The sequence below is a fragment of the Bombina bombina genome, chromosome 1, assembly GCF_027579735.1.
Source record: "Bombina bombina isolate aBomBom1 chromosome 1, aBomBom1.pri, whole genome shotgun sequence".
NCBI lineage: Eukaryota > Metazoa > Chordata > Amphibia > Anura > Bombinatoridae > Bombina > Bombina bombina.
The window spans coordinates 1,354,788,695-1,354,860,783 of record NC_069499.1 but is presented as its reverse complement, the minus strand read 5'-3'; the positions used below and the strand labels follow the sequence as shown (position 1 = coordinate 1,354,860,783).

Genomic DNA, 72,089 nt, shown 5'->3' with positions numbered 1-72,089 from the left:
GGGGTTAATTAGGGAGCATGTAGGGAGCTTGTAGAGTTAATTTTAGCTTAAGTGTAGTGTAGTAGACAACCCAAAGTTTTGATCTAGGCCAATTTTGGTATATTTAATGCCACCATTTCACCGCAAAATGCGATCAAATAAAAAAAAAAATTGTTCACTTTTTCACAAACTTTAGGTTTCTCACATAAATTATTTACAAACAACTTATGCAATTATGGCATAAATGGTTGTAAATGCTTCTCTGGGATCCCCTTTGTTCAGAAATAGCAGACTTATATGGCTTTGGCATTGCTTTTTGGTAATTAGAAGGCTGCTAAATGCCACTGCGCACCACACGTGTTTTATGCCCAGCAGTGAAGGGGTTAATTAGGGAGCATGTAGGGAGCTTGTAGAGTTAATTTTAGCTTAAGTGTAGTAGACAACCCAAAGTATTGATCTAGGCCCATTTTGGTATATTTCATGCCACCATTTCACCGCCAAATGCGATCAAATTTAAAAAAAACTAATTTTTTCGCAATTTTAGGTTTCTCACTGAAATTATTTACAAACAGCTTGTGCAATTATGGCACAAATGGTTGTAAATGCTTCTCTGGGATCCCCTTTGTTCAGAAATAGCAGACATATATGACTTTGGTGTTGCTTTCTGGTAATTAGAAGGCCACCAAATGCTGCTGCGCATCACACGTGTATTATGGCTAGCAGTGAAGGGGTTAATTAGGTAGTTTGTAGGGAGCTTGCAGACCCCTTGATCCCTCCAAACAGCTCCCTTCCCTCCCCCACCCCACAATTGTCCCCGCCATCTTAAGTACTAGCAGAAAGTCTGCCAGTACTAAAATAAAAGGTTTTGATTTTTTTTTTAGCATATTTACATATGCTGTGGTGTAGCATCCCCCCTTAGCCCCCAACCTCCCTGATCCCCCCCAAAACAGCTCTCTAACCTTCCCCATCTGCCTTATTGGCGGCCATCTTGGGTACTGGCAGCTGTCTGCTATTATTTCACAGTCAAAAAAGTGTTGTTTTTTTTTAAAATGTACACTACTGTTACACCAGATATGAGTGGTGGCACTGGGCAAGTGGGCACAGTATACGCTGTGAGCCTGACACACACGCTGGCAGGCAGGCAACTGCAATTAGATTACACAGGAAAAAAAAAAGCAGACTGAAGTTCTAGCCCTAAAAAGGGCTTTTTGGGGTGCTGTCCTTACAGCAGAGATCAGATGAGTCCTTCAGGACTGTAGTGGACACTGAATACACTAGCCTAGCTATCGATTTCCCTATTAAATCAGCAGCAGCTACACTGTCCCTCCTCTCACTAAGAATGCAGCTTCTGAATGAATCTAAAATGGATGCTGTCCAGGAGGTGGGAGGGTCTGGGAGGGAGGGTCTGCTGCTGATTGGCTGTAATGTGTCTTCTGACTGTGAGGTGCAGGGTCAAAGTTTACTCAATGATGACGAATAGGGGGCGGATCGAACATCGCATATGTTCACCGTCCGCGGCGAATGCGAACATGCTATGTTTGCCAGGAACTATTCGCCGGCTAACTATTCGCGACATCACTATATGTAATGTGTGTGTGTATCTGTATGTATAAGTGTGTGTGTGTCTGCATGTATAAGTGTATGCTGTGTAGTGTGTGTATCTGCATGTATAAGTGTAAGCTATGTAGTGTGTGTATCTGCATGTATAAGTGTAAGCTATGTAGTGTGTGTGTATGTATGTGTATCTGCATGTATAACTTTAAGCTATGTAGTGTGTGTGTGTATCTGCATGTATAAGTGTATGATGTGTAGTGTGTCTGCATATATAAGTGTAAGCTATGTAGTGTGTGCATCTGCATGTATAAGTGTAAGCTATGTAGTGTATGTGTGTATCTGCATGTATAAGTGTAAGCTATGTAATGTGTGTGTGTATCTGCATGTATAAGTGTATGCTATGTAGTGTGTGTATCTGCATGTATAAGTGTAAGCTATGTAGCGTGTGTGCGTGTATCTGCATGTATATGTGTAAGCTATGTAGTGTGTGTATGTGTATCTGCATGTATAAATGTAAGCAATATAATGTGTGTGTGTATCTGCATGTATAAGTGTATGCTATGTAGTGTGTGTGTATTTGCCTGTATAAGTGTATGCTATGTAGTGTATGTGTGTTTGTGGGGGTGTTGGTGTATCTGCCTATATAAGTGTATGCTATGTAGTGTGTGTTTGTATCTGCATGTATAAGTGTATGCTGTGTAGTGTGTGTGCATCTGCATGTATAAGTGTAAGCTATGTACTGTGTGTGTGTGTGTGTGTATCTGCCTGCATAAGTGTATGCTATGTAGTGTTTGTGTGTGTGTATCTGCATGTATAAGTGTAAGCTATGTAGTGTGTGTGTATCTGCATGTATAAGTGTATGCTATGTAGTGTGTGTTTCTGTGTATTTGAGTGTGTATACATGTATATGTGTAGCTTGTGTTACTGTGCATTTTTTCTGACTTTAAAGGCCAGAACCTAGAATATTAATGGGGAATACAAAGAGCATTTTTAAAGAATCTATTATTAAATGTCCAATTAAGATAAAAAAAAATATTTAGCACTGTCTCTGCAAAGGCTAATTAAATACAAAGCTCACATAGCTATACCAGTAGTTTGAACTTGTGTTTGATTTGCTGCATAAGAGTATTAAAATATATGACTTTATTTAGAATTGTATTTATATTTCTTTGGTCTTATGATTTTTTTAAGCCCCATCCCTGCTCCTGCCCACCACATATCAAACTTTTGCCGTGGGGGCTGTCCCTCTTTTGAATTTTGAAATGTTGGGAGGTATGCACTCCTCCAGCATATATTTTTTTTTTTGGTTTGATTCTCACAAATGTTCTTGTTTTTAATTTTAACACCTCAAACTTGTCTGTCCATAACAATTTTTGCCAATCTTCCTCTGTCCAGTCTCTGTGTTCTTTTGCCCATCTTTTCCCATATAATACTTCTTGTAACTATGTATTACAGCGTTTGTCATGTTTCTCTTTTTATGCTGTAATTTTGTTTTAAGTGTATTTTATTATTTTACACGTGGTTTTATAAATAAATAATTGTTTTTTCAGTTTATGCAGCCTGATACTACATATACAGTGGGGAAAAAAAGTATTTAGTCAGCCATCAATTGTGCAAGTTCTCCCACTTAAGAAGATGAGAGAGGCCTGTAATTTTCATCATAGGTATACCTCAACTATGAGAGACAAAATTTGGAAACAAATCCAGACAATCACATTGTCTGATTTGGAAAGAATTTATTTGCAAATTATGGTGGAAAATAAGTATTTGGTCACCTACAAACAAGCAAGATTTCTGGCTCTCACATACCTGTATCTTCTTCTTTAAGAGGCTCCTCTGTCCTCCACTCATTACCTGTATTAATGGCACCTGTTTAAACTTGTTATCAGAATAAAAGATACCTGTCCACAACCTCAAACAGTCACACTCCAAACTCCACTATGGTGAAGACCAAAGAGCTGTCGAAGGACACCAGAAACAAAATTGTAGACCTGCACCAGGCTGGGAAGACTGAATCTGCAATAGGCAAGCAGCTTGGTGTGAAGAAATCAACTGTGGGAGCAATAATTAGAAAATGGAAGACATACAAGACCACTGATAATCTCCCTCGATCTGGGGCTCCACGCAAGATCTCACCCCGTGGGGTCAAAATGATCACAAGAACAGTGAGCAAACATCCCAGAACCACACGGGGGACCTAGTGAATGACCTGCAGAGAGCTGGACCAACGTAACAAAGGCTACCATCAGTCACACACTATGCTGCCAGGGACTCAGATCCTGCAGTGCTAGACGTGTCCCCCTGCTTAAGCCAGTACATGTCCGGGCCCGTCTGAAGTATGCTAGAGAGCATTTGGATGATCCAGAAGTGGATTGGGAGAATGTCATATGGTCAGATGAAACCAAAGTAGAACTGTTTGGTAGAAACACAACTTGTCGTGTTTGTAGGAAAGAGAACACCATACATACTGTGAAGAATGGGGGTGGCAACATCATGCTTTGGGGCTGTTTCTCTTCAAAGGAAACAGAACGACTGATCCATGTACATGAAAGAATGAATGGGGCCATGTATCGTGAGATTTTGAGTGCAAACCTCCTTCCATCAGCAAGGGCATTGAAGATGAAATGTGGCTGGGTCTTTCAGCATGACAATGATCCCAAACACACCGCCCGGGCAACGAAGGAGTGGCTTCGTAAGAAGCATTTCAAGGTCCTGGAGTGGCAACATCATGCTTTGGGGCTGTTTCTCTTCAAAGGAAACAGAACGACTGATCCATGTACATGAAAGAATGAATGGGGCCATGTATCGTGAGATTTTGAGTGCAAACCTCCTTCCATCAGCAAGGGCATTGAAGATGAAATGTGGCTGGGTCTTTCAGCATGACAATGATCCCAAACACACCGCCCGGGCAACGAAGGAGTGGCTTCGTAAGAAGCATTTCAAGGTCCTGGAGTGGCCAAGCCAGTCTCCAGATCTCAACCCCATAGAAAACCTTTGGAGGGAGTTGAAAGTCTGTGTTGCCCAGCGACAGCCCCAAAACATCACTGCTCTAGAGGAGATCTGCATGCAGGAATGGGCCAACATACCAGCAACAGTGTGTGACAACCTTGTGAAGATTTACAGAAAACGTTTGACCTCTGTCATTGCCAACAAAGGATATATAACAAAGTATTGAGATGAACTTTTGATATTGACCAAATACTTATTTTCCACCATAATTTGCAAATAAATTCTTTCCAAATCAGACAATGTGATTGTCTGGATTTGTTTCCACATTTTGTCTCTCATAGTTGAGGTATACCTATGATGAAAATTACAGGCCTCTCTCATCTTCTTAAGTGGGAGAACTTGCACAATTGGTGGCTGACTAAATACTTTTTTTCCCCACTGTACAGGGAGTGCAGAATTATTAGGCAAATGAGTATTTTGACCACATCATCCTCTTTATGCATGTTGTCTTACTCCAAGCTGTATAGGCTCGAAAGCCTACTACCAATTAAGCATATTAGGTGATGTGCATCTCTGTAATGAGAAGGGGTGTGGTCTAATGACATCAACACCCTATATCAGGTGTGCATAATTATTAGGCAACTTCCTTTCCTTTGGCAAAATGGGTCAAAAGAAGGACTTGACAGGCTCAGAAAAGTCAAAAATAGTGAGATATCTTGCAGAGGGATGCAGCACTCTTAAAATTGCAAAGCTTCTGAAGCGTGATCATCGAACAATCAAGTGTTTCATTCAAAATAGTCAACAGGGTCGCAATAAGCGTGTGGAAAAACCAAGGCGTAAAATAACTGCCCATGAACTGAGAAAAGTCAAGCGTGCAGCTGCCAAGATGCCACTTGCCACCAGTTTGGCCATATTTCAGAGCTGCAACATCACTGGAGTGCCCAAAAGCACAAGGTGTGCAATACTCAGAGACATGGCCAAGGTAAGAAAGGCTGAAAGACGACCACCACTGAACAAGACACACAAGCTGAAACGTCAAGACTGGGCCAAGAAATATCTCAAGACTGATTTTTCTAAGGTTTTATGGACTGATGAAATGAGAGTGAGTCTTGATGGGCCAGATGGATGGGCCCTTGGCTGAATTGGTAAAGGGCAGAGAGCTCCAGTCCGACTCAGACGCCAGCAAGGTGGAGGTGGAGTACTGGTTTGGGCTGGTATCATCAAAGATGAGCTTATGGGGCCTTTTCGGGTTGAGGATGGAGTCAAGCTCAACTCCCAGTCCTACTGCCAGTTTCTGGAAGACACCTTCTTCAAGCAGTGCTACAGGAAGAAGTCTGCATCCTTCAAGAAAAACATGATTTTCATGCAGGACAATGCTCCATCACACGCGTCCAAGTACTCCACAGCGTGGCTGGCAAGAAAGGGTATAAAAGAAGAAAATCTAATGACATGGCCTCCTTGTTCACCTGATCTGAACCCCATTGAGAACCTGTGGTCCATCATCAAATGTGAGATTTACAAGGAGGGAAAACAGTACACCTCTCTGAACAGTGTCTGGGAGGCTGTGGTTGCTGCTGCACGCAATGTTGATGATGAACAGATCAAAACACTGACAGAATCCATGGATGGCAGGCTTTTGAGTGTCCTTGCAAAGAAAGGTGGCTATATTGGTCACTGATTTGTTTTTGTTTTGTTTTTGAATGTCAGAAATGTATATTTGTGAATGTTGAGATGTTATATTGGTTTCACTGGTAAAAATAAATAATTGAAATGGGTATATATTTGTTTTTTGTTAAGTTGCCTAATAATTATGCACAGTAATAGTCACCTGCACACACAGATATCCCCCTAAAATAGCTATAACTAAAAACAAACTAAAAACTACTTCCAAAACTATTCAGCTTTGATATTAATGAGTTTTTTGGGTTCATTGAGAACATGGTTGTTGTTCAATAATAAAATTAATCCTCAAAAATACAACTTGCCTAATAATTCTGCACTCCCTGTATTTAGCTTGGTAGCACCATAGTCCATAGACCTTTATCTGTTCTTTAACACTAAAGCTCTATGTTTTGTCTTGTATCTGTATTTGGGATTCACCTGGGAGAATCCTTTTAACTGCGGCTTTAATGTGTAGCATTATTTTAAGTGCAGTGATCTACCATCTGTTTCAACTCTGCCTAGAAGGCCAGCATCCTGGAGTTGCCTCTTCACTGTTGACATTGAGACTGGTATTTTGTGGGTGCTTTTTAATATCGCTGCCAGTTGATGACCTGTGAGGTGTCTATTTCTCAAACTAGACACTGTAATGTATTTGTCCTCTTGCTCAGTTGTGTACCGGGCCTCATACTACTCTTTCTAATCTGGTAAGAGTCAGTGTGTGTTGTTCTGTGAAGGGAGTAGTACACAGTATTGTACAAGATCTTCAGTTTCTTGTCAATTTCTCACATGGAAAAGCCTTAATTTCTCAGAACTAGAATAGACTGATGCGTTTCAGAAGAAAGTTCTTTGTTTCTGGTCATCTTGAGCCTGTAATTGAACCCAAATTGATGATTCTTCAGATACTCAACTATTCTAATGAAGGCCAACTTTATTGCTTCCTAAATCAGCACAACAGTTTTTAGCTGCGCTAACATAATTGCAAAAGGGTATCTGTACGCCTATGTAGATATTCCAATCAACAATTGCCAGCTACAATATTTATTTACAACATTAACGTCTACACTGTGTTTCTGATCAATTTGATGTTACTTTAATGGATAAAAAAAATAGCTTTTATTTCGAAAACAAAGAAATTTCTAAGTGACCCCTAACTTTTGAACACTAGTGTGTGTTTATATATATATTTTTATATATATATATATATTTATGTATAATTTTATATATATATATATATATATATATATATGTTACGGGTAAAGTAAGCTATTCGGGTAATCCTAGGATTACCAGGGTAAAACGGACATTACCCAAGCAGCTGTGGGTAAAGCCCGATGTACTGTAATTCCCCCATCTACACAATTAATTTTTTTTGCCTCCACCTGGGGGGTTCAATGAAGGCACCCCGCTGCATCCACCCCAAGTGAACCTTGGGGAATAAGGTTTACAAGGAACCCCCCAGGCAGAGGCAAAAAATGATAGTGAAGATGAGGGAATTGCAGTGCTTCGTATATATGTTTAATGCAGTGACTCAGTGAAGCATATGCACTTCTTACATCGGGCTTTACCCACAGCCGCTTTACCCACAGCTGACTTTACCCATAATATATATATATATATATATATATATATATAGATAGATAGATAGATAGATAGATAGATAGATAGATAGAAAGATAGATAGATATATATTTTATCAAAAAACATTTTATATATAGAACACTGGAATGTGAAATATTTAAATAATTTCATGTCGGACAAGTGCACTCAAGAAAAGATCTGGTTTACGCGTGAGTAAGGGTGTAATTTTAGCCCCACTTTTCGTTCTCCATTGAGGTCTATAGGAGAATACATTAACGTGGCTTCGATATTAGAAGTTTGGCTTTTTGCACCAGTCGGGTTTTCGCACGTTCAGAAACTATTTACTTTCAACTTGTAATATGCTCAGTACCCAATGCACGCAAAAGCTTACCTCTAGCCAATTTATTGCTCGAACGGGAGCGTTTAATAGCGTGCCACTTGTAATCTAGCCCTATATGTGGAGGCCGAACACAAGCAGTGAAGTTAGATAAAAACTTAGCAAACATGTATTGATAAAACAGTTTCTATATATATACGCCAGGAGTATTATCTGTTCAGTGGTATAGATTTTTTTATAGAGAAGCTAAAAGTAAACAACAGTAAATTACCTTCAGAGAGGCATTTAGCGTGTATGATTTGATATGAATGTTTACAGACAGGTTAAAAGTATGTACCTGTACCAAGGCCAGGAACATGTCTGTTCTGCAGTGAATGTGTACATAGAGAAACCAGGATTATGTCTGCTCTCCAATATCTGAGACCAGGATATCTGTATAAATCTACCTTGACATATATTTATTTTATTTTCTACAGAATATGAGCCAGATTACAAGTGGCACGCTAACCTTAGCGCACAAGTGTTATTGAAATATCGTGGGCGTGTTAATTAGCATGAGTATTAAAAGTTGCAATCGCATTAAAATTTAAAGCGCACTGGGTTAGCGTGACTGAAGAACTTGCGTAATGGGTTAGAAATAAAATAAAAGTTGCACCAAACACAACATAACTACATTATAATAAACTGTTACACTATCTGATAAAAAATTATTCATATAAATATTATTCATTTTCTTTATAAGGGTTCAAATGTGTACGGCCATGTAGTTGACTGTTTGTGTGTGAGTTTAAATAATAATTATAATATTTAATAACGTGTTTTATGGTATATATTTTGTAAATATTTAACATTCCAATGTTCTTAACATAGGGGACAATGTCCTTTGTATTTTTAAATTGATATTCCTGTATATATCTGTATGTATCTATACCTGTATATATTCATATAGATATATAGGTATATATATATATATATATATAAAATTGTATGCAAAAGTTTAGGCACCCCTGACAATTTCCATGATTTTCATTTATAAATAATTGGGGTGTTTGGATCAGCAATTTCATTTTGATCTATCAAATAACTGAAGGACACAGTAATATTTCAGTAGTGAAATAAGGTTTATTGGATTAACAGAAAATGTGCAATATGCATCAAAACGAAATTAGACAGGTGCATAAATTTGGGCACCCCAACAGAAATATTGCATCAATATTTAGTAGAGCCTCCTTTAGCAGAAATAACAGCCTCTAGACGCTTCCTATAGCCTGTAATGAGTGTCTGGATTCTGGATGAAGGTATTTTGGACCATTTCTCCTTGCAAAACATCTCCAGTTCAGTTAGGTTTGATGGTTGCCGATAGAGCTGCGCATCTTCACCTGCCTCACGATTCGATTCGATTACGATTATCATCGTAACGATTCGATACGATTTGATTCTACGATGCATCGCGATGCATCACGATTACTGCACTATTTTTGCCCATTTTTTAAATTTTTCAGAAAAAAAAATTCAAGCAGTCAAAATATTGAAATAAACTCTTTTTGTATTTTATTAGCTCAAAAAAGGACACTCTTCCTGTGGCAAAGTCTGAACACAGCAGACAACAACAGTTATAGAACAGTAAATACTAAATGGCAATTGTTGTATTGGTTTGGAAACAATATTATGGCATCAAACTGTAGTTACAGAGTACGTAGTGTAAAAAGTGCAGTGCTCGCACTCGCAGTGTACTTCTTCAATAAAAGAAAATATTTAAATGTATATTTTATATATAGTAAGAACACTATACACTTGTAAACAAACATGAACAACAAATAAATGTCTAACCTATCTATGTTGGTTTTAATTTAATGTCTTTCTTTACTTACTTAGTAATAATAATATAATAATAGACATTAAATTAAAACCAAAATAGATAGGTTAAGCTTAAGTTACCACCATAATACCTTATTTGTGTGAATATTGTCCTCCTCAGAAAACAAAACATAAATACCTTATATACGGTACAAAATTACAGGTGCACTCCACTGTGCCTTCATGACTGTCAATTTGTGGCTAACAAACATCACGTGAAGAATCTGGAACACAACACACAGCACAGAGTGTGCACACAACACACACATGTGATTGTGACATATACAATTAGTTTACACAGTTACAGACTTACAGTAGTACTAGAGAGACATTTAAAACAAGTAGCATTGAACTGAACTACTATAACTACAGTTTCTTCTTGATGATTATATTATCTTTATGGGATCACAAATATAATTAGTTAGTTATTAGTTACTGTTAAAGCAGTACTACACACAACTGAACAGTGACTGTCACTGAACAGTACACAGCAAGTCACAGTCACACACAAACAAACAATACATAAAAAAGCACACAGACATCAAGGAGTAAATCATGGTGAAGAAAGGGTGGCACGCCACTCACCTGAGATGTGTGTGCTTTATTTTTGTATTGTGCTGTTGTGTGTGTGTGTGTGCTGTACTGTCTGTAGTGTACAGTATATTTGTGATCCAATAAAGATTTACTCAAGGCTTTTCCTTCCCCTAATATAATATAGTGGTTTGGCTTCAGTCTCACTCTCTGCAGTGCACACTCATAGACAGTTAGACAGTCACTAGACAGACACTAGAGACAGTGACACAGTGGGACACACACAAACAAAAACATTCAAAGGCACCACAGCCAGTCAGCCACAGTCACACTCACACTCATAGACACTTAGACAGACACACATACAAACAAAAACATTCAAAGGCAGTTAAGACACTCAGTCTCACACACACTCATAGATAGATACATACAAACAACATTTCAAACTGGCACTCACTCACTCACAGTCACACTCACACACTCATAAAGACAGTTAGACAGTACACGCATTGTTATTGTTAACTGGTTGGTTATATTAGGTTAACCCCTACAAATCTGCCTGGGAGTGGGATGGCATTTGGGATCATAAACAAAAACATATGATATCTTTCTTAAAGGGTCTATTTAAAATAGACAATTTTTAGTGTGAATAATCCCTTATGCAATATGCACTCACTGCATTGCAAACAATACAGGGGTGTGCTGTAAACAATAGCACAACATCTACAAAACAGAGAACTTCCTAATTGGCAAACATCACAGTAACACTAGAAGTAGTAATAGACATTATACAACAAGTAGCATTGAACTACTAGTAGATTTACTAACTTTGATTATCTTTATGGGATCACAAATATATTGTTACACAACACACACACACACACACACACACACACAGTCAAACAATACCAAAAAAACCACACATCATAAAAAGAGTGAATCATGGTGAAGAAGGGTGACACTGACTGACACGCACACATGAGGTGTGTGCAGTTGTGTGTAGTTTCTTTTGTATTGTTTGTGTGTGTGTGACTGTGACAGAGTGACGTGGTCGGTCGTGTTGTGTACTAGTATATTTTGTGATCCAACAAAGATTTACTCAAGGTTTTAAGCTTCATTTTTCAAAAAGCTAAAAGCTATATAATAATAACAGTAACAAATATAAAATAACTTAACAGTAGTCTGCACTGGGCAGTGGGGCACACAGCACTTTCTTCTGGATGTGCCAAAAAACATTAAATATTAATATAAACCTGAATCACTACTCAGAATTATGGAATATGTAGGTTTTTCTGTAAGAACACTAGTTGATCCACATGCTCTGGTTTGAGGGTGCTTCTTTTTGCCGTTACCATATCTCCTGCAGTGGAGAAAACACGCTTGTACCTGGGATACACAAGTATCGCTTTGACAAATGAGAGAGGAGGGGAAATATGACCTCATGTACATGCCACCAGTTCAAAGGGTCTTCAGTGAGAGGCAGAGATGGGGCTTTACAATATTTCTCTATTTCCTCTTCAGCCTTGGCATAGGGGGTCTTGGGTTCTATTGTACCTTCAGTGTCAGTGAAAGACTGGCCCAGCAAAGTCATGAGCAGCGATGTGGACTTTCTTTTGGGAGGAGAAGGGTTATCCTCCTTGATGGGTGATTCTTCTTCCAGAGTTTCTTTTCCCTCAGGCAGTGGCACTTCATCCATGTTTGTCCTCCTAGATGTAACTGTACTAGTACACTCAATCTGTGTTTGAACAAAAGAATATAAAAAATAGCATTCATTATTACCTCGAGCAGCCAGCCAGCTAATGCTATGTGTGTGCTCAGAGAGACAGTAATGCATAAATAAATGCATGCAACAGCTCACATCTATTAGGACTCGGGAGTGGACGGAGGAGGAGGAAAGTTGACTGACTGTGGCATTTTCGAACTGACTTATATAATAAACCTTGTACTCATTAAACTAGCTACTAAGCAAGCTACTGCTAGCTAGCTAAGCCTATTTTGTTATGGATGGTATGTTTTATGTTTGTTTTCAATTTATACATTTTTCAAGAAACATGATGCAATTAAAATTACCTCCAAGGATGCAGCCTCCTCAGTCACTCCTCTGTATATCTCCAATCTCTCCTCCTCTGTGATAATAAAAGGCAGTCCCTTAAAACGAGGATCCAGGGCAGAGGCTGTATAAAGTATCTTCTTCTCTGCCTCACTGCTGTACCTCTTCAGGAGATCTGTTTTGATGGCATTCTTGATCTCATGGATCATGGGTGTGTTTCCCATGGTGTCTGTCATGTTCTGGAGCAGTTGTGCATTTAGAGGGGCAATGAGAGAAACAGTTGGATTGCGCTCTTCTGACATCAGTGTGGTTGCATCTTTCATTGGCTTTAATGCACTCACAGCATCCTCTGCATTTGACACATCTGTTTCGTTGAGAGTGCAGAGATCTGACTCACTTTTTCTGACTTCTGGAGACAACAATGTGGCACAGATTGCAGGTTGCTGTTCTAGGAACCTCTCGACCATGTCATATGAGCTGTTCCACCTTGTTGTCACATCAGTTATCAGCTTATGATTCTTCAGGCCAAGACATTTCTGTTTTTCTTTCAGACAGTGGTTTGCTGTAGTGCTGCGGTGAAAAAATGTTGATATTCGTCGCACTCTGCCTAAAAACCTGGAGAGTGTGGCCACTTTCAGCGCCCGCTGGGATGCGAGATTCAGTGTATGGGCGAAGCATTTTACATGAGGGAATTTTCCAACTTGAGCAGCAACAATCATGTTCGACGCATTGTCGGTCACAAGCACTACAGATTTATCGGACAGCTGCCATTCTTCCACGACACGGGACAGTAGCTCCGCCAGATGAGAACCCGTGTGAGACTCATAAACTGCTCTCGTTTGCAGCACATGCGACAAGATCTTCCAGTCCTTGCTAAAGTAATGTGCAGTTATTGTTACATAAGACTCCGTCGTGACTGAAGTCCATGAATCACACGTTATTGCGACTCGACTGGCTTGGCTCATTGATGCAATTACCTGAGCTTTTGTTTCGTGGTAGAGTGCAGGTATAACGTTTTCAGTTAAGTGATTGCGTGACGGGATCTTATAACGTGGCTCTAGCGTCTTCAACAGGTTGCGAAACCCAAGGTTTTCCACAACAGAGTAAGGCCGTAGGTCCTGCGCTATGAAAGTTGCCACAGCTTTGGTTATTCTCTTCCCTTTTTCAGAGTTGGGCGGCAAAGTTGACAGCATTGCATCAATTCTTGGCTGATGAGCTTCAGCTAGTCTTGTTATTTCCTTGGCAGTGGCACTGGCGGCAGCGGCAGGGGTTAGCATCTCAGCGTGATTTCTCAAGTTAGTAGTATTCCCTAGGTATTTAATTTTTGTGTGACAGGCTTTACAAACCGCGTGTGTCTTGTCCAATTCGTGCTTTCCAGTATGTTCAGAAAATCCAAAATGTGCACAGATGCTTGCTTTTAAAATGCTAGGTGCATTTTTTATCTCTCTATCTTTTTTGTCTCCCTCTGTCATTTTAGCATGTACATATGTGACGGATGATGTTGTTGTCAACGTCGAACTCTGTCAGTGTTAAAAAACCCCCACTAAGTTCAAGTTGTCAAAATGTCAAGCCGCAAATGTAAAATCAACAAGTACTAGTAAGTAACTTCAACTAGTTGCCATACATTTTGCCAACATAATTTTTAAAACGAATTGCATTGCAGGGGACATTACTCAGACTCACTCACTCACTGACACTGTAAGTTACTGTAATATATTACACACTTAAAGGTGCAATGAAACCCAAACATTTACTTTCATGATTCAGATAGAGAATACAATTTTAAATAAACATCATAACTAACTTCTATTATTTAATTTGCTTCATACTTCTCAGATATCGTTTGTTGATGACATATTAGCAATGCATGATTGCACACACATTAGTGCACGACACAAGGAGGAGGCTATGCATTTCAACAAAGGATAAGCAAATTATATAATAGGGAAAGTTGTTTAAAATTGCATGCACTTTCTTGAATCACAAAATGGGTTTTATGGCCTTTAGTTTAGTATGTTTAAAAAATGCAGCTTTTAGCCTTGTTAAGTTTTGTTAACTTTTAAAATAAAAACAGGGATTGGGTTCTTCGGATTGGCATCTTTTAAGAGAGCACTCAGAGTCAGCACATGCATTTGCAATTGCATATTAAATTGCATATATAAAATTTATTATATTAAATAAATAAATACTATTATATATAAAAAGTGTATATTATTAAAATATTTGAACTTCAGACCAGGCATCCATCCATGTGAAAAACATGTAGATAATGATATATAGATAGATACAGATTAGACTAATAGAGACATGATTAGACAATAATAGTATACTATATTTATAATACATTTTATATATGCAATATTCAATAATGCAGCAATTATGCAGCAGCCTGAGCCTCAGTCAGCAGCAGTAGTATAGTAGTAGTATGCATACTACGTTAAGTAAATAATTTAATTGTACCCCTTATTGATTGTGCTCATTCTTTCAGTAACTCTTTCAGTAAGCTAATAATTATTACTAGGCTATATATAGGCATTAGGCAAGTATTTAATTGTACCCCTTATTGTGTAATAAATGTGTACCCCTTATTGATTTGCTCTTTCAGTAAGCTAATAATTAGTTTACTAGGCTATGGCAAGTAGGCACTAGGCAGGCAATAGGCATGGCATTGGCAATGACATTGGCAAAATGTACGACGTTTTGGTAACTAAGCAGTTAGTTAGATAGTTAGTCTTATTCTCACCATAGGTCTCCTCCTCTGTCTCCCACAAAATAAAAATGAGCCCGCGGTGTAGCTGTATACCGCCGTGTATACTCGGAGTCAGATTCGTCATCACATTCACCATCATCAATCTCAGGCAACACACTCCTGCTTTGCTCCTACTGCGTAACTTCGGCATTGTCAGAGACCGCCCATGGAGCGCCCATGTTGCTTTATTGGGTGACGTGACGTCAGTGGCGTCAAAACGATGTACCGCGCACTTTCGCGCACTTTCTGTTACTTGTCCTGGAGGCTGGTCACGTGGGTAACGTTAATCGATTATCGCGTCTCACCGCATCGATGCAGAATCGTTTCATGCTGCATCGCGATGCATCGTCAAAACGATTATTTTTGACAGGCCTAGTTGCTGAGCATGGTCTGGGGCCTGGGATGGCCATTCCAGAACATTGTACTTGTTCCTCTGCATAAATGCCAGAGTAGATTTTGAGCAGTGTCCAAATGTGCGTTTGCATACCTCAAGCGACTCTGTTTGTGGCATGAGTGCAGAAAAGGCTTCTTCCGCATCACTCTCCCATACAGCTTCTCCTTGTGCAAAGTGCGCTGAATTGTTGAACGATGCACAGTGACACCATCTGCAGCAAGATGATGTTGTAGGTCTTTGGAGGTGGTCTGTGGGCTGTTTTTTACCATTTTCACCATCCTTTGCCCTTGCCTCTCCGATATTTTACTTGGCCTGCCACTTCTGGCCTTAACAAGAACTGTGCCTGTGGTCTTCCATTTCCTCACTATGTTCCTCACAGTGGACACTGACAGCTTAAATCTCTGCGATAGCTTTTTGTAGCCTTTCCCTAAATCATAATGTTGAACAATCTTTGTTTTCAGATCATTTGAGAGCTGTTTTGAGGCCCCCATGTTGCCACTCTTCAGAGGAGAGTCAAAGAGAACAACAACTTGCAATTGGCCACCTTAAATATCTTTTCTCATGATTGGATGCACCTGTCTATGAAGTTCAAGGTTTAATGGGCTCACCAAACCAATTGTGTGTTCCAATTAATCAGTGCTAGGTATAAATCTACCTTGACATATATTTATTTTATTTTCTACAGAATATGAGCCAGATTACAAGTGGCACGCTAACCTTAGCGCAAAGTGTTATTGAAATATCGTGGGCGTGTTAATTAGCGTGAGTTTTAAAAGTTGCAATTGCATTAAAATTTAAAGCGCGCTGGGTTAGCGTGACTGAAGAACTTGCGTAATGGGTTAGAAATAAAATAAAAGTTGCACCAAACACAACATAACTACATTATAATAAACTGTTACACTATCTGATAAAAAATTATTCATATAAATATTATTCATTTTCTTTATAAGGGTTCAAAGGTATATGGTGTATGGCCATGTAGTTGACTGTTTGTGTGTGAGTTTAAATAATAATTATAATATTTAATAATGTGTTTTATGGTATATATTTTGTAAATATTTAACATTCCAATGTTCTTCACATAGGGGAGAATGTCCTTTGTATTTTTAAATTGATATTCCTGTATATATCTGTATGTATCTATACCTGTATATATTCATATAGATATATAGGGTATATATATATATATATATATATATATATATATATATATATATATATATATATATATATATATATATATATATACAGGTGGCCCTCATTTTACAACGGTTCAATTTACACCATTTCAGAATAACAACCTTTTTTTTCCAGTCATGTGACTGCTATTGAAAAGCATTGAGAAGCAGTGCATTTATTAAAATAGCCAGTAGGTGGAACTGTCCGCTGGTGTTGCAGCAAAGCCAAGCAAGCTGAAATTAATCAGTTTAACCAGACCTGAGCTATCGAGCAGATTTCAAAGGAACACAATCTTTCTGTCTATAAATCAGTCCAGATTGGAATGCATAGAAAGAACTGTTTGCAGAAAAATGCAAGTAAAGTCTGTGTTGTGTGATTATTTTATTAGGTTTATAATGCTGTTTAGCAAATGTTTTTGTTCATTTAACTTAGTTTAATTATATATTCTGTGTTGTGTGATTATTTTATTAGGTTTATAATGCTGTTTAGCATTTAAAGTCTTCATTTCAAAGCTTTAAAAATATTGTTTTAGGTGTTACTTATGACAATTTTGAGAGGGGCCTGGAACCTATCTCCCTCACTTCCCATTGACTTACATTATAAACTGGGTTTCAATTTACAACGGTTTCGATTTACAACCATTCCTTTTGGAACCTAACCCCGGCGTAAACTGAGGGCTACCTGTATATATACAGTATATATATATAATTGTATGCAAAAGTTTAGGCACCCCTGACAATTTCCATGATTTTCATTTATAAATAATTGGGGTGTTTGGATCATCAATTTCATTTTGATCTATCAAATAACTGAAGGACACCGTAATATTTCAGTAGTGAAATAAGGTTTATTGGATTAACAGAAAATGTGCAATATGCATCAAAACGAAATTAGACAGGTGCATACATTTTGGGCACCCCTCCTTTAGCAGAAATAACAGCCTCTAGATGCTTCCTATAGCCTGTAATGAGTGTCTGGATTCTGGATGAAGGTATTTTGGACCATTTCTCCTTGCAAAACATCTCCAGTTCAGTTAGGTTTGATGGTTGCCGAGCATGGTCTGGGGCCTGGGATGGCCATTCCAGAACATTGTACTTGTTCCTCTGCATAAATGCCAGAGTAGATTTTGAGCAGTGTCCAAATGTGCATTTGCATACCTCAAGCAACTCTGTTTGTGGCATGAGTGCAGAAAAGGCTTCTCCCGCATCACTCTCCCATACAGCTTCTCCTTGTGCAAAGTGCGCTGAATTGTTGAACGATGCACAGTGACACCATCTGCAGCAAGATGATGTTTTTTTACCATTTTCACCATCCTTTGCCCTTGCCTTTTCGATATTTTACTTGGCCTGCCACTTCTGGCCTTAACAAGAACTGTGCCTGTGGTCTTCCATTTCCTCACTATGTTCCTCACAGTGGACACTGACAGCTTAAATTTCTGCAATAGCTTTTTGTAGCCTTCCCCTAAACCATAATGTTGAACAATCTTTGTTTTCAGGTCATTTGAGAGTTGTTTTGAGGCCCCTATGTTGCCACTCTTCAGATGAGAGTCAAAGAGAACAACAACTTGCAATTGGCCACCTTAAATACCTTTTCTCATGATTGGATGCACCTGTCTATGAAGTTCAAGGCTTAATGGGCTCACCAAGCCAATTGTGTGTTCCAATTAATCAGTGCTAGGTAATTACAGGTAATCAAATCAACAAAATAACAAGGGTGCCCAAATTTATTCACCTGTCTAATTTCGTTTTGATGCATATTGCACATTTTTTGTTAATCCAATAAACCTAATTTTACTACTGAAATATTACTGTGTCCTTCAGTTATTTGATAGATCAAAATGAAGTGGCTGATCCAAACACCCAATCCTATAATATAAAAGGCCAAGTGTGTTTGTCCGAAGTTGTCATGCGCAGTAGAGACTGCGCAAGGACACACACAGCTGGCCTTCAAGATAACTTTAAGATAACTCATGTCGGGTTAGTGCACATGAATAATTAGTGTACTCCTGACACTAACCAGACATGAATTATCTTAAGGTGCGTTATGTACCTAAGTGTGTGTCAGGTTTTGATTGCACGCAAACATTTTAATTCCAACTTGTAATACGTGCGTTAACCCGCACACGTAAAATCTTTACTTCTGGATGTGTTAAGTCTCGAGCAAAACTGCTAAATAGCGGGTCGTGCCACTTGTAATCTAGCCCTATGTGTTTAGATCAGATGTGTGAAAATGAAAAACCATAAATGAAATATATGAATTTTTAAATTAAATATACATATTTCTAAATCTCTGCTTACATAAGGTGTTGTACTTTTAATGGAAGTATATTCCTGAGAATAAGTGTCCCCATCGCTGCCTGATCATTTAAAGGATCATAAAAATCAAAATTAAACTTTCAGAATTTAGACATGGCGTGCAAAATGAAATTTAGTTTATTTTCTTGGTAATGATCTTTTTCTGAATCATAATACTTTCATTTCGATTTCCATACTGATGCTGATGAATATGGGTGTGTGCAATGCTTGCAGCTACTGAGCAGTACTTTACTTATGTGTTTAACCTCTGCTGGTGATAATGGAAGGCCAGTTTTATTTCTTAAATAAAAAGAGAGAAGCGCTCAACCTGGGAACAAACAATAGCATAGTAGCTTGTTCTATGGCTAGTTACCACCCAAGAAGCAGCCTCTTTTTGCTCAACATGTGCCTTTCACAGAGAAGAACTTTTCTGAAGCATATCAGTCTGATCCTGACTTAACAGTACAGTCCAGCCCCAAAATACCAGGCAATCCCTCTCTGAACGAGAGAAACAGCAAAACCCCAGACGTACGTTTCGGCCTAGTGTGAGCCTCGTCAGTGAGGTGAAAAAAAAGAAAAAGAGGCTGCTTCTTAGGTTGTAACTAGCCATAGAAAAAGCTATTATGCTATTGTTCATTCCCAGGCTGAGCGCTTCTCTTTTTTTATTTATGCAAATTATGGCTCTTAGGGAAGTCTCCCTAAGCATAATGCGGGAATCTAGATGTGGACCCGTTGCTCAGTGTGCCTAGAGGGATATGGCTGCACCTCACAGACAAGGTCCACACTAGGCCGAAAGAAACGTACGTCTTGGTGTTTTGCTGTTTCTCTTCTTCAGAGAGGGATTGCCTGGTATTTCGGGGCTGGACTGTACTGTGAAGTCAGGATCAGACTGATATGCTACAGCAAAGTTCTTCTCTGTGTAAGGCACATGTTGAGCAAAAAGAGACTGCTTCTTGGGTAGTAACTAACCATAGAACAAGCTATTATGCTATTGTTTGTTCCTAGGTTGAGCACTTCTCTATTTTTATTTATAAAAAAAACACATAAATTGCACACAATTTTTAATTATTGTATTAACTGTTATTGGCCACCAATATGAAATTTTTAATAGTTATTTAGGGTCAATAAAGCAAAGATTAAATACTCAATGAATAAGAACATGCCATTTTTGTATTATATTTTTGCATGAGTGTCCCTTTAATAAAATTGAAAGGGGTAGATTTATCATGGTGCGAGCAAACATGATACAATGTAGCGTATCATGTCCGCTGCACATCAATAAATGCCGACAGCATACACTGTCTGCATTTATCATTGCACCAGCAGTTCTTGTGAACTGCTGGTGCAATGCCGCCCCCTGCACATTCACGGCCAATCGGACACTAGCAGGGGGTGTCAATCAGCCTCAGAGCAGGCGGACAAGTTATGGAGCAGCGGTCTTTAGACCGCTGCTTCTTAAATGCTGTTTCCAGCGAACCTGAAGGGTCGCGCAGAAACAGGGGCATTAAGCTCCATACGGAGCTTGATTAATCGACCCCAAAAACGTTTTCTTTTTTGAAAGGTTAAATAATACAGACTTTCTAAGTTTAACAGGGCCGGGAACACTTAGGTTTCCAAGTCGGGGACTCTATGTAGCATTCTCTTCTTTACTTATTTTTTTTTATTGTTTTGAGGTAATTATTGGATATGATTTTGTTTATTATTTTTTGTTTAAATTGTATTTTGTGAAAGAATATGACATTGAGTCTTATTCTAGTAATCTTACTATGTACAATTCAGGATATTTTGACATTTTTGACACATGCTTGTTTAATTTAAAAAACATAATAATAATAATTTAAAAAGTATTTAAACAAAAAACCTTGGATCTCGCATTTCTTGCATTTTAGAATACGTGCGTGCTTGAGTGTGTGTGTACGTCTTGTGTAGGAGTGGATTTTGTGTATGTCATTTTCTAAACAGAAAGAATGGCTTTTGTGTTTTTTTTTTATCTAACATAATGATACCAAATACACAATATATATTCAGAAACAATAAAACCTATCTGAGTACAGAAGAGATCTAAATCTATGATTTCCTGTCTTAAGGCACTGGAGGATGGACACATTCTTTACCCACACAAAAATCTCTGAGGGAACAAAACAAAGGGGATGTAGGGATTGAACAACAGCATATTCTCTGGCAGACCCTCGATTATTATTTACTTTTCACATATAGGTAGAATTTTAAAGCCCTTCAGTGTTTTCTTTTTCATGAACAATACAATGAGTTCAGTATTTCATTAATTTTTTTTAGACAAATGATTGTACTATTGGGACAAACATTTAATTCACTTTATTATAAACAAATCATTTCTGTTGATACAGACTTATATAATACATTATATAAATATTAAGGTACAGCCCGTAGGCAGCAGAAAGTCTTCATGCACTCCAGAGATCACTTTCCCCGCTTAGGGCTGCGTTCTGTTTGCACTCCAGCACAGACCAGTCCTTCCAGTTTAGATCCTCTGTGGTTATGGAAATAAAGCAAACAATATCTCTAAACTTTCCTGAGCTCATTCTGTTTGCTCCTCTAAACACAGTCTTGCCACTTAGAATATGGGTTCAGTGGTCCAACAAGAGACCTTGAGGTTGGCATGCTGTACTTAAGGGGCATTATACATCTCTTGCTTTTGTGTAAAATTTCTGCTTGCCCGACGCTCCATTGAGAGGCCAAAAAGCTATGAATTTGTTATTTGGTTATTTTTACAACACTGTAAGGACCCCTCCTGTGAACAGCTATCTATAGAAGAGACTTTTAAAGGTCTTGAAAACTTATGCAAGAAAATAAATTCCATAATTTATTAATACATTGGTCTTTTAAAAGATATCACAATCTGCTAAAAAGACCATTATCAGTGGAAATAATATGGTAAGAACCCCTTTATCTGCACAGATATTGAGCAATTAGTATTTCTCATGTAACAATATTAAGGTGACTAGTTTGTCAATGAAAATATTAGATCCTTTACAGGTAACTTCCACTTAGTAGAGAATGGGTCACATTGATTTCCTACTGGGGGTTCTCTAGTTTGAAACATTTAAGATTGTTATAAATAGTGTTCACCTGGAGTGTGTATACTATTAACTGCAGTGCACTAGCAGGAAAATTGTTTATGGGGGTCAGGTTTTGGCACATTAGCACACAGAGAAGCTATACATAGTGCACTAGAATCAGGTCTTTCATACTCCCATTACAGATATATGGGATCTTCCAGAGCCCTCTCCAGTTTCTGTGAACTTATTGGGGCATTTACAAACACAGCACCACAAGGGGTTTCTTCAGTTCATATCCTCTGTTTTACTTCTTAATTAAAAGTAAAATATCTCAAACACATACTGTCATACATACACAAAGCATTATCTGACACCTACACAGCGCCACACAATATTATACACACACAGTCCACACCCACTGGACACAAGGAACTATTCCTTTACTATAACAGAGAGGGTAACAGTAATGCATTGTTATGGGTTATAGAAGGTTAAAGTGCCCCACGTCCATACAAAGCTGCCCCCCCAAGGAAGGAATTTCCCAGATACTCTATTTATTGGAAGAGTAGGATGAATATTATCTCTTTCTCTTAGGTTTCAGGTCATTAAGCATTAAAAAAAAATTGCTAAGGAAATGAAATATAAAAGTTCTGAAGCTGATCTCTCTAGACAAGCTGGTGCATGTTTATAATGGGCGAGTCACCATACACAAACATGCCAGATTTTTCACAAAGTCCACTCAAGCTTGCAGCTTGTCGAACATAAGGAAACTATCTGCTTTTTTTTTAGGTAACATCACCTGGTGCAACTGATCCCTTTCACATCACTATCCCTTCTATGATTACTTTACTAGCTGCAAATATTACATAAGCAAAATCTTTATACATAACTAACTGGGAACATGCCATGCATGTTCCTGTTGTATGGTGGGGGGGAATAACACCTTTAAGACAATAACACTTTACAGCACAGCCCTAGTAACCTCATTTCCTCAACAAACAAAAAAACACAATTATTAGTCAGTGTACTGTGTCCTGAAGAAGGTATGGGCATGGCGTGTCAGCAGATGGCATAGTGTCCTCCTTGGTATTTATATCAAGCTGTGACATATCCATGGTTTCTACCAGAACATAGAATACACACAATATTCTTCTGTGTGTTTGTCTTCTTGTACGCAAAGCGTTTGGTTCAGATTAGATAGAGTCTCTCCATAAATTGAGGCACAAGCATTCATTCAGGGCGTGTTAGACCACAGCGGAATCAATAGAGCATTCTGGGAATGTTGTCCATTAGAAGAAGTTGGTTTGGAGTTGCCAATTCTTAGCATTAACTTGATAACACTTTAGGTACAGAGACATAGGAAACAATTCATACAGACTCACCACAAGTCTATGTGGTGGTAATATTCAAGCGCTGATTGTAGATGCAGAGTGATTGTGGCATTGTTAAGAAATTACATTATGTTTCCATGGGGCTGGTGAGAAGATACATTTTATCTTTGGTATTGATGGCACAATACACTGTGACTGGTGGATTTTTAAAAATAAATATGATGTACCCTGAGAAGTATCATGCACTGTTTTTTGTTGTTGTTTTTTTTATAAATCGTTGGTGTCTAGGGTGGGATTGGTGTAGGAATATGCACTTTTTTGGCCATTGCCTGAATTCTGCAAAAGAACAAAAAAAAAAAATCAGTCAGTATAGCGCCACTGTCAATAACAATTCAGACATATCCCAAATGTAAACACTTTATTGTTGAAATTACAGAGTAGCAGAAGAAACAAGACAAAAGATTATGGGTTAGATTACAAGTCGAGAGCTAATTTATTGCACGCGATAAATAACCAGCTATTACAAGTGGCTGGTTATTGCTACTGTGAGCTCGTGGTAGCAATTAGTGCTTATAAAAGATCAGATCTCTGGTTAATTTTATAAATGTGCCCCAAATGCCACAAAATACAGTGAAATATATTTTATTAAAAAATAAAAATAGTAGCATCTTTATTTTTTAATAAAATAACTGAAAAAACAGTTATATGGGATTAAAAGTGGTGGGTGTGGGGTGTTAGAAAATAACGGCACTGAAAAATGCCTACATTGCGGTCTATGGGAACTGTGTGTTCCCACTAAATATATATGTATAGAAATAGGGGATAATACATAAATAATGAAAACATTTTGCAAAGTTGTTTCATTATGCATAACTAAACATTTATATACAAATCTTAAGGTGTTTACTGTCCCTTTAAACTATTTATATTTTTAAATTAAACAACAATCTATGAAAGTGATATGGTATTCGGCAAGGTGCTGGACTGGGAAGGGACAGACTGTCTGTCATATTATGTCTAATAAATGTTAGGGTTTGATTTCTCTAGTTTAGTTACGTATTTTCATTGTGTGTAAGTTGCACAATATATGTATAATTGCACAACACACATACCAGCCTCCTGCTGCACATATGGATTGTCACTGCCTGTCGCAAAGTGGGAAAAGATAAGAAAGAACACCAGGTACTGACCAGTCCCTCCCTACATACATTTCTACCTGGAATCTGGCACAATCCCAGAAGAAAGGGGGGCATGGGGGCAGGGTGGTACGTGAACTATTGCCAAACCGCTCACACTGTACTGACTCACGTCACGGTGCTTCTTAAAAGGTTAATATTTAAGCCCAGAGCTGGTAAAAGTATGCTGTGTCTTGGAGCCAATCCGTGCAGAAACACTTACAGCTCTGTGTCAATTGCAAACAATAATTAACCCTAAACTATCCCGTGGGATATTTGAGTTTAGAATGTGGGGGAGTTCTAGAGGATGGATTAGCACACTCTCTGGGGAGCGGGATTTTGGGGGGATTGGGTAATAGGATAGCTCCATCATTGGTCCTAGATCAAGGATTGTAAACATTTTAAAGAGTTTGTGACAAAATGTTCAATACTTTTCCATTTTTGTTTATATTTTTATATATATATATATATATATATATATATATATATATATATATATATATATATATATACTGTATATATACTGTTTATATATATACTGTATATATACTGTTTATATATATATATACTGTATATATTTATATATATATATATATATATATATATTCACACAGTATATATAGCAATAAGGGTACTTTTTCTTTTTTAATTTAACAGGGAATTTAAATAAACATTAATGCTAATCTTTATATTAAAGGGACATGAAACCCAAATGTTTTCTTTCGTGATTTAGAAAGAGCATGTCATTTTAATTTACTTCTATTATCTAATTTGCTTCATTCTCTTGATATCACTTGCTGAAAAGCATATCTAGATATGCTCAGTAGCTGCTGATTGGTTGCTGCACATAGAGGCCTTGTGTGATTGGCTCACACATGTGCATTGCTATTTCTTCAACAAAGGATATTTAAATAATTGAGCAAATTAGATAATAGAAGTAAATTGGAAAGTTGTTTAAAATTACATGCCCTATCTGAACCATGAAAGTTTAATTTTGACTAGACTGTCCCTTTAAAATTGTAATAACATATCAACAATGAAAACTTGCTTGCTGATATATAGCATAAATGCATAAGATAAATAATTACAGCTAATGAAAGCAAACATCATGGGGATAGTCCAGCAGTGAATTGCCAGCAAATCTAATGAGTCCACTTGTGACATAGGTTCACCTGTGCTAGTAGTAGGCCATTACATTTGGGATGTGCAGAATAGTGAACAAATCTTAATGGGAAGGGTGATGGTGGGAACCTCATCTTCTACTACTAGGGTTGTTCTGTATGTAACTGGGCACTTAAGTGGTTGTTTAGTAAAATATATGTAAAGAAAATAATCATTAAGGACTGGAGGTGCTACAGTAATGACAGAGGAACATAGTAAACCCCAACACCTCCTAGAGCCACCACTGGAAGTTGTATTTAACACTAAACTATTTGCTGGATCTGCGGCTCTGTGAGCCAGGAGATGATTGTAATTAATAGTACCCAACATAACCAGGCTCTAAAGTGACAACAATCACCGTTTTCTGCAGTCTTCCACTAGATTAACATACCAGCAGAGTCTAAACAATATTAGAACATATTAATACTTTGCTATAATTGTTTTTTCAATGGTCAAACTCCACCCACCACTTTTCCTTATTTGAAGGAGTCAATCCGTACTTGAGTCTAGAGAAGACAGGGCTTGTCTGGCTTTAGCAGAAATGATAAGGTAACAAACTTCAATTTAGGGACATATATGTAGCAATGTTAGGCTTGTGAAGCCCACCATTGCATTCTTTCAGTTTTTAGGACTTGAAAATCCGCAGTTTTCCAACTTAAGTTACAGGAAAATGGGGCAAAATAATTAATGGGGCAAAAAATACAATGTGAATTTTTTTTATTGTGCAGAGACACTAAAATTAAACTTTCATGATTCCGAAAGAGTATGCAGTTTTATGAGACTTTCCAGTTTACTTCCATTATCAAATATTTCAGTCTTGTATGCCCACTTTCTGAGGTACCAGCTACTACAGTGTATACATCTACTAGTCTGCGATTGGCTGATGGCTGTCACATGATATAGGGGGCTGGCAAATAGGGAAATAATGAATTTGTCAGAAAAAAAAATCTACTGCTTATTTGAAATTCCGATTATGTGCCATTGCATTATTTTTTTGTTATGCATTTGTTAATTAATGGTCCTTAAAGAATTTTATATTACAATCTCATAGTGTGTCTACTGATCATTTAAATGACAAGGGGCTCATGGCTGTGGTGGGAACTAACATTCAGCAGGTAATTTCCAAAGGTGGCCATTACACATCCTACAAATGAAAATTCTTAAAAATGAACATCTTGACGCTTCCACATAAGAAAGACTGGAGCAACCAGATCAGATTTCACTCCAGAAGTGGTTGTTTGAATAATTATTGTTGTGTTTTTGGATTGTTAAGGTCTGAGTGCTGGGTCACCCTGAGCCTGTCATTTCCAAGCAGGCTGTCCAAGTTTATTATGCAAACATCTCGATGCAAATCTCACCTCTAACACGTGGAGAGTTCAGCTAGCCTGTTAAAACAAGACCCAGGAGAGCAGCACAAGGGCAGAAAGAAATAAAGGAAAGTGAAGCAGAGGGGAAAGGAAAGAAGGAATAAAGGACAAAAGGGGAAATGGGGAGAGGAGGAGTAAAGGGTTAAAAAGACGAGATTCAGAAAAAGATGGGGGAGTGAAGAAAGAGATAGAAGGTGGGCATATGGGGCTATCACTTAGGGGTTTTTGTTTGACATCTGAGTGTGAAGGTAATTAGACGAATTAGTATCAATATCTAGACACAATTTCACGTGTTAGTGCTGTAAAACCGTATAAATTTATGATTTCTGTCCTGGACATTTAAATATTTGAGAGATGTTAAAAAACAAATATGACAGTAGTATTGCTGTCTATCTTCCACAAAAATACCACCAGCAAGTGATTATGGGAAAGCAGAAGATTAAGTCATTGACATCAAACCAGTTGTTATGCCCTTGCAGCTTCTACCAGCCTTTCACCCACATCCCACCTCAGATCAGACATGATGACCATTTTGAACTTCAGGCCATATCCACAACCATGAAGCCACTGTCAATTATAGGCTCACATCAGAACTATCCTTTAGTCCCTGTCAGAAACATAACAGACCTCACATCATATAGTTTATTTTACTTCTAGTTTACTGGACAGCAAAAGCTGGACTGTCCTGCACTAAACACCCACCAACCCTACAAAGGAGAGATGTAGATAGAGTTGCCACCTCGGCCATGTTTTCCTGGACACTTATGAGTTACACATGCTGTAGGGTGTTCAGATGGAAACATGCATTGTGCTGCTGGACAGCAAAAAGATAGTGATCCTGGACAGCACTATTCATGTTCCTCCCTGCACACCCTGCAGCATCTGTAACTCATAAGTTTCCAAGAAAACATGGCCGAGGTGGCAACCCTAGATGTAGAGCATTTGAGGCAATGAAAATTAAATTAGAGTGGAGGAGGGAGGAATAAATAAGACCTCAATCTGTTGCAGTCTTTCCAAAATGTCACTGTACTTGCAATTGAAATACTTGTCCCTGCAGCATAGATAAAATCTTTATTGACCATCAGTATTTGGATGACAAACATGATACAGACTGTACAGGTGGGAAATAGGTGTGTGCTGAAGGTAGGTGGTTTCTGTGGGTGAGTGTCCCTGGACCTGTGATTGGATGATGCTGAGCTGAGCGCTATTAGTAATACTGATTAGGTTATTTTTTATATATGAGTATGTGCCTATATTAACAGTTATTTATCTCCTCTACACATATGCAGTGATCAGTATGTAGCAGGATGTAGCACATGAATTCTGCAGAATGCATCCCAGCCTTTCTTTCTCAAATGAACAGAAAAAGTGAGCACAATAAAGAGTTCTTTTGCTACTCATCACTCAGCTTGTTATGGGGAGTTACATTTTAAGATTATTATACCTTGAATTGCATGATTCAGGTAGGAAGAAACTGTTAAGTATGTGTAATTAGCTGCTTGATTCACACAGCACTTGCAAATGTCTGAGTGTATAAAGTGAATCATTAACACAGATGAAGGACAGGTATGTGGGGCCTCCGGTCTTCTGCACTCTTTGCGCAGCTACAAGTCTAAAAGGATTAGCACCGATCAAATAACAATCAGGCAAAGAACTAAATAGAAAATGGATCAGCTCGTCTCTCTTATCCACTCAGCCTTTTCTATCCATATCAATAAGAGGATCCAATCTGCAACCTTGTAAGATCTTCCTTCGTCCCCAAATTTGATCCATGTATGTCCTTGCTCAGGCCCAAGCCAGACTGCTTCTCAGTCTAGATTTACCTTGGTCCCTAAATCATAGCTATATTTGATGTGCTCCAGTAAGTGCAATATGCACACTTGGCTTATGCATTACATACAGTATAAATGTGGGGGAAAGATCTAGAGAAGCCCATGCCAGCTAGAATAGTGACTGAAATGGGATGGTCTTGGTGTCCTGTCAACAAGGCACTGACAATGAAGCAGAGGTACTAGCCAAGCATTTATATTATGGGAGTCTCAGGAACCTGCAGCCCTCACTTGATTGCAGTGGCTAACAGTTCTATAGCATCACGGTTGTTGCTGAGAGTGGGAGAGACACCAGTGAGAGAAACTGCAGAGTTTTAAAATAGGACATGCTTTTTTGTCACATCTAACCTGCTTATTCCAGAGATCTGACCCGCCTGTCGCTTTTAGAGCAGCCTTGTCTTTGGAGATAAGACACTGGCCTTCTGGAGTAAACTCATGCCCCCCGCCCAGATTAGACCTCCCTACTAAATAAGACTGGCCTGTGTCTTCATTTCCGTTCTGCCTGTTCCGATTAGAACAGATATTAGTGTGTGTTACCATCAGTCAAGCACATTCAATAACCCTTCAACTTTTTGCATTCATATACTGGGGCCGATTTAGCTTGATGCCCCTGTTTCCCCGCAAGCCTTCAGGCTCGCCGGAAACAGCAGTTATGAAGCAGCGGTCTAAAGACCGCTGCTCCATAACTTATCCGCCTGCTCTGAGGCTGTGGACAGAAATCAACCAGATCGAATACGACCGGGTTGATTGACACCCCCTGCTAGCAGCCGATTGGCCGCGAATCTGCAAGGGGTGCGGGCGGCATTGCACCAGCAGTTCACAAGAACTGCTGGTGCAATGATAAACGCAGACAGCGTATGCTGTCGGCATTTATCGATGTGCAGCGGACATGACACGCTACATTGTATCATGTCTGCTTTCACTGATAAATATACCCCTAAGTAAATTGTCTCGGATGCACTAGCATCTGCATGTCGGATAGTGTGGGTGCACTAAATCCCTCACTTCTATAGAGGTACACAGTAAGATTCATATTGGATATTGCTTGAGCGCTAAGCCAAGGATGACAAGCTGATGGTGCGCAAGTAGAGGAGTTCTTTGTTTACTTCTGTGCTATACTATTAATAATAATGGTTTACTTCAGGTCTGTGCAACACTTAAAGGGACATAATACTCATATGCTAAATCACTTGAAACCGATGCAGTATAACTGTAAAAAGCTGACAGGAAAATATCACCTGAGCATCTCTATGTAAAAAAGGAAGATATTTTACCTCACAAATTCCTCAGCTCAGCAGATTAAGTTCTGTAAAAAGTTATGCTCAGCTGCAGCCCAGCTGCAGGTAAAAGGGAAAAAAAAATGAAGAAATGAACAGCAGCCAATCAGCATCAGCAGTGCTGAGGTCATGAACTCTTTTACTGTGATCTCATGAGATTTCACTTAACTCTCATGAGATTTCATTGTAAACTTCCTTACACTGAATAGGGAAATAAGATCAGTGTGCACGAAAGCTCGCTCCTTCTACTGTCCGGGGACAGACATACTGATTTGCTGCTTAGAAGTCCTTTACAATGGGATGTGGTTACTGAGAAACTTTTGATGTAAATTATTTTTCTTTTTTACATAGAGATGCTCAGGTGATATTTTCTAGTCAGCTTTTTACAGCTATACTGCATCACTTTCAAGTGTTTAAACATTTGGGTATTATGGCCCTTTAACTCACCACTTGTAATACAATGACAGAGATAATAGCGGTCCCTTCACTATTAGTTTAAAGTATATGGGTGGCGCGTTTAATATGCTTTGGATAAAATATTTCTTTGTGCATGGTTGAATAAATGATAGCCAAACCTGTACTATTGTTTGAGCTCAACTTGTAATCTAGCTCTATATTTTATATATCATTAGAGCATGCTATTTTTGCCTTACTAGTAGTTCATGAGGAAAGCATGGTTTATGACCCAATCAGGAGTGGAAGACGCATGCAGCCACCCATCAGAAGCCAATTCTTGTTCAGGAGTGCAATGCTTGTGGGTTTTGAGCAGCACGTTATCTATGTGTTTAACCCCGTTTAAGCACAGAATAAACTAATACCTAGAATGCAAATATCACATCCTCTAATGAATTAGAACTTGCATTGCTTTTATTTAGAATATCTCTTTTATTAGCCCCTGACACTGACATATTGTCAAAGAAGATGTTACATGAAATTACCACTTTGTAAGCTTTCATATATTTTGAGAATGACCTACCCATTTTCAGAGCATGACCTTTTATCCTTGTACCACTTTGTATTACACCACACACAAACACACTTTTAACTCAATTAACAACTTACCTCTTGAAGGTTTTGCTTACTGGGTGCCGCATATCGCCCATGGGTCTGATAAGAGGAGTAGTCATTCATTGAGTGGTAAGAGCCACGGGAAGCAAAGACATCCATATGGCCATAACTTCTACGACGGCAAAAAACTATTGCCTGGATATGAGAAAAAGAGAAGTTATTGTCAGGAAGCAATGGGATACAAAATGAGTAGGGTTTAAAAAAAGTTTGCCGGTACTCACCATTACTATAATGAAGACAATAGCAAAGAGTAGAATGACAGACATTAGGACTAGCAGTGCAATGCCCCAGCCAGGCACTGGATTCTCTGTTCCAGACGCAATAGATGTGCTGCTGGCTGCAATAGATGGAGCAAGTCAGAAACTACCTTAAAGGGACATGAAACCCCAAATTTTTCTTTCATGATTCAGATAAAGAATACTATTTTAAACAGCATTCCAGTTTACTTCTATTATCTAATTTGCTTAATTCTTTAGACATCCTTTGTTAAAGAAATAGCAATGCACATGGGTGAGCCAATCACACAATGCTTCTATGTGCAGCCACCAATCAGCAGCTACTGAGTCTGTTTAGATATGCATTTCAACAAAGGATATAAAGAGAATGAAGGAAATTAGATACTAGACAAAAAATGGAAAGTTTTTTAAAACTGCGTGTTCTTTCTAAATCATGAAAGAAAAAAATGTGGGTGTTATGTCCCTTTAAGCTATAACCTAATATCTGACAACTTATTTATCTAGATGATTTTTAGTTGTGATTGCTCATTAAAAAGGCGGCATTAACTACCCCACCACATACATATTATAAAGTGAACTCTGCAGCCAATATCTTACCTTTTACATCAGTTAGCGCCAAGCCATTTATTAAACCACCTTGTGTGGCACGTTCTTGAAGGATGTTTTGGACAGTGACGGGATTCTGCTCGTTAGAAAACTCAAGCTTGGTGTCAGCAATCACAGACCCAGCACTGCATGGACAAAAGGCATCTTGTTAAACTGATCTACGGAAGTTAGACACTGGGAACTGTAATCTCATGTGGGCATAGCTAATAATTGTTAAAGAAACTAAAGAGGGACTCTTGTACTTTTTTATTTGCATTAGCCCTAATATATTCTTGGCCAGATTACAAGTGGTGCACTATCAGATTTTTTCACTTGTGCGCTGACTATGCTCAAAGTAAACTTTTAATGTGGGTGGTTTAGTGTGCATATTAGTTGAAAATAAAAAAACACATGAGTAAAACCCCATATGCGCTAACTTCAGGACTTCAGATATCGCAACCGTCTTAACTTCTTCCCATAGTTTTCAATTGAGCACATTTAAAAAACAAACAAAAACTAACACATCACTTGCACAACACCACGTTAGACCAACTGCGCTAAAGCCGAAGGTAGTCATATATATTCTGCATTCCAATGTTCTTCACATAGAAGAATTTTTTTTTTTAATTTTACATACATATTTCTACATATCTTTTTTTTTTTAAAGGGATAGGAAAGTCCAAATTAAACTTACAAGAATCAGATAGATCATGTTATTTTAATGTGCTTCTTGGTATCCATAGTTGAAAATGAATACGCACATATCCTACACTAGTGGGAACTAGCTGGTGATTAGTGCCTGCACACATTTGTCTCTTGTGATTGGCTAAATAGATATGTTCAGCAAGCTGCCAGTAGTGCAATGCTATTCATTCAGGATAAAAAGAAAATGAAGCAAATTTGATAATAAAAGTACATTTGAAAGTTGTTAAATGTTGTATGTTCTGAATGTAGGTTTCCTGTCCTTTAAAATATATATCTATATCTATATATCTAATGATATGTATACAGGTATATATATATATATATATATATATATATATATATATATATATATATATATATATATATATATATATATATATATATATATATATATATATAAAGAACATTTTCTTCTAAGTGAAGAACATTGGAATATAGCATATTTACAGTAAAAACACAGTAAAACATAAAGAAATATTAAAATTGAATACAAATTATTTTTCAATGTGTATATATGTATGTATATATATATATATATATATATATATATATATACATATACACATTATATATATATATATATATATATATATTTATATATATGTGTGTGTATGTATATACATGCATTTATATGTGTATATATGTATGTATTACATAAACACATAAATACACATGCCCTCCGCCTTGAAAAAATCACTGGTTCAGGTGGAGAAAAATGGTGCCATACTACCTATTTTTACCTCCACCTGATCCAGCAAGAGGTTTGTGCGACGGAGGCCAATACTTTCGGAGTCTAGTAAAGTGTTGCAAGGCAGCAGCACAACTATTCTCAAAAACTGTAAATTATGTGCCCTTGACTATATGGCCTATCAAAGTCTGGCGGACCTGTTCCGACAGTGCGGATCAGGTCCGCCAGACCTCGCTGAATACGGAGAGCAATACGCTCTCCTTATTCAGCATTGCACCAGCAGCTCACAAGAGCTGCTGGTGCAACGTCGCCCCCTGCAGAATCACGGCCAATCGGCCGCCAGCAGGGGGGGGTGTCAATCAACCCGATCGTACTCAATCGGGTTGAATTGCGGTGATGTCTCTCCGCCTGCTCAGAGCAGGCGGACAGGTTATGGAGACCGCTGCTTCATAACTGGTGTTTCTGGCGAGCCTCCGGAGCTTGATAGATATGCCCCTATATGTTGTTTGTCATTGATTTAAGAAAACTTACCTGAAGGTAAGGATTGTCACCCCAAGATATTTTCCTTCGATGCTGCAGGGTGTGCAATTGTACACTTCATTACTCTACAAGAAAAAGAAAAAGGTGTATTCTTCTGCCAAAATCAGCTTTCCTGTTAGAAGTTTCAAATAGACATGGAGCCTGAACACAAAATATTGCGCTATATTCATGGAATTTATTGTTAAGAGGAGCAATAAGGCTTACTAGCTTTTCTAGCTGATTGCCAGTGAGCGTTCCTGCAGTGGGCCGAATACATGATATCTTGCACAGCAAAGAACCGCAAGCAATGCAAAGCAAAAGTTACAACTGCAATTCTTTAGAAACGTGTTTTTAAAATGGGTTCTGAAAATGTGTGTATTTGTTAAATATCGATATGTCTGTTTTGTTATCTTTATGTAATGTCGATCTTTAAAACGGACTATGGGGTCTATTTATATATGTGCGGACAGACATTATACGTTATAGCGAACCATGTCCGCCGCACATCGATAAATGCCAACAGCATACGCTGTCGGCATTTATCATTGCACCAGTAGTTCTTGTGAACTGCTGGTGCATTACCGCCCCCTGCAGATTTGCGGCCAATCGGCCACTAGCAAGGGGTGTCAATCAGCCCGATCATACATGATCGGGCTGATTGCTATACGCCGCCTCAGAGGTGGCGTATGAGTTTAGGAGCAGCGGTCTTAAGACCACTGCTTCTTAACTCCTGTTTCCGGCGAGCCTGAAGGCTCGCACAAAAACAAGGGGAACAGGGGCCATTCGGCCCTTGTTAAATAGACCCCTATGCCTCAGCAGTCTCGCAGCCATGAATAAAGGCCTCACTACAGGCATTAAAGCTGGGATTTTTCAGCTAAACTGCTACTAGGGTTGCCAGATGACTACCACAAATGTACTGGACAATCTCTAGGTGACTGGGTACAATGATAGCTGGGGCAACACAATGTTCCCTCTCAAAAGTCCCCACTCTTGAACGAACAATGTGCATTTCTCACAATTGAGCAGTGATTTTACCAGTGACTGCTTCTTCAGCGTCTGCACCACACAATAAACAGCAGTGATTTCACCTCCTTGACTGTCACTTATTTCTTTTTTTCTGCATATTTGAAATGCATTAAGGTATAGGAGGACTTTTACATTTAACTAAAACTCACAGACTTTAAAAAATTGGATACTTAAGTGTCCAGTATTTTTGTGAAAATGTTACTGGACAGCTTGATAAAAAGCCCGGTTGAATAATGGGCACCTGGCAACCCTAGCTGCTACTGGGATTTAGACAGAAGCGATTGCCCATGTGAAGTATCCTATCGCGCAGCTGTGTCTGGCTATGTTAAAGGGATACAAACCTAATTATTTTCTTTTATGATTCAGATAGAGCATGCAATTTTAAGCAACTTTCTAATTTACTCCTATTATCAATGTTTTCTGTTCTCTTGCTATCTTTATTTAAAAAGCAAGAATGTAAAGCTTAAGAGCCGGCCCATTTTTGGTTCAGAACATGCGTTACGTTTGTTTATTGGTGGCTTAATGTAACCACCAATAAGCAAGTGCTATCCAGGGGGCTGAACCTAAAATGGGCCGGCTCCTAAACTTTACATTCCTGTTTTTCAAATAAAGATAACAAGAGAATGAAGAAAATTTGATAATAGGAATAAATTAGAAAGTTGCTTAAAATTGTATGCTCTATCTGAATCATTAAATAAAAATGTGGGTTTAGTATCCCTTTAAAGGGACATAAACCCCCCAAAAATCTTTCATGATTCAGATAACATATATTTTTAAAAACCTTTCCAATTTACTTCTGTTATCAAATTTACTTTGTTCTCTTGGTATCCTTTGTTTAAAAGTAGGTAAAAAGGTGTAGAAGCATGCATGTGACTGCAGCAATGCAAGAACAGAAGGTGGCTGCAGTGTTTCCTGTCATTTTCTGGTTCAGACATGTGCACGTTCCCTAAAATGATATGCTGTATCAGAATCAAGAAAGAAAATGTCCCTTTAAAGATGAGGAGGTTGTCTGTTTTTGTGTGTGAATATATTAGAGGGGGCTTTTTATATAGGGTGTTGTTTTTATTATTAGTTTGTTATGTCATTTTAATAAAAATATTTTTGATATTCTGCTATCCTTGACAGTGGAAGTCGATATATGCAGCATAAAGTTGAGGGTTATGAGATAGAAGCAGCTCCTTGGATTTCAGTGGAGTTGAACTTACCACTCGCTGCTCTGACAATTAATGGGTACAAATCTTTTTTTACTTATGCAATGTTTAAGCAGCGAAGTTGCTGCACATTTTCTCAACAAGATATTCGTTTTTACAATCGCAAATGAGTTTAATTTACTCTAGGCCAGTGTCTCGTGATCTCTGAGTAAAGGGGACAATAAATTAGTTGAATGCTAAAAAAAACTCATAAAACAGCACAATGGACACTTACCATGACTTCGATCTTTTTCACAAGTGTTATGTAGGCTTCAGATTGTGGATCATTAAGGCTGGTAGAAAAGTCTTCATTTGTGATGCGATATTGCAGGTAGACAACATAGCGCATTAATGTTGTTGTGCTTATTCCAGTTGTGGTAATTGTGCTAGTTTGAGTCACTGTTGGAGCAGTTGCTGTTGTGTCATTATTTTTAGGGGTAGTTGCTGTTGTGTCATTAAGTTTAGGGGTAGTTGTTGTTGTGTCATTAAGTTTAGGGGTAGTTGCTGTAGTATCATTTTTTGTTGGAGTAATTGTTGTAGTTTGAGTCACTGTTGGAGTAGTTGCTGTTGTGTCATTATTTTTAGGGGTAGTTGCTGTTGTGACATTATTTTTAGGGGTAGTTGCTGTTGTGTCATTAAGTTTAGGGGTAGTTGCTGTAGTATCTTTATTTGTTGGAGTAGTTGTGGTTTCAGATGCTGTTGGAGCAGTTGCTGTTGTGTCATTAAGTTTAGGGGTAGTTGCTGTAGTATGATTATTTGTTGGAGTAGTTGTGGTTTCAGACGCTGTTGGAGCAGTTGCTGTTGTGTCATTAAGTTTAGGGGTAGTTGCTGTAGTATCATTATTTGTTGGAGTAATTGTTGTAGTTTGAGTCACTGTTGGAGCAGTTGCTGTTGTGTCATTATTTTTAGGGGTAGTTGCTGTTGTGTCATTAAGTTTAGGGGTAGTTGCTGTAGTATCATTATTTGTTGGAGTAGTTGTGGTTTCAGACGCTGTTGGAGCAGTTGCTGTTGTGTCATTAAGTTTAGGGGTAGTTGCTGTAGTATCATTATTTGTTGGAGTAATTGTTGTAGTTTGAGTCACTGTTGGAGCAGTTGCCGTGGTGTCATTATTTTTAGGGGTAGTTGCTGTTGTGTCATTAAGTTTAGGGGTAGTTGCTGTTGTGTCATTATTTTTAGGGGTAGCTGCTGTTGTGTCATTAAGTTTAGGGGTAGTTGCTGTAGTATCATTATTTGTTGGAGTAGTTGTGGTTTCAGACGCTGTTGGAGCAGTTGCTGTTGTGTCATTAAGCTTAGGGGTAGTTGCTGTAGTATCATTATTTGTTGGAGTAATTGTGGTAGTTTGAGTCACTGTTGGGGCAGTTGATGTTGTGTCATTATTTTTAGGGGTAGTTGCTGTTGTGTCATTATTTTTAGGGGTAGTTGCTGTAGTATCATTATTTGTTGGAGTAGTTGCTATTGTGTCATTAAGTTTAGGGGTAGTTGCTGTAGTATCATTATTTGTTGGAGTAATTGTGGTTTCAGACGCTGCTGGAGCAGTTGCTGTTGTGTCATTAAGTTTAGGGGTAGTTGCTGTAGTATCATTATTTGTTGGAGTAATTGTAGTTTGAGTCACTGTTGGAGTAGTTGCTGTTGTGTCATTATTTTTAGGGGTAGTTGCTGTTGTGTCATTATTTTTAGGGGTAGTTGCTGTTGCGTCATTATTTTTAGGGGTAGTTGCTGTTGTGTCATTATTTTTAGGGGTAGTTGCTGTAGTATCATTATTTGTTGGAGTAATTGTAGTTTGAGTCACTGTTGGAGTAGTTGCTGTTGTGTCATTATTTTTAGGGGTAGTTGCTGTTGTGTCATTATTTTTAGGGGTAGTTGCTGTTGTATCATTATTTTTAGGGGTAGTTGCTGTTGTGTCATTATTTTTAGGGGTAGTTGCTGTTGTGTCATTATTTGGTGAAATAGTTGGGGTTTCATTTGTAGTAGTTTCTGCTTCTGCATCTAAAATATAAAAATATATAATTGTGTATAATTAAAGTATAAAAAGCGACAATTAGATAATACAATAAGATTAATTCTACCCAGGGAAAAACACGATGACCAGAATTAATCCGTCTCTCCAATTTCATTGGCCTTACCAGACACCTTGGGGTCCATTTATTAAGCAGCAGATGCTGCTTCGGAACCCCATTGTTTCAGGTTCACCTGAAATGGAAGTTAAGAATTAGCAGTCATAAGACCGCTGCTCCGTAACTTCTCTGACACCTTTTAGGTGGCAGATTTTATCATCCTGATCCGATACGATCGGGATGATTGACGGCCCCTGCTAGCGGCCAATTGGCCGCCAGTGAGCGGCATTGCACAAGCATTTTACCAGAAACTACAGCGAATCATGTCTGCTCGCCTCTTAATAAATCTACCCCTATAGCTTTACCTATTCTTATGCAACACTTAGGAAACCCTCTTCCAAAATAGTTTCTGTAAATGTTTGTAACTGTAAATAATTTGCATTCTTGCGTAGTTGCGGATGGAACAAAAGGTGTTTCATGGCCATTTGCATTCCAGGGCATTCTTGAGATGTGGTTGGGAGTTTTTCCCTGCACCTGCGTTCAGCATGCAGAGCTCTTGGTCTTGGTCTTCATCTCTTACTATTTTAAAACTGATATTGTTTTAAAGATGTTTTTGTGATGCCTTCACAACGGAACTTGTTCTATGCACTGTGAGGTGAGCAGTTAAAGGGACACTAAAGTTAAAATTAAATGTTCATAATTCAGATAGAGCAGGCAATTTTCTGAGACTTTCCACTACTACATCAGCCAATCACAGACTCATATTTGCATACACTGTGAACTCTTGCACATGCTCAGTGGGAGCTGGCGCCTCAGAAAGTGTGCATATAAAAAACTGTGCTCAGTCTGATAATGGAAGTAAATTGGGAAGTGTATTAAAACTACTTGTTCTATCTAAATAATTAAAGTTTAATTTAGACTTTAAAGAAACAGTCAACACCAAGGGGTAAATGTATTATACTGCGGATGAAGCTGTTTCTGCACAAGCCTTTAGGCTTGCTGGAAACAGAAGTTAAGAAGCAACTGTCGTAAAACCACTGCTCCTTAATTCATCCGCCACCATTCTGATCGGATCCGATCGGGATGATTGACACTCCCTGCTAGTGGCCGATTACCAGAAATGCTTGTGCAATGATAAATGCAGACAGCGTATGCTGTAGGCATTTAGCGATGTCGGGTGGATATGATCCGCTACAGCAGATTATGTCTGCCCGACACTTAATAAATCTACCCCCAAGATTCTTATTGTTTAAAAAGCTAGATAACGTCTTTACTACCCATTCCCCAGTTTTTCACAACCAACATTGTTATATTAATATACTTTAAAACTTTTAAACCTCTAAATTTCTGCCTGTTTCTAAGCCACTAAAGACAGCCCCTTCTCACATGCTTTTTTATTAGCTTTTCACAACAGGGTAGTAATAGTTCATGTGAGCCATATAGATAACATTGTGTTAATGCCCTTGAATTGCGACAGGCACTGCACTACTTGAATAAAGTACAAGGCAATAGATAAATAAAAAGTAATGTGATCAGGGGGCTATCAAAAGAAGCTTAGATACAAGGTAATCACAGAGGTTAAAAGAATATTAAAGGGACACTGAACCCAAATTTTTTCTTTCATGATTCAGATAGAGCATGACATTGTAAACAACTGTCTAATTTACTCCTATTATCAAATTTTCTTCGTTCTCATGCTATCTTTATTTGAAATGTAAGAATGTAAGTTTAGATGCCGGCCCATTTTTGGTGAACAACCTGGTTTGTCCTTGCAGATTGGTGGATAAATTCATCCACCAATAAAAAAAGTGCTGTCCAGAGGTTCTGAACCAAAAAAATAGCTTAGATGCCTTCTTTTTCAAATAAAGATAGCAAGAGAACAAAGAAAAATTGATAATAGGAGTAAATTAGAAAGTTGATTAAAATTGCATGCTCTATCTGAATCACGAAAGAAAAAAATTTGGGTTCAGTGTCCCTTTAATATAACCATGTTGGTTATGCAAAACTGGGGAATGGGTAATAAAGGGATTATCTATCTTTTTAAAAAATAACATATTTTGAGTTGACTGGCCTTTTAAGAGATAGATGCTGTTCCTTTGATTTCAATTACTAAAACTTGTGGATGTGATGAGGGGTTTACATATATATATATAAAATAATACAACTTTAAAGTTGTAATATTGTGGTGAGTTTTTACACACAATATTAGTTTCACAAACCAATTTTATTGAATCTAGTCCATCGTTTTAAAATCCACATCATATATAAGATTAGACCCAAACAGTTAAAGGGGCATAAAAAAAATTGTGAATACAATGCTTTTGTGTAGTATTACAATAAACTAACATACCATTTCAGTGTGAAAACTTTCGGAATATGTAAGCACATTACTTGCTGCAATTGTTTTTACATTGAGATTATATCCCCCACAACTTTCCATAACTGGAGAAGCTAATCCACACTTTCTATTGCAGTAGACAAGGCTTGCCATTGTTCTTTTTTAAAGCAATATTTGCATTATTTTACAATATCACAGTGACATCACCCCTGAGTAAGCCATTTAGGGGGAGATGTATTAGGGCTAGGCCTGTGAAGTCTGATTCTCAGAAGTCAAAACCCCCCCAAAAATTTTTAAGTTAAATTAAGTGAAAGGGGAAAATATATAAAGCTTATTGCAATGTTTTTTACTACAAAGAATTAAAGATTTTGGCCAAGTTTCTATTGCTGTTATAGACTGTGTAAATTGGCGACAACACAAAACATTTCCTTGTTACCACCAGTTTACACAGTTTACAACAGCAATGGAAATTAGGATTTTATATTAAAATCTCAAACAGTTTAATGTCCCTTTAAGTGTGTCATTTGTATCCTTTTTGACATCTGTTTTAGTACAATGTCTGTTTTAATATATATGGCTTCCCAAATAAATACAGAACACCTAGCAAATATAATTATATCCCATAGAACTGATTCAGTAAAGCTTGCTTGTCTCAACATTAGACATATGCGTTTCGATTCGGAACAAATCGAAATTCGGACGAATTTCTTAAATTCGGAGATTCGGATCGATTTGAATTTCCGAATTACAGTAGTACCGAATCTACCGAATAAATCCGAATTAGTTCGGATTTATTCGTTACATTCGGATGGCCATGGATTACACTAGTATTGTACAGTATATTAGGTTATATCACTCTGCTATGGGTTACACCTAATATACAGTACAATAATACTAGTCTAATACACAGCACATCCCACCTAACACATACCGAAAAATACAGAAATTCCGAATTTCCGAATTGGACCAAACCGAATCCAGCCAAATTTATTCGAATCCGAATGAATCTGAAACGAATACATTTGAATTTTTCCGAATTCGAATCGATCCGAACCGAAATTCGAAAACATCCGAATCGATCCGAACCGAAACAAATTTTTCGGCCATGCACAAGTATACTCAACATTTTTGGATATGGGAGAGGGCATCCAATGTTTCCTTATGTCAACCTGTGCGTAGTGCAGTGTGTTTGGCCAGCAGCTGTTGAGGGTGCTGGATTGTGTTGATTAGCTTGTCCTACTAATGGTGAATATTTGTAAATCCATGGTATAGGCATGAACTTTTAGCATACTGTGCTTTACTATAGAAGATAACTCATGAATGCTAAGAGTAGGCTTACCAGGTCTCCAGTATTGAACCAGACAGTCCAGTATTTTAGCAAGCTGTCCAGTAAAATCTTCACAAGAAATTAAACAAAGTTTATACAGAAAACATTAAAATAAAGACATAAAATATTATTATATTCAGCGCTTGTAAAATCATTTTTGTTTCTGGTTCCTTTATTAATCATTCGGTTTTACACATTTAAATAATGTCAGTCAGACACCTGTGTTTAGTTATTATATTATTCTTAATATTTGTATGCAATATCCCCCCCCCACCCCACACACACACACACATATAAATACTTGTAGAGATTTCACTAGCTGTGGATATTATAGGGATTTGTGTTATATGCAATTATTTGAAATGCTGTGGATGTTATAGAGTTCTAATATTGTCCATGACACCTTGAAGTGTCACATTATGTTCTTGTTTACTTTACAATACAAGATGCAAATTCCTCTAAATTCTGTCCCTGTTTATTTAACACATGAATCTTCCTCTGTGTAATACAGGAAAAACTGGGAACTAGTATACAGTATACACTAGACAGGTGGATAACTGTAGGGAAGATGCCAAGAATGTAGTGCACTAAATTGAGTACATAACTAAAGCACTGTAGAAGAACTCTAGATAGAGGCAAAATAAATGCTTAGAACTAGTCAATAGGAATATATAAGGAATCAGGTTAATTAATTTGTCAGTAAGCATGGGCGTGCAGCTAGAATTTAATTCCTGATCACTTAATTCCTGATGTAAAATGTTTATTTGTCCCCCAAACCATATTTAGGAAAATTGCAAACAAGAATTTGAGGAGAGGTTAAGAAAACCTGATCTTCAAAAAAAGACTACAAAAACAGCACTCAAAGGGTTAAGTATTAAAGTATAAGAAATGTATTTGTACATGGAAGTCATATGTATATTTGGGAACTTTAAAGACTTGTTAACACTATGTTTAAGGGGATGTGCAAATTAAAACATAACTTTTATTATACACAAAATATAAAATAAAACAGTTAACACTTTATTAAAAACACACTTAGGTTTTCTCTTTGGATGCATGCAAATTCATAACAAGAAGTAATCATGTGCATATTGTGCTTGGTCTAACCTGATAGACCTGACATTGCATGTTAATATTATAACATGTATGTGTCAACAACCTGCTTGATTAAAATAAGATGGACTAGTTGTGAATAAAATGGTTCTCGGATTACTTGGTTCAAACAGAGGCTGTTATAGCCACGTCCCAGGTGTAATCTCCCAAACGGTTAATTGGAAGCTGAACTGTTTATAAATAATAAGCTGGTCATTTGCTGAAATGATACTACTATACAGATTCTATGTATCTTGTGAAACTAAAGTAACTTTAGACATGAAATAATCGTAATGAAATACTGCTCAAAATGTGTCAAGTATAATTACACTAATTCACACAGATCTGTATGGTAGAGTTGCTACAATACTACAGAGGCAGCTATGTGACTCCAATTAAATATTCAATTCGTTAGTAAATTCTATATGGTTATAAAATATCAGTCGTGCTTCTAGTGCTCAAAGAATGTACTCTGATATATGGAAAGGCTGTTACTTACCTGAACTGATTCAAAAGGCCCACAGCCTTTCCATATATCAGAGTACAAGTCAGGTCTATCAGGTTAGACCAAGCACAATATGCACATGATTACTTCTTGTTATGAATTTGCATGCATCCAAAGAGAAATCCTAAGTGTGTTTTTAATAAAGTGGTTCCAGTTTTATTTTATATTTTGTGTATAATAAAAGTTATGTTTTAATTTGCACATCCCCCTTACACATAGGGGGGTAGTTATCAACGTGTCAACTTTCCTGCCTTCGCCGGCCCAATACGCCCGCCTAAGCTCGCCTCACATCGCCGCCGCGGACCTGAAAAAATTCGCCTACGTTATCAAGTAAAGCTGTCAAAAAGCCGCGGGGCGATGAGCAGCGGACTGTGAGAGTTATCACTCATCCGATCTCGCTGCTCTTCGGCTGTTTGACAGCTTTCTTGCTAGCCTGTCACTAAGCACTCACACTAAACAACACTGTTCTACCCCCTATACCGGCGCCCCCGGAGCCCCCCGCAACTAAATAAAGTTACTAACCCCTAAACCGCCGCTCCTAGACCCTGCCGCAAGTCTTATAAATGTATTAAAGGGACAGTATACACTCATTTTCATATAACTGCATGTAATAGACACTACTATAAAGAATAAGATGCACAGATATTTATATAAAAATCCAGTATAAAACTGTTTAAAAATTTGCTTAGAATCTGTCAGTTTGGCTCTGTTGAAAAGGTAGCTGGAAAGCCCACTGCAAGTGGCAAATAAGGCACTCCCCCCTCCCCCTTCTTTTGCATATGAAAAGACCCTTTACACAAACAGGAGCAAGCTGGAGAAGGTAGCTGACAGTATTCACATAAAACTTTGGGGTTTGGTTAGGAGTCTGAAAATCAGAGCAATGTTATTTAAAAATAAGAAAAACTATACATTTATTTTTAAAAAAAACTTTATGGGCTATATAAATAGATCATCTACAAAACATTTATGCAAAGAAAAAATGAGTGTATAATGTCCCTTTAACCCCTAAACCGCCGCTCCCGGACACCGCTGCCACCTACATTATACCTAGTAACCCCTATCCTGCCCCCCCTATACCGTCGCCCTCTATAATAAATTTATTAACCCCTATCCTGCTGATCCCGCACCTCGCCGCAAATAAATAAATAGTTTAACCCCTAAACCGCCGCTCCCTGAACCCGCCGCAACCTATATTAAATTTATTAACCCCTATCCTGCCCCCCCTACACCGTCGCCACCTATAATAAATTTATTAACCCCTATCCTGCCCCCCCTACACCGTCGCCACCTATAATAAATTTATTAACCCCTATCCTGCCCCCCACTACACCGCCGCCACTGAAATAAAATTATTAACCCCTAAACCTAAGTCTAACACTAAACCTAACACCCCCCTAACTTAAATATTAATTAAATAAATCTAAATAATATTTATCGTATTAACTAAGTTAATTCTATTTAAAACTAAATACTTACCTTTAAAATAAACCCTAATATAGTAATAATATATAATAATAATTATATTGTAGCTATCTTAGGATTTATTTTTATTTTATAGGTAACTAATCAGCCAATCAGATTGAGCTTGCATTCTATTGGCTGTTCCGATCAGCCAATAGAAAGCGAGCTCAATCTGATTGGCTGATTGGATCAGCCAATCGGATTGAACTTGAATCTGATTGGCTGATTCAATCAGCCAATCAGATTTTTCCTACCTTAATTCCGATTGGCTGATAGAATCCTATCAGCCAATCGGAATTGAAGGGACGCCATCTTGGATGACGTCCCTTAAAGGAGCTTTCATTCGTCGGTAGTCCGTCGGGAAAGAAGGATGTTCCGCGTCGGCGGGATGAAGATTCAAGACCCGGCTGAAAGATGACCTCGCCCGGATAGAAGACTTCTTCAGCACCTCTTGGAAGATGACATCGCCCGGATGGAAGATTTCTTCAGCACCGCTTGGAGGATCACTTCATCGGATGGAAGATTTCTTCAGCGCCCCTTGGATGATCATTTCTGCCGCTCCGGATGTCCTCTTCAGTTCCATCGGTGGCTCAGCTGAGTGAAGACGACTCAAGGTAGGATGATCTTCAGGGGATTAGTGTTAGGTTATTTTAAGGGGGGTTTGGGTTAGATTGGGGTATGTGGGTGGTGGGTTTTAATGTTGGGGGGGGTTGTATTTTTCTTTTACAGGCAAAAGAGCTGAATTCTTTGGGGCATGCCCCCACAAAAGGCCCTTTTAAGGGCTGGTAAGGTAAAAGAGCTTTGAACTTTTTTAATGTAGAATAGGGTAGGGCATTTTTTATTTTGGGGGGGTTTGTTATTTTATTAGGGGGCTTAGATTAGGTGTAAGTAGCTTAAAATTGTTGTAATTTTTTTTAAATGTTTGTAACTTAATTTTTTTATTTTTTGTAACTTAGCTTTTTTTATTTTTTGTACTTTAGTTAGTTTATGTAATTGTATTTAATTGTAGTTATTTGTAGGTAATTTATTTAATTAATGTAATGATAGTGTAGTGTTAGGTTTAATTGTAACTTAGGTTAGGATTTATTTTACAGGTAATTTTGTATTTCTTTTAGCTAGGTAGTTATTAAATAGTTAATAACTATTTAATAACTATTCTAACTAGCTAAAATAAATACAAAGTTACCTGTAAAATAAATATAAATCCTAAGATAGCTACAATGTAATTATTAATTACATTGTAGCTATCTTAGGGTTTATTTTACAGGTAAGTATTTAGTTTTAAATAGGAATAATTTATTAAAGTATAGTGTAGTGTTAGGTGTAATTGTAACTTAGGTTAGTTTTTATTTTACAGGTAAATTTCTCTTTATTTTAGCTAGGTAAGCTATTAAATAGTTAATAACTATTTAATAGCTATTGTACCTAGTTAAAATAAATTGAAAGTTGCCTGTAAAATAAAAATAAATCCTAAGATAGCTACAATATAATTATTATTTATATTGTAGCTATATTAGGGTTTATTTTAAAGGTAAGTATTTAGTTTTCAATAGGATTAATTTAGTTCATAATAGAAATATTATTTAGATGTATTTAATTAATATTTAAGTTAGGGGGGTGTTAGGGTTAGTGTTAGACTTAGGTTTAGGGGTTAATAAATTTATTACAGTGGCGGCGGTGTAGGGGGGGCAGGATAGGGGTTTATAAATTTATTATAGGTGGCGATGGTGTAGGGGGGCAGGATAGGGGTTAATAAATTTAATATAGGTTGCGGGGGTCCGGGAGCGGCGGTTTAGGGGTTAAACTATTTAGTTGCGGCGAGGTGCGGGATCGGCAGGATAGGGGTTAATAAATTTATTATAGAGGGCGGCGGTATAGGGGGGGCAGGATAGGGGTTACTAGGTATAATGTAGGTGGCGGTGGGCTCCGGGAGCGGCGGTTTAGGGGTTAATATGTATAGAGTAGCTTGCGGTGGGCTCCAGGAGCGGCCGGTTTAGGGGTTAACATATTTATTATAGTGTCGGTGGGATCCGGGAGCGGCGGTTTAGGGGTTTACATATTTTTTATAGTGTCGGTGGGCTCCGGGAGCGGCGGTTTAGGGGGTAATAACTTCATTTAGTTGCGGTGGTGTAGGGGGGACAGATTAGTGGTGTTTAGACTCGGGGTACATGTTAGGGTGTTAGGTGTAGACAGCTCCCATAGAAATCAATGGGATGTACTTTCGCTATGGTCAGACTCCCATTGATTCCTATGGGATCCGCCGCCTCCAGGGTGGCAGTTTGAAAACCAGGTACGCTGGGCCGGAAAAGTGCAGAGTGTACCTGCTAGTTTTTTGATAACTAGCAAAAGTAGTCAGATAGTGCCGCACTTGTGTGCGGAACATCTGGAGTGACGTAAGAATCGATCTGTGTCGGACTGAGTCCGGCGGATCGAAGTTTACGTCACAAAATTCTACTTTTGCCGGTCTGTAGCCTTTGATAACTAAGGCGAATCAGCCTCGACACAAATACGCTGCGGAATTTCAGCGTATTTGAGGTTGACGGCTTGATAACTACCCCCCCCCATAGTGTTAACAAGTCTGTTAAGTTCCCAAATACACATATGACTTCCATGTACAAATACATTTCTTATACTTTAATACTTAACCCTTTGAGTGCTGTTTTTGTAGTCTTTTTTTTAAGATCAGGTTTTCTTAACCTCTCCTCAAATTCTTGTTTGCAATTGACATTTACTACAGAGCACCATACTTAATACACTATACTATTAGTGGATATTATTAGTAATATAAGGGTTTAAGCTATTTCAAGCTATTTGTAGTGCCATTGGTTTCTTTCTCCCTTTTTCATATTTAGGAAAAGACTGTCAGAATAGTATATTTTGCTATGTAAACTAGAATTAAACATAAAAAGACAACCCACTTTTGGCATTACCAGAAGGTTAGATTTTCCCTTTAAGTGGGCAAAAAATATTTCCTCTCTCTTAATTAGTGATCCATGCCTCAGGATTTGCATTAGTTGTTTAGGGGGTTGTTTATGGTCTGATGTCCCCCTTTCCTGCCTTTTAATCAAACGGGCTGTCACCAGTCAGTACAGCCAATCAAAGCCATACTGCCTTCCCCATTAAGAAATAGCACAGTGCTCTGGTCACAGTGTTTTGTGAGAAATGTGGGGTCCATGTTTTCTGCACTGCAATGCTTTAAGCAAATTAATGTGTATTAAGAGATCTTGTACTACATACAAACTAACATCCTTGTCTAGCACATAAGGAGATAGATTACAAGTGGAGCGCTAACATTTTGCACGCAAGCTTTTTGCATTTGTCAGAAATAGCGCGCATATTACAAGTTTAAAGTAAATGTGTTTGCTCAAGCACAATAACGATTAACATTCATCAGGTTAGCGCAACTTGAAAGGGTAGGGGAAGAAAAGTTGCATAAAACACAACATAAATACACTAACAAGTACAATTACACTCATGTAAACACTATCTGATAAAAATAATTTTACAAAAGTTATTAAAAAAGTTATAAGGGCTCAAAGATATAAGGTATAAAGTGACATAAAAAGGGCAGCAAAGGGCTTTAAACTTTATACATATTATTAAAAACTTTTATAAATACTGTAAAAATGTATATATATATATTCTACAGTTTTTTACTGTATGTATAATAATTTTTAATAGCTATTATTAATATTTTTTAATATTTTATAGTTAACATTTTAATAACGCAATTAAAGTTAACTATTCTTCATGTGTGGTAACCCAACACCTCATAAGACCTAAATCGCGAACCCCAGAGTACACTACGCATATTTTACATTACTATGTTCTTCACATAGAAAATACTGTAAATGTTATTATTTAATATATATTTCTATATATATATATATCTGATAATCTTAATGTAAAATAGATATCCTTACCTATATATCTATAGGGATAGGTATACAGGAAGAACATTGGAATGTGAACTATTCATAACTCCTGTCGGGAGTGTTACTGGGTCTTTAATATTCTCTTTTAAATGATTACTACATTTAAAATAAAAACAAAAAACCCTGTGTCAGTAAAAAATGAGATATTGAATATCTAATTTGCATATATTACCCAGAGTTCCTTGGTGCATTGGTAACAGTGTATACAGAGTCATTCTGGGGTTGAGCAAGCAGGGATACTTGCCTAGATTTGCTAATTTTCTATTCAATAATTCTATTTCTTACATATATATATATATATATATATATATATATATATATATATATATATATACTGTATATACGGGGCTTTTTTTGTGGGGGTTACTCACTGGTACTGAGTACCACCACATCTGCCATCTCATAACAGGTAATATTTGTAATCATCCCTAGTTTTCACAAAAGGGGGCCACAATATATATTATACATTGTAAATAACTTTATCCCTTTGCTTTTATCAAATACAATATATCAATCAATTATCAATAAGTAGTGCACACAATAGGGCAGTTTTGGGCATACGTTAAAGAACATTTGTATTACAAGTTGAAAGTAAATTTTACTGCAAGAGCCCAATCGCATTTAACACGCATCAGGATAGTGTGACTGAAAAGCTCTGATTAACTGACATGCGAGTAAAAAAAAGTGGCACAAAACACATGAAAAATACATGCAACAGTAAAGTTACAATCATATTAAGTTAACACTATTTGATACACGTTAATTGAAAAAAAATGCATGAAAAAGTTATAAGGGCTCAAAAATATGTAAGGTGTTAGAAAAAAAAAATCGGCCAAAAAGTGCTTTTACATATGGATCGATAGGAACACATTTATAAATAATTTAATTTATAAACATATATATGTATATGCATGTATACATATGTATTTATATGTGTATATAAGTATTTACATACATATGTACACACACATATATAAATATATTTATATATATATATATATATGTATATATACATATATATATTATATAAATATATATGTATATATTTATTGAACTCCTCCTATCTAAAGTGTAGGCGTGCAACTATGGGTGTTTTTTTATTTTGCTCCATTGAAGTCTATGGGAAGAGTGCAATCTTGCGATTCAAACTTCTCCAGGACAGGGCATAAAACTCGTAGTGCGCACAAAGACATTACTTTCAACCTGTAATATGAGCGCTACCCATCGCACGTTGTTAAATTTCTTCTTGCGCAGATAGCGTGCTATTGGTAGTGCAAATTTGCGCTCCACTCTTACGACCGCTGCTTCTTAAAGAGACACTGAACCCAAATTTTTTCGTTTGTGATTCATATAGAGCATGCAATTTTAAGCAACTTTCTAATTTACTCCTATTATCAATTTTTTTTTTGTTCTCTTGCTTTCTTTCGGCTAGATTACGAGTTTTGCGTTATGAGGGGTGCGGTGCTAACTTGCACATTATTGTCACCGCTCACTTACCTACAGCGCTGGTATTACAGGTTTTCATAAACCCGGCGTTATTAGGCAAGAAGTGAGCATAGAGAAAAATTGAGCTCCATACCGCACTCCAATACCAGCGCTGCTTAAGGCAGCGGTGAGCCGGTTATACATGCTCGTGCACGATTTCCCCATAGGCATCAATGGGGAGAGCCGGCTGAAAAAAAGCCTAACACCTGCAATAAAGCAGCGTAAAGCTCTGTAACGCAGCCCCATTGATTCCTATGGGGAAACTAAATTTATGTTTACACCTAACACCCTAACATGAACCCTGAGTCTAAACACCCCTAATCTTACACTTATTAACCCCTAATCTGCCGCCCCTGACATCGCCGACACCTACATTATACTTATTAACCCCTAATCTGCTGCCCCAACAATGCCGCAACCTACATTATACTTATTAACCCCTAATCTACCGCCCCCAACGTTGCCGACACCTACATTATACTTATTAACCCCTAATCTCTAGCCCCCAATGTCATCGCCGCCACTATAATAAACATATTAAACCCTAAACCGCCGCACTCCCGCGTACCAAACACTAGTTAAATATTATTAACCCCTAATCTGCTGCCCCTAACATCGCCGCCACCTACCTACATTTATTAACCCCTAATCTGCCTCCCCCAACGTCGCCACCACTATACTAAATTTATTAACCCCTAAACCTAAGTCTAACCCTAACTGTCATTTAAAGGAACCTTTATTCGTCTTTAGTCGTCGGAATAAGAGGATGCTCCGAGCTGGATGTCTTGAAGATGGACCCGCTCCTCGCCCGATGGATGAAGATAGAAGATGCCATCTGGATGAAGACTTCTGCCCATCTGGAGGACCACTTCAGCCGGCTTGGATGAAGACTTCTACCGACTTCATTGAGGACGTCTTGCCGCTTCGCTGAGGACTTCTCCTGGCTTCCTTTAGGATGGATGTCCGGTCTTCAAAACTGTAAGTGGATCTTCGGGGTTAGTGTAAGTTTTTTTAAGGGTTTATTGGGTGGGTTTTAGTTTTAGATTAGGGTTTGGGCAGCAATAGAGCTAAATGCCCTTTTAAAGGCAACCCATCCAAATGCCCTTTTCAGGGCAATGGGGAGCTTAGGTTTTTAGATAGGATTTTATTTGGGGGGTTGGTTGTGTGGGTGGTGGGTTTTACTGTTGGGGGGTGTTTGTATTTTTTTTTTGCAGGTAAAAGAGCTGATTTCTTTGGGGCAATGACCTGCAAAAGGCCCTTTTAAGGGCTATTGGCAGTTTAGTTTAGGCTAGGTTTTTTTTTTATTTTGGGGGGGCTTTTTTATTTTGATTGGGCTATTAGATTAGGTGTAATTAGTTTAAATATCTGATAATTTGTTTTTTATTTTGTGTAATTTAGTGGGGTTTTTTTTGTAATTTAGGTAATTGTATTTAATTAATTTAATTTATTTTGTACTGTAAGGTTAGGTGTTAGTGTAAGACAGGTTAGGTTTTATTTTACAGGTAAATTTGTATTTATTTTAACTAGGTTAACTAATCTACCTAGTTAAAATAAATACAAACTTGCCTGTAAAATAAAAATACAATACAATGTAACTATTAGTTATATTGTAGCTAGCTTAGGGTTTATTTTACAGGTAAGTATTTAGTTTTAAATAGGAATTATTTAGGTAATGATATAAATTTTTATTTAGATTTATTTGAATTATATTTAAGTTAGGGGGTGTTAGGGTTAGACAGGTTTAGGGGTTAATAAATTTAGAATAGTGGCGGCGACGTTGGGGGCGGCAGATTAGGTGTTAATAAATGTAGGTAGGTGGCGGCGATGTTAGGGGCGGTAGATTAGGGGTTAATAATATTTAACTAGTGTTTGCGAGGCGGGAGTGCGGCGGTTTAGGGGTTAATATGTTTATTATAGTGGCGGCGATGTCCGGAGCAGCAGATTAGGGGTTAATGATTTTATTTTAGTGTTTGCGATGCGGGAGGGCCTCGGTTTAGGGGTTAATAGGTAGTTTATGGGTGTTAGTTTTTAGCACTTTAGTTATGAGTTTTATGCTACCGCTTTATTGCGTAAAACTCATAACTACTGACTTTAGATTGCATTACAAATCTTGCGGGATAGGCTGTACCGCTCACTTTTTGGCCTCCCAGAAAAAGCTTGTAATAACGGCGCTATGGAAGTCCCATTGAAAAAAAGACTTTACGCAAATTGCGTAAGTTCATTTGCGTTAAGGCCAAAAAAGTGTGCGGGACAGCTGTACCTACAAGACTCGTAATAGCAGCGGTAGTGAAAAAGCAGCGTTATAACCCATAACGCTGCTTTTTTACTCATAACGCAAAACTCTAATCTAGCCGTTTATTTGAAAAAGAAGGCATCAAAGCTAAGGAGCCAGTCAATTTGTGGTTCAGCACCATGGACAGCACTTGTTTATTGGTGCTGTCCAATCAGCAAGGACAACCCAGGTTGTTCAGCAAAAATGGGACGACATCTAAACTTAAATTCTTGCTTTTCAAATAAAGATACCAAGAGAATGAAGAAAATGTGATAATAGGAGTAAATTAAAAAGTTGCTTAAAATTGAAAGTTATATCTGAATCACAAAAGGAAACATTTGGGTTCAGTGTCCCTTTAACGTACGTTTCCGCCAACCCGGAAACTTCAGGCGTAGAAAGCAGCATCCACTGCTTGTTAACGCTACCCCATAATCTGGCCCATTGTCAGTCAAATGATTACAGAAATTTGTGCACCATAAATATGTTTTCTCTACAGAAAGTAGAATCTTGTACCATTTATGAGAATCTGTGTTTACAGCTATGCTATGAGGGAATTAAGACTAGACAGGCCTTTTGTTTTACATCTACTCTTAAAATGCTTCATTATAAAGGAAGTCAGTAGCCTATATTCACTTTGCTAGCATTAAAGGGACTTTGGGTAGAGTGGAATAATGGTGGCTGATAAGTTGCAATTGTATAATAAGTTGGATAAAGGTATATATTGGAGATGAAGGACTAGAGTAAAATGAGTTTACAGTTGTTGTTTGTTTGTTTAGTTTTTTTTATAAATGGTCTTCTATAATGAAGATTAAGTGAACTACTGGCTTTAGTAATTATCAAGGGCCAGATTACCAGTGGCACGCTAAACTTTTGTTCATATTACATATTGAAAGTAAATTGTTTCCCTGCAAGTAAAATCTGATGCATGCTAACTTCAGGACTTCGAATATCGCAAGCGTGTAACTTCTCCCCATAGGCTTTAATGGAGTGCGCTGAAGAAAAAAAAAACGAAGACATCACTTGCGCGCTAACCCGACACCGTATTAGACATACATTGCCAAACCTAGAGGTAGTTATATATATATATATATATATATATATATATATGTGTGTGTGTGTGTGTGTGTAAAATATGTAACAATATAAAGAATATTTTCTTCTAAGTGAAGAACATTGGAATGTTAATTTTTTTTTTTAAAAACAGTTATACGCATTATTAAAATTGCTAAAAAAAAGTGATGTCTGAGGAAGTGACAAGGGGTATAACAGGTGATGGTATAATAGGGGATGGAGCAGAAACTACAGGGTATAGAAGTAGGAAGGGAAAACTGGAGCTAAATACGCTGGTAGATCAGTGAGAGTAGTGTGGTATAACAGTCATCTAATAACGTAGTAAAAATGGCAGATATGGTGGTATAAGAGGGATATCTATATATAAATCTATATATAAACGCTACTAGGAGGCTTAGGGATACAAAGTAATAATTTACAAATTTTGGTGCAGAGTACAGAATAATAAAGACACTCATTTCCAGGGGATATTGTGTGACAAGGACAGCCAGGGGGCATGCTGGTCTACTCTGGGTATTTGCAATGCTAATAGCAGGACTCAGAACAGCGGAAATACAAGGCAGTAACCCGTAACCACCTTCTCTCTACAACATGGGATCTTTCTAGGAATGAACAAAGAACAAACAGTGTACACAATAAGCAGAGGAATCAGAATAGTGTATTTGTTAAACTCCAGATAAGAACAGAGACACTAAAATAGTCTGAGAGGAGCAGGAGATGGATGGTAGGGGAAGTGGGAGAGGCTGAGTGGATAGAAAGTCAAACATACGGCATCTAGAGAAGAGAGTGAGGGGGAGGGAGGGCAAGGAATAATGTGGCAGAGACTAAGATTTACTAACAATACAGCAAACACTCATATATCAAATCCTGTAATATCTTTCCAGGACATAGGGGCCGATTATCTAAACTTCGACGGTTCTGATGTGGCTTTTCCTACACAAACCCTTGCAGGGGCTGTCCTGGTGGAATTATCTTAAAAAAGGGGCTGAGCATTCAAGTGGCGAGATGTCTCCTATAGAAAGTAATGGCGCTCGCCGGAAAAGGAAACTTCACTGTGTAGAGCAAAGTTAGCAGTGAGCAGGGGGAGCACTTTAAATTTAAATTCTGCATAAAAAAACCCACGCATCACTCAGCTTTCTGCTGTATAGCATCTTACAATCGCCTCTATTTTTATACGCATGTGTTTATCTAATAGGGTAGTAAATATTTTGTGTATTTTGTCACTACCTCACCACCTTTTAGTTTGGAGAAAAAACTGTGAGATGATCTGTAGGGTGGAAATGTTTAGATAATTGCGCTGGGATTTGAGAGAAAATTCAATACAACGCCCATGTTCAGCCATGTACAGTAAAACAACAATTATGTGCTGCATTTTGTAGTTATTAGTAAGAATTTCTATGTTTTTTTGCACATCTAGTGTACTTAAATTGCAATTTATGCTGTGCATATTTAATACAATGTATTCCTATGTAATTTACATACAAATTTTACTTTTTTGATCAAATACAATTTTTGGAGAACAATTTTGTTACAATTTTTGATGCACCTTAACAATACAGTTTTTCCCCTACATACAGGGAGTGCAGAATTATTAGGCAAGTTGTATTTTTGAGGATTAATTTTATTATTGAACAACAACCATGTTCTCAATGAACCCAAAAAAACGAATTAATATCAAAGCTGAATAGTTTTGGAAGTAGTTTTTAGTTTGTTTTTAGTTATAGCTATTTTAGGGGGATATCTGTGTGTGCAGGTGACTATTACTGTGCATAATTATTAGGCAACTTAACAAAAAACAAATATATACCCATTTCAAATATTTAATTTTACCAGTGAAACCAATATAACATCTCAACATTCACAAATATACATTTCTGACATTCAAAAACAAAACAAAAACAAATCAGTGACCAATATAGCCACCTTTCTTTGCAAGGACACTCAAAAGCCTGCCATCCATGGATTCTGTCAGTGTTTTGATCTGTTCACCATCAACATTGCGTGCAGCAGCAACCACAGCCTCCCAGACACTGTTCAGAGAGGTGTACTGTTTTCCCTCCTTGTAAATCTCACATTTGATGATGGACCACAGGTTCTCAATGGGGTTCAGATCAGGTGAACAAGGAGGCCATGTCATTAGATTTTCTTCTTTTATACCCTTTTTTGCCAGCCACGCTGTGGAGTACTTGGACGCGTGTGATGGAGCATTGTCCTGCATGAAAATCATGTTTTTCTTGAAGGATGCAGACTTCTTCCTGTACCACTGCTTGAAGAAGGTGTCTTCCAGAAACTGGCAGTAGGACTGCGAGTTGAGCTTGACTCCATCCTCAACCCGAAAAGGCCCCACAAGCTCATCTTTGATGATACCAGCCCAAACCTGTACTCCACCTCCACCTTGCTGGCGTCTGAGTCGGACTGGAGCTCTCTGCCCTTTACCAATCCAGCCATGGGCCCATCCATCTGGCCCATCAAGACTCACTCTCATTTCATCAGTCCATAAAACCTTAGAAAAATCAGTATTGAGATATTTCTTGGCCCAGTCTTGACGTTTCAGCTTGTGTGTCTTGTTCAGTGGTGGTCGTCTTTCAGCCTTTCTTACCTTGGCCATGTCTCTGAGTATTGCACACCTTGTGCTTTTGGGCACTCCAGTGATGTTGCAGCTCTGAAATATGGCCAAACTGGTGGCAAGTGGCATCTTGGCAGCTGCACGCTTGACTTTTCTCACTTCATGGGCAGTTATTTTGCGCCTTGGTTTTTCCACACGCTTCTTGCGACCCTGTTGACTATTTTGAATGAAACGCTTGATTGTTCGATGATCACGCTTCAGAAGCTTTGCAATTTTAAGAGTGCTGCATCCCTCTGCAAGATATCTCACTATTTTTGACTTTTCTGAGCCTGTCAAGTCCTTCTTTTGACCCATTTTGCCTAAGGAAAGGAAGTTGCCTAATAATTATGCACACCTGATATAGGGTGTTGATGTCATTAGACCACACCCCTTCTCATTACAGAGATGCACATCACCTAATATGCTTAATTGGTAGTAGGCTTTCGAGCCTATACAGCTTGGAGTAAGACAACATGCATAAAGAGGATGATGTGGTCAAAATACTCATTTGCCTAATAATTCTGCACTCCCTGTATTTATGTATGAATAGTTTAATTATTTATTTTGTATGATTTTTAATTCACGGTTTTCATTGTGCGCTTTTGTAATGTATGCATCTTCTTCTCATATGAAAATGCAGTATTCACCACTTATAGAGGGGATTTAGATCATTCCACCAGTGAAATAGAATTACTAGTGAGCATTCTTAAATAATCTCGCTAGCCCAGAAATCTTTAGATAATCGATGCGCAGAGCATGTGATCGCAGAATCTGACAGAACACGGAGGTCTGTTTAAATTCCTCCTTTAAACCACAAGATATGTTGCATTCGGTCTTATCTCTCTCTCTTCAGTTTCAGACCAACCACTTTGGTTAAGGGGGATAAGGCTGATTTTTTTACTATGGAAATTTGTAAAATTTCCCAAATGATGATCATTTCTGGACATTTCCACCCCTCATTGACAGTTCCTCTCATACCACAAATTATCCAATATAGATTAAACATGTGTCTGTAGTTTTGCTGCCACATAATACCAATTACATAGTAATATGAGGAACTATTCATAGTAATTATGGCAATGAGATAAGTTACTTTATCCTATGTATTCGATTATCTCCCCCCCCCCCCCACTGAATTATAGGTTTCATCTTTCCAAACAAATTAGCTTTTTATTAAGTCTTTATAGTTAGTTCCCACAGAGAGGAAGATGTGTCTACCATTTTTTAGCATTCATAGAAGTTTTAATAATTCATTAAAGGGACACTTTAAGGAGCCCAAAAATGTTCTTTCGTGATTCAGATAGAGCATGAAATTTGAAGCAACTTTCTAATTTACTCCTATTATCAAATTTTCTTTGTTCTCTTGGTATCTTTATTTGAAATGCAAGAATGTAAGTTTAGATGCCGGCCCATTTTTGGTGAACAACCTAGGTTGTCATTGCTGATTGGTGGATAAATTCATCCACCAATCAAAAACTGCTGTCCAGAGTACTGAACCAAGAAAAAGGCTTAGATTCCTTCTTTTTCAAATAAAGATAGCAAGAGAATGAAGAAATATTCATAATATTAGAAATAATAATTAGAAAGTTGCTTAAAATTGCATGCTCTATCTGAATCATGAAAGACAAAATTTGGGTTCAGTGTCCCTTTAATGTAAAACTTCCTCAAGCAGGTTTGAGAGGCTATAAAAGTTTACACAGCTGTAACAGCAATGAAAGGCAATATATTTGTAAGTCTATATTCATTGTTGACCTCAGATATCTCACTTTTGTGTAAAACTGCCAGTCACTATCTTACAAATGTCTATGTTACTCTTTTATTCACCAAGCGGTGGAAATCAGTGGTGTAAGACAAAGGGTTAAAATTCTCTGATTAAATCCCCTTAAACTTAAATTATTTGTTACATCCCAGAATCCCTTGGTCATGTGATGATAAAGGAATTGTACTGTATACGCATGCATATACAGGGACACACACAAACACACATACATATACTCATACTGTATAACATATAGACACAAAACAGAATACAAAGGAGAGTCTAGAGGTAAAGTACTTAGCTGGGGGAGATCCAAACGCTGTCGTCCTCCAAACGCTGTGAGTTTTCCTTATACACGTTTCAAGTGTGGACTTTTTAACTAGTATCAATAAATGTTTTGACTTTTAACAAGTGCTGTGCATAGTGTTGAATTCAAGCTTATACTATTGACAAATTCACCATTGGTGTTCTAGCTGCAGGGAGCACTTTTTCTTTTCCCCTGTATAACATATACACATACATATATACATACACATATACTCACAGAGACGGAAACACAAACACACACATGTACACACACATCACCACATACATACAAACAATAATACTTACACATACATTTATACATACACACATGAAAACACACACACCACCACACACATACACACACACTCATACTCACACATACACACGTACATGTATACATACACACAGACATATACACATACTCACACACACACACACCACCACCACATACACACACATACAGACACACTCAAACACTCATACTCACACATACATATATACTGTACATACACACACATATATACACATACTCACAAACACACACCACCACAAACACACACATACAGACACGCACACACACTCATACTCACACATACATATATAGATACACACACATATACACATACCCACACACTCATGGAAACACATACATGTAAGGCAATACAGACAAACAAATACACCAGACTATATAATTATGGGGTGGAAAAATGTACCACAAAGTTTAATATCAAGTATGCAGCTATTACACCTGCATGCAGCTCCGGATATGTATAAAAAAAAAAAAGGCAACACACACACAAATACTGTATATATATATATATATATATATATATATATATATATATATATATATATATATATATATACTCAAAGCAGAATTATATTCTTGTCTATTTCAGAACACTTTTACTCTTCACCTCTTTGAACTTCCATGTGGCAGTAATGCAGGGGTTAATTAACTTAATATCCAATGCTCATTGGGGATCCACTACTGAGCGTTTCCTTCAGTATCCTCCATATTCCTCTCAGTTTGTTTTTTAGTTAGTTATTAAAAGGGACATTGCTGTGCAAATATGACATGCTCTAATTAGCTAGTGCATGCAACTACCCATCATGGAACCCTATGAGTTTATCCCCTGCAAAAGGCATTGCAGCTCCAAACTGCCACTTCCTGCTAAGGACCAGCAGGGGTTAAGCGCTCAGGTCATGATGATCAAAAACTCGCCAATATGGAGAGAAACCATACAAAAGCTTTGAGATTTTTTTTTTTTTAGACCTTATATTGTAAAATAGGGGTCTTTCCTTCTTATACAGAACCCTGCATATAGTGACATAAACATCTCTCAAGGTAAAATTAGTTTTTCTAAAATTGATTGAGGGACCTCGCTGTACTGACGAGACACATTAGATCATTTTGTCTAAGTGGAGAGCTTTAGAGCATTGGGCCCTCAGTGTTCCAGGGCGAGTAGTGCAAATATAGCATTTCCTCATCAATTAGAGCATATGTTGTCACTACAATGTCCTATAAGTAAAAATCCCCTAGAGATTCACACATTCACAATAATCAGGGCCGGCAATATTATGGTTCCCAAGCACTTAACAAGGGCAGCACATGGGAAGAGTATGGATGCCTTAATATAAAAGTGCCCAAGTCACTTGTATATATCTATGTATCTCTTTTACCTTTAAGATGATTTAATTCAGTGCAATGGTTAGGTTTAGACTGTAGTGCAAAGAGATCTGGAGATGTCATTTTATTCTCGGGCCCAGGCAGCACATTATCAGTACAATTCCTTGAGCCCTGAAAATAGTGTACAAAATAATGTATGCAATAGATACAGAAACAATAACACAAACATTAACCTTAAACAGCATCTCTAACTTCTCCACCCAGACCATGCGTTCTGTCAGATTCTGCAATCTGTTGGAATGTGCAACCAGACGATCTGCGCATGCTCGCAGTTACATAATCGCATTCCACCGGGTGCAAAATCTGACAGAACAGCTGCACATGCGACATACTAGACCATACGTCACCGGTTGCAAAACCTGACAGAACAGCTGCCATCGGATTTTGCGACCAAGGAGGAGGAGTGCGCAGACATGCGCCTATATCAGTGCTACTCACATTTTTTTTACAAACACAAGTATTATAAAGCATATCTTTTGTATATTAGAGCATATTTTTTGTAGTCCTCTCGCATGACCCAGCATATAGCCCCACTATTGTAGTTTAAGGTGGAATACCTAGTAGATTGATTGTAAAATTTACAGTGGGAGTTAAGATGTCAGCAATTATACAAAGATATTTTGGCTAAATAATAAAATATCTTCCGATTTTACTAACAATGGTGATTGCTGATGGGTGGTGTTGTGTCTGATTTTTCAACCAGTTTTGGAATGTGATGATATAACTGTGCGCATGCGCAGAGCATGTGGTCACATATTCACAACGGGTCGCAGATCCAACAGAACACTGACTGTCTGTTCAAATTCCTCCTTTAAACCACAAGATCCGTTGTTCTGTTGAGAAATCCAATTCCTCGAAAACTCCAATCTGACATCACTTCCGGTGACTTCTATTTTTACTATCTATTTTTGCCTCTGTCTGGGCTTCGCCCCCCTTGAAGCCCCCAGGCGGAGGCAAAATAGATTGTGAAGATAGGCAATTACAGTGCCTTGGTTGTGAATCCTGTCACTCGCTGAGACACAGACCAATCAGATGTATGGAATCACCGGAAGTGACTTCAGATTAGAGTTTTCGATGTATTGGAGTTCTCGATAGAACACTGTTTCATTTAATCTCTTGCAGTCATACGCACACAAACACAGGCACACACACATACAAACACAGGCACACACATACACATGCACACACTTTAAATACACATACACACATACGCATTTGCTTGCACGCACACATATACACGAATACACATGCAAACACTTACGTGCGCGCAGACACACTCACACACATACAAACGCACACATACATACACATGCACACACATACACACACATGCACACACATACACACACACATGCACACACAGACACATACATACACATACACTTCCTTATTTTATTAGTAGGGCTTTGGCTACTATTTTTAGTGGCCCTTTCTCATATGGTTCTGTATCAGTAGAAAAGGATATGACATTAATTCATATTTCAAATTTAGATTTGATTATTTTTTTATTGCAGTTCTTCTTTCACATCTCATTAAAGCAGATATCTCAGTGGAATTCTAAATGTTCACTGATGTTGGTAATATTCCTGCTCCAATTTAGGGCCAGATTATGAGTGGAGGGCTAAGAGTTACACACGAGTAATAAGGGTTTTATCGCGGGTGTTTATCGCAGGTTTTACCATTGGGTTTACTGCTGGTATTACAAGTTGAAAGTAAACACAATCGCTTGACCACAATCACGATTTACACTAGAATGGTTATCACATCCTCAGAGCTCTGGTTAAACGTTTTGCAAAACAAAAAAGTGTCACAAAACATTTAGCCACCAATTAGCAAGCACTACTCAGGTGCTGAACTAAAAATGGGCCGGCTCCTAAGCTTAAATTCCTGCTTTTCAAATAACGATACCAAGAGAAAGAAGAAAAATTGATAATAGGAAAAACAGTTGCTTAAATTGCTTGCTCTATATGAATCATGAAAGAAAAAATGTGGGTTTCATATCCCTTTAAGGGACAGATTACAATTGGAGGGCTAAATATAGTTTTTGTGAAAGCGATATTTGCTCTCCACTGTGTAATACCAGCGCATGCTAATGTTGCTGGGAAGCATTGCGGCTGAGAGCGCTCTTCCATAGCTCCTGTGGGAGACTCGTTCTCATGCTTTAAGAGATGGCATAAGAACCTCGCGCAGCGAAGGGGGTAAGTAGCGCAACTGATTGCAACAAAGTGTAAATAATCATTTACATATATACTGTATTTACTTGGAACACACAGTTCATATAGACTGCAATGTAATGGCACTTTTCAGTGCCGTTTTTTTCCTAACACCACACTCCCGCCAACTTTACCCCCAATATACTGCCTAGCTATCTTTATTTTATAATAAAATACACTACACTGTATTTTAGGGGCATTTGGGGCACATTTATAAAATTAACCAGAGATCTGATCTCTGGTTAATTTTATAAGCGCTAATTTTAATAAGGGCAATAAACAGCTACTTGTAATGGCTGGTTAATTATCGCGCGCCTGTAAAAGGGCAAATTTGCCTGTTTGCGGGCATGCAGTAATTTAGGTCTCCACTTGTAATCTAGCCCTAACTGTATATATTATTTTTGCTTAAATTTTTTAAACTACCTCTTAAATGTATTAAGCATAGATATGGCATATAGCTGTGTGTTTTCATTAATGTAGGATTCTTCAAACTTTTTCCCAAGACCCAGTGCAATGATACCACATACCTTCGGGACCCTATTTTTATGCTTTTTCTGAAAATTTCTGAAGTTATTTACAATAAGATAGCCTAAATTTTTAGCAAAGTGACTAATATGTCTGCATACTTTATTCCTGATTGTAGTCAAACTTAAAAATGCTGTAAACACACACTCTCATACAACACACTCAAAACACACTCTCATACAACACACACACAATCATATAAGACTAACCATACACTCTCATACAACACACACCACAAATACTCTCATACAACACACACACACACACACACACTAATATAACACACACCACAAACTCTCATACAATACACACACACTCTCATACAATACACACACACTCTCATACAATACACACACACTCTCATACAACACACACAATCATATAAGACTAACCATACACTCTCATACAACACACACCACAAATACTCTCATACAACACACACACACCAAACACACTCTCCTACAACACACACACACACACACACACTAATATAACACACACCACAAACTCTCATACAATACACACACACTCTCATACAATACACACACACTCTCATACAACACACTAACTCATATAACACACACCACACACTCTCCTACAACACACACACTAATATAACACACACCACACACTCTCCTACAACACACACACTAATATAACACACATCACACACTCTCATACAATACAAACACACTCTCATACAACATACACACTCATATAACACACACCACACACTTTCATACAACACACCACACACACTCTCATACAACACACACACATACACCACACTCGCATACAACAAAACACACTCATATAACACACACCACACACTCTCCTACAACACACACACTAATATAACACACATCACACACTCTCATACAATACAAACACATTCTCATACAACATACACACTCATATAACACACACCACACACTTTCATAAAACACACCACACACACTCTCATACAACACACACACACACACCACACTCGCATACAACAAAGCACACTCATATAACACACACCACACACTCTCATACAACACACACACTAATATAACACACATCACACACTCTCATACAACCCTGCATTAATGCATTCATTTGTTTTAACCTTCAGCTAATATTCTGCACATAAACAACTCAAGGTTCAGGCAATCACTGTAAAAGGGATTTTAAATATATCCATAGTTCAGACACAAGCTTCACATAAAAATACTGAACAGCTCTATTGTAGCTCTTGGTTGGACAACAGGGCCCATAGCAGAATATTTTTTAATTTGCAATCAAATGAAGAAGTGGCCCATGGGCTAAAGACAGAATATTACAGACACAGACAGACCTGGAAGACTCAGGAAGAAAGGATTTATAAGACACGCAACTTGTAGCTTATTGAAAAAAGAATCTCTTGTCCTCCGAGTGCCTCAAGTATAAAACTAGGAGACATGGCATTGATAGCCTCCCATTTTAAAAAAGAAGTTATAATTAAAAGGTGTAAATGTTAAGTTCTACAGACTGTGATAAACAAAAAAATATCTGAGGGATGACTGTCAGTAATTCACAGGGATCAAGACGAGCCAATCTTCTAAAAACCTACTCCTGCTTTTGTATTTTAATTTTAATAAACATTGTTTACATAAGTAAAGCTTTGTAATAGGAATATTTGTTATTCATGCCCATAAAGCAATAATGCATTTATAGAGCGAGAGATAAGGATATGAAATGTAGACTAGGCAATCACATCCATTTAAAGGGGAAGATATATGTTTATTGAGTATTTAAAGGGGCTGCACTGTAAAATGGACCCACCACATTGTGTGCTTATTTGGCAGATTGCAAAAAGATGGGAGAAAAAAAGGAGCGATTGGGAAATGTAGGCATTTTGAGGAATTAAATTAGAGGTTATGACTTCCAGAAGTTAAATAAGGGCATTTGTCCCTGCTCCTAATCACAGGGCTGGGGCTGCACGGTTAGGCTCTAAGGGCCTCGTGCAGCCACCAATGTAAAAAGAGTGAGACACAGGGAGACTAACAAAGGTAGAGAGATAATTAAACTCATTAACCGTGGTACATAATCACATAGCTTTTATAATGCTTGGTTTGTTTTGCACTTTTCTTCTCTAAAGAATCTATATCAGAGGAGAATTTACATCTTTGGCAATTCTAAGTATATGTTAATTAGAGAACTCCATGAGTTTCTCACCCTATATGTGCCACTAACATGGACTGGCTAACGTTATTCTAAGTGCGTATATCTGTTTAGAGGAATATATTAGAGATGTGCAGCCCCCAAAAAATCAGTTCACCTGCATTTTTAGGAACAAATATTCGTTTAAGTCCCATTTAGTTAAAAAAAAGACATTTTAATGTCAACATTCCACAATTTTATTTGTTAGAGAATTTCGTTTTTAGATTACTGAACATAAATAACTATGTGTTGAACCCCACAAGGAGGTTATACATAGGTAAAGTTCCACTCTGGAGCCACAAACATTGCAACTCCCAAATAGAACACAACCAGTGATTGTTCAAATGTTGTTCTTAACTGGCTGACCGACATGTTATGCTTGTGAGCTGCAAGTCCTTTGGCTCCCATTTTGAACTTTACCTATGTGTTTAACTAATTTGCAAGAATTAATCTCATAGTTTATAACTATTGCATTTGAATGTCCTACTAAATAAAGTCTAAGGGAGTCCCATGAATAAATAAAAAATACAATAAAAACTAGCATTTATAAATGTATAAAAGCAATACCATGACCACAGGTCTAGAAAATACTACATTAGTCGGTTTTTACAAAATATGGAATAACCCTTTAGTTGATTTCATAGGAACAAATACAATAACAGATAAATTAACCTACACTAAATAATACACATCATATAAGATCTGTACAATATATACTTAAGAGTTTAATTATAATGATTGAATTACACATTTAAGCACACTGGCACGGCTTCACAGAAAATGCAGTTACCTTGTCACAAACCTATTTCCAGTTATTAAGTTATTAATTCAAAATGATAAAACATACCCCCAAATCTGGTTACAGAGTCAGATAAATATCTGAAGTTTTAGTGAAACTGAGTAACTTAATGGAAAGTCATAGATTTATCAATTCCAACAAAAGTATGAAAAATTAGGGTAGTGGAGATTCTGAAGAAAAAAAAACCCTACTTAAAGAAAGGGAAACATCCATAGAAAGATCTGAAAGAGAAATACACGTAGAGAAAGAGGGATACAGTAGTGATAAATATATACAAAACAGATATAAAGAGGAAGCAGTTGGAGAGATAAGCTGTGTGGAGAATGAGTCAGGGAGGGAAACAAAAGGGTGAGGATCTGGGATATAAATACAAAGAGTGGGGGAGAGATATAAAGGTAGAGTGGATGGAAGTTAAACTGAGGAATAAAAAAGGATTTTGTGGGTAGTGGAAGATCAGAGTGTGTGAGACAGCATGAGAAGAAGCGTCCGTTAGAAAGAATTAGTAGCAGAGCACTGAAGCAGAAACTGCAGGGTGTGTACAGGTTTGTTTAGAGGGAGAAGCAGGGACATAACAGGAGTTCTGTAAGATTGGTAAGAAAACAAGAAAATGGTAGAAACATAAATTACAGAGCAGCTACTCCAACAGCGTCTGACAAACTGCCCCATATGTCTTAACAGTCTCTGCCCAAAGAGCCAAAAGTTTCATGACAATAACTGTACAAACTGCCCCAGGTACCCCAACAATATATCTGTATAAAGTGCCCAGGTACCCTGAGAGTGTCTAAACAAACTGTCCCAGGTGCCCCAACAATATCTGTATAAAGTGCCCCAGGTACCCTGAGAGAGTCTACACAAACTGCCCCAGGTACCCCAGCAATATCTGTATAAAATGCCCCATGTACCCTGAGAGAGTCTACACAAACTGCCCCTGGTACCCCAGCAATATCTGTATAAAGGGTCCCATGTACCCTGAGAGAGTCTACACAAACTGCCCCTGGTACCCCAGCAATATCTGTATAAAGTGCCCCAGGTACCCTTAGAGAGTCTATACAAACTGGTCCAGGTACCCCAGCAATATCTGTATAAAGTGCCCCAGGTACCTCAGCAATATCTGTATAAAGTGCCCCAGGTACCCCAGCAATATCTGTATAAAGTGCCCCAGGTACCCCAGCAATATCTGTATAAAGTGCCCCAGGTACCCTGAGAGAGTCTACACAAACTACCCCTGGTACCCCAGCAATATCTGTATAAAGGGTCCCATGTACCCTGAGAGAGTCTATACAAACTGCCCCATGTACCCAAGCAATATCTAAAGTGCTTAACGTACCCTGAGAGAGTCTACACAAACTGCCCCTGGTACCCCAGCAATATCTGTATAAAGGGTCCCATGTACCCTGAGAGAGTCTATACAAACTGCCCCATGTACCCAAGCAATATCTAAAGTGCTTAACGTACCCTGAGAGAGTCTACACAAACTGCCCCTGGTACCCCAGCAATATCTGTATAAAGGGTCCCATGTACCCTGAGAGAGTCTATACAAACTGCCCCTGGTACCCCAGCAATATCTGTATAAAGGGTCCCATGTACCCTGAGAGAGTCTATACAAACTGCCCCATGTACCCAAGCAATATCTAAAGTGCCTCACATACCCTGAGAGAGTCTACACAAACTGGTCCAGGTACCACAGGCAATGATGCCACATTTACTCTGAGATTGTCTAAGTAAACTACCCCAGTTGGTACAACAGATTTCTGAGAAGGTGAGAGCTGGTGCCCCTGGCAGGGCATAAAGTCTGTCACTTACTGAGGGTGCAGCATAGCCACAGGAGTAGCAGTAGGACTGTCTTTGTCACACATTTGTTCATTCTGAGGCTGTGGTCCTTTGCTGATAACACAATTAGATATCCTGAGCTTAGGGTCTCTCTGGCTGTCTCTTTGCTGTTATCCGTCAGCTGTCTGTATCTCTGTTTCTGCTTTGCTAGGTTTGAGTAATGCTGCTTCTCTCCCTTAAGCTTTAACCAGCACCTGAGACAGGTGGATCCTCCCCCACCCTGCCCGGGGACAGGAGTCATTGGCTCAGCCCCTCTATATCAGGAAACAGCCCCAGCACAGTTAAGTCACAAAACAAATTTGCAGTCAGATTTGCTCTTCTATTTTTAGATACATGAGAGAGCACAAGCAGGGTGCATGGATAACCCTTCTTAACTCCTGCACTCCTGGGGTCAGGTCAAAGGAGGCAGAAGATAAGAGTGTAATGCGCGTCACAAAATAGCACTATATTCTTATAGGTGATATGTGACAAAGTGTCATGCAGATCCCAGCATAGGAGACATAAGATGTGTTAACGTTATATCCCACATGAAAATAAATATGTCTGCTGTGCACTTGCAGGTGACACACATTGTACAACACACATCTACATTTATGAATTAAACAGGGAATAACAAACAATCTAAATGATTAAATTCTCTCTCTATAATATTAAAGATTATCTAAATTACAAGAAATTTTGAATATCATCTGAGGAGATTTTACATATAATGTTACCTTATTTATAGCTATGAAGAATCATAACTTGTGTTCCATTCCACAATATTTGATGGAATAGTAGTTTGAGTTTTACTATAATGATTTGTTACAACTGAATTGTGGTTTTGTTTTTTAATGTAGCATTGGTTTTGAGTATAGGCAAACATTAAGGATGGGTGAATGTGTCGAAAGTACAATTTGATTGGTCGTACGAATAGTCCTGTGGACGAATATTAAAAAAACGTTAAACAAATATTATTTCCGATTTTTAAATTATATTTTTGTTTTCGAATGTTCATAATTAGATTGAATATCCCCATTCAAACTTTTAAATGTAAAATTTGATTTAAAGGGACAGTCTACACCAACATTTTTCTTATTTAAAAATATAGATAATCCCTTTATTGACCATTCCCCGTTTTTGCATAACCAACACAGTTATATTAATATACTTTTTACCTCTGTGATTACCTTGTATCAAAGCCTCTGCAGACAGCCTCCTTATCTAAGTGCTTTTGACAGACATGCAGTGTAGTCAATCAGTGAAGACTCCTAAATAAGTTCACGGGAGTGAGCACAATGGTATCTATATGACACACATGAACTAAAACTGTCTAACTGTGAAAAACTTTCAAAATGCTCTGAGCTAAGAGGCGGTTTTCAACAGTTTAGAAATCAGTTTGAGCCTAGCTAGGTTTAGCTTTACAAAAATACCACCAAGGGAACAAAGCAAATTTGATGATAAAAGTAAATTGAAAAGTTGTTTAAAATTGCATGCCCTATCTGAATCCTGAACGTTTAGTTTTGACTTTACTGTCCCTTTAACAAATGCTATTCAGAAGTTCAATAGTTCATGTGGTAGGGAGTTTAGTAAAATGATACATAATAAATACAAATATATTGATTCAAATGTTTCTATTTTAAATATTGCATAATTTGAATATTACATTTTAAGAGATCAATAAAAATACGATTACAAATAAATTGATTCTAATCTTTCTAATTCATATATTGTACAATTTGAATATTACATTTAAAGATACCATTAGAAATACTATTACATTAAACAAATATTAAAAATTCAAGATGAACGAATGTGTTAAAATTTGTTTCATTTTTTCAAATATTGCAAAACATTCACCCATACCTAGCAAAAATGCTAAAGTTACCTGTGATGTATTAGATGATATTTGGGGGCCCATTTACCAAAGGGCTTGCGGACCTGATCCGACACTGTGGATCAGGTCCGCAAGACCTCGCTAAATGCGGAGAGCAATACGCTCTCCACATTTAACATTGCACCAGCAGCTCACAAGAGCTGCTGGTGCAACGCCGCCCCCTGCTGACTCGCGGCCAATCGGCCGCCAGCAGGGAGGTGTCAATCAACCCGATCGTATTCGATCGGGTTGATTTCCGGCGATTTCTGTCCGCCTGCTCAGAGCAGGCGGACAGGGTTATGGAGCAGCGGTCTTTAGACCGCTGCTTCATAACTTGTGTTTCTGGCGAGTCTGAAGACTCGCCAGAAACACGGCCCTTCAAGCTCCATACGGAGCTTGATAAATGGGCCTGCTGGAAGCAATGTCAATGAACATATTAAAATGCCACATGCTGAATCAATTAAAGTTTAAAAAATAATAAGTATTTTTATAGTAATACAAATTAATCAAATCGTTAACCCAACATGTACCTAACATGCAGATTATATTGATAATGTCCGTATTCAAATCTCATAAAAAGGTCAATATCTCAGAAACGAAACCGGCACAAATGTTTATTTTTGCAGCACAAATCAGCACAAAATACAATACTAACGAATGGTGTATTGTTTTTCTCAATTAAATTACATGGGGTAAAAAGTGGATGGAGATTGAGGTCACATGGGCTAAAATTTAATGTGCAATATCTCTGAAATTAAACTGGCACTAACGTTAGTTTTTGAGGCACAAATCAGCACAAAAGTAGCACTAACAATATATTTTTACATGATTTATATACATGTGGTGGAAAGTGGGCGGAGGTGAGGTCACATGGGCTAAAATATAACATGCAATATCTCAGAAACAAAACCGACACAGATGTTCAGCACAAATTGTTTGTGTAGACTCTCAGGGTACATGGGGCACTTTATACAGATATTGCTGGGGCAGTTTGTGTAGACTCTCAGGGTACCTGGGACACTTTATACAGATATTGCTGGGGCACCTGGGGCAGGTTTTGTAGTCTCTCTCAGGGCACCTGGGGCACTTTATATAGATATTGCTGGGGCACCTGGGGCAGTTTGTGTAGTCTCTCTCAGTGTACTGTTTTTAAGGCACAAATCAGCACAAAAGTAGCACTAACAAATGGTATATTTTTACATGATTTAATTACATGTGGTGGAAAGTGGTTGGAAATGAGGTCACATGGGCTAAAATATAAAGTGCAATATCTCTGAAACTGGCAATAACGTTCGTTTTTACGGCACAAATCAGCACAAACCTAGCACTAACGAATGGTATTTTTCTTTCTTCATGATTTAATTACATGGGGTGGAAAGTGGGCGGAGGTGATGTCACATGGGCTGAAATATAAAGTGCAATATCTCAGAAAAGAAACCGGCACAAATGTTCCTTTTTGCAGCACAAATCAGCACAAACGTAGCACTAATGAATGGTGTATTGTTTTTCACAATTTAATTACATTGGGTGGAAAGTGGGTGGAGATTGAGGTCACATGGGTGAAAATATAATGTGCCATATCTCTGAAATGAAACTGGCACTAACATTAATTTTTGCAGCATAAATCAGCACAAACGTAGAACTAAAGAATGGTATATTTGTATTCACAATTTAATTACCTGAGTGACAACTTTACACAGCTACATATCCTGTGTGTGTTATATGTATATATGCAGTTTCATTATAATGTAACAGCTACACATTGAGACATTCCTAATAAAATGTATACTTACCACAGGTGAATAACACATTATTTCAGGTTTCCAGCTGACTGGATAAAATGAATGCTAATTCAAAATTCCATAACAAACCTAACTGAATGTGAGCCAGATCATAAATATTATAGTTTACATGATTACAGACTGTCCTGAAGAAAAAATGCCCATACTGATTAGGGCTGGGATTTCATTAGTCAATGCATGCAACTGCCAAACAGAGACTACAACGTTGCATTAGACTCCCTATTACCTTACATTCATTAAGTAAATTGTAGAAGGGAATTAAAGGGACATTCCAGTCAAAAATAAAATGCGCACATTAATTACATCTTTGAATAGAAACATATTTGCAATATACATGTTTTGCCAAAAATGCGTCTAGTAAAAGTTATCAATGTTTTAGTGTTTTTTCTCTGCAGGTGCATGTGAAGCATAGCTATATATTTTCAGTGCACCAGCATTATTAATACTGCAGCTGCTCAGAACACCAGTGGGGCTTGTATTATGTCAGCAATTAACAAATTGAATAATTAGATGGTACAAGCACCTTAGACTCTCTAAGCAAGTGCTGTATTTAACATGAAAGTGCATGGTGCATACTTAAAGCGACAGTCTAGTCACAATTAAATTTTCATGATTCAGATAGGGTATGCAATTTTAAACAACTTTTCAATTTGCTTTTATCATCACATTTGCT

At 37.8% G+C, this 72,089-nt stretch overlaps 1 protein-coding gene across 1 annotated transcript; it reads right to left on the bottom strand.

Annotated features, from left to right (window-relative positions):
• Nucleotides 1–21,432: 21,432 nt before the first annotated feature.
• On the bottom strand, nucleotides 21,433–68,000 carry MUC1 (mucin 1, cell surface associated). The gene is made up of 7 exons (XM_053719641.1): nucleotides 67,733–68,000; nucleotides 36,544–38,294; nucleotides 34,105–34,178; nucleotides 32,193–32,326; nucleotides 31,581–31,696; nucleotides 31,354–31,494; nucleotides 21,433–23,818 (listed from the first exon to the last, which is right to left on the bottom strand). The coding sequence occupies exons 1-7, from the start codon at nucleotides 67,998–68,000 to the stop codon at nucleotides 23,750–23,752; spliced, it is 2,553 nt and encodes an 850-aa protein (XP_053575616.1). The 3' UTR covers nucleotides 21,433–23,749.
• Between the last annotated feature and the right edge of the window lie 4,089 nt (nucleotides 68,001–72,089).

Coding starts and splice junctions, on each gene's coding strand:
- MUC1 (XM_053719641.1), bottom strand. CDS start 68,000: ATGACTCCTGTCCCCGGGCAGGGTGGGGGAGGATCCACCTGTCTCAGG. Junction 38,295..67,732: donor GTGGCTATGCTGCACCCTCA/GTAAGTGACAGA, acceptor TTTATATTTTAG/ATGCAGAAGCAGAAACTACT. Junction 34,179..36,543: donor TGAAAAAGATCGAAGTCATG/GTAAGTGTCCAT, acceptor TTTTTCTTGTAG/AGTAATGAAGTGTACAATTG.